The 71,084-nt window shown below is 38.3% G+C and overlaps 5 protein-coding genes across 8 annotated transcripts in view; 2 read left to right on the forward strand and 3 right to left on the reverse strand.

Moving 5' to 3' along the window:
- Positions 1-3,303: 3,303 nt before the first annotated feature.
- On the reverse strand, positions 3,304-20,822 carry LOC120427783 (transmembrane protein 11 homolog, mitochondrial). 2 transcript variants are annotated; one of them, XM_039592704.2, is made up of 5 exons: positions 20,620-20,822; positions 11,011-11,233; positions 10,497-10,717; positions 4,752-4,864; positions 3,304-4,691 (listed from the first exon to the last, which is right to left on the reverse strand). In XM_039592704.2, the coding sequence occupies exons 2-5, from the start codon at positions 11,049-11,051 to the stop codon at positions 4,524-4,526; spliced, it is 543 nt and encodes a 180-aa protein (XP_039448638.1). In that variant the 5' UTR covers positions 11,052-11,233; positions 20,620-20,822; the 3' UTR covers positions 3,304-4,523. The 2 variants fall into 2 exon arrangements, with proteins under 2 accessions (XP_039448638.1, XP_039448639.1); XM_039592705.2 differs by lacking the exon at positions 11,011-11,233 and having other exon boundaries at positions 20,620-20,818.
- Positions 20,823-24,646: 3,824 nt separating this feature from the next.
- LOC120427786 (uncharacterized) lies at positions 24,647-27,250 on the forward strand. The gene is made up of 4 exons (XM_039592707.2): positions 24,647-24,944; positions 25,006-25,120; positions 25,179-25,297; positions 25,352-27,250. Exons 1-4 carry the CDS (start codon positions 24,789-24,791, stop codon positions 25,646-25,648), a joined length of 687 nt encoding a protein of 228 aa, XP_039448641.1. The 5' UTR covers positions 24,647-24,788; the 3' UTR covers positions 25,649-27,250.
- Positions 27,251-27,545: 295 nt separating this feature from the next.
- LOC120427785 (rab5 GDP/GTP exchange factor) lies at positions 27,546-35,547 on the forward strand. Its single transcript, XM_039592706.2, has 3 exons — positions 27,546-27,857; positions 27,929-29,118; positions 34,513-35,547. Exons 1-3 carry the CDS (start codon positions 27,716-27,718, stop codon positions 35,386-35,388), a joined length of 2,208 nt encoding a protein of 735 aa, XP_039448640.1. The 5' UTR covers positions 27,546-27,715; the 3' UTR covers positions 35,389-35,547.
- Positions 35,548-39,255: 3,708 nt separating this feature from the next.
- On the reverse strand, positions 39,256-45,885 carry LOC120427787 (peptidoglycan-recognition protein SD-like). 3 transcript variants are annotated; one of them, XM_039592711.2, is made up of 4 exons: positions 45,141-45,885; positions 40,003-40,272; positions 39,609-39,947; positions 39,256-39,546 (listed from the first exon to the last, which is right to left on the reverse strand). In XM_039592711.2, the coding sequence occupies exons 1-4, from the start codon at positions 45,151-45,153 to the stop codon at positions 39,344-39,346; spliced, it is 825 nt and encodes a 274-aa protein (XP_039448645.1). In that variant the 5' UTR covers positions 45,154-45,885; the 3' UTR covers positions 39,256-39,343. The 3 variants fall into 3 exon arrangements, with proteins under 3 accessions (XP_039448645.1, XP_039448644.1, XP_039448643.1); XM_039592710.2 differs by lacking the exon at positions 45,141-45,885 and adding an exon at positions 44,792-44,957; XM_039592709.1 differs by lacking the exon at positions 45,141-45,885 and having other exon boundaries at positions 40,003-40,450.
- Positions 45,886-53,066: 7,181 nt separating this feature from the next.
- Positions 53,067-71,084, reverse strand: part of LOC120427789 (clavesin-2) — a 104,171-nt gene continuing 86,153 nt past the window's right edge. The window contains exons 2-4 of the mRNA XM_052709455.1: positions 53,986-54,467; positions 53,612-53,922; positions 53,067-53,554 (exon numbers count right to left, since the gene is read on the reverse strand). Coding sequence (XP_052565415.1) covers positions 53,279-53,554; positions 53,612-53,922; positions 53,986-54,439 — 1,041 coding nt within the window. The 5' untranslated portion in view covers positions 54,440-54,467 and the 3' untranslated portion in view covers positions 53,067-53,278. The remainder of the gene's footprint in view (positions 53,555-53,611; positions 53,923-53,985; positions 54,468-71,084) is intronic.

Here is a 71,084-nt window from a genome sequence, read left to right on the forward strand (position 1 = left end):
ATCGTCTTGCAGGGGTACCAAGACCGCCCGACCTCCGTCCTCAAGGAGCACCTCTCGGGTGTCGGAATAACGCCGCGAGACATAAAAGTCCTCTCGCGGAAGACAACAGTCACAGGTACACACACACTGTACCTGTTGTACTTCGATCGCGGCACCGTCAAACTTCAAGACCTGCGGCGGACTAAGGCGTTGGACGGTTTTTGGGTAAACTGGCGGTTTTACTCAAAAAATCCGACGGACGCAGCGCAATGTCACCGATGCCAGAAATTCGGCCACGGCTCGCGGAACTGCAACCTCCGGCCCCGCTGCGTGAAGTGCGGTGAGTCACACCTCTCGGAGGTGTGCGCACTGCCACGAAAGGCGGACTTGGGGGAAAATGCAGAACAAACCAAGCCGCGCGTAAAGTGCGCGAACTGCGGCGGTAATCATACCGGTAATTACCGCGGATGCGTCGCGCGGAAGTCCTACCTCGAGGAGCAGGAAAAGAGGAAGAAGAAAGCAGCAGCGTCCCATCCTCCTCAGCGAAGTACGAGCGCAGCCGTTCCTGCAGCTGGCCAGCGTACGGTTCCAGCGGACAACCCAGCGTTCCCTCCTGGATGGGGGCGGTCGTTTGCGAGCGTGGTCGCTGCCGGTAGCGGCGATGCGACCCAGCAAGGAGTCACCGGGGAAGATCTCTTCACCCTGCCGGAGTTCTTTGCTCTCGCGGGGGATATGATGACGCGGTTTCGGACCTGCCGTAACAAGGCGGAGCAATTTCTGGCCCTCGGGGAGCTGATGATCAAGCACATCTATAAAGGATAAAAAATTGTGATCTAGTTTTAAGCTTTCTCTATTTCTATCCCCTTTCCCTTGCAATTTTAGTAAGTTTTTTTTCTAATCTTTTTCTTACTTTCGGTAACCCCTTAACTACAAGCAACAATTGTTCCAAAATGGATTATGATGTAACACACAGCTGAAAGGAACTCCAAAACTCTGTTATGTATTTCAAAAGAACTTATTGTATATTGATAATTCACCAATAAAACCGAATTGAATTGAATTGAAACATTTTTATATTATAAAATTTTAAGTGTTAATATAGGTATTCGGTGCCCTCTCCCCGTGCCATACCTTTACACTCAGGAGACCCGGGAGACGGAGTCTTGTCGCAAAAAGAACGATACACGCCTGTGGATCGTTGACGAAACCGCAAGAGGGCCACATTATAAGGTGTTACGTCGATTCTGTTTTTTTTTTTTCGTTTAAAATGTTAACATATAAACTCCCAAGCTCGAGAAAAAGGGGGAATTTCCATACAAATTCCCCCTTTTTCTCGAGCTTGGGTGTTTAGGTGTTAAACTGCCTTACCCAAAGCGTTCTCAGTCTCAGATGGTAGTCCCAGGTCCCAGATGTCACCTACAAGCTGCAGGTCGAGCGAGTTGATATCTGGATGGAACAGTTTTTTTTTTCGTTGAAATTTTTGTTTTCGTCAAATCTTACATTTTTGAAGACTAATGATTGCAAAACAACTGAACTAGTGTAAAATACATTTTAAAACACTTTTTTTGTTATTTAAATTTTTATATTTTTTTGCCCCTCCCTCGACCCCGGTCAGAGCCGAGGGACAAAAACTTTGAAAAATATTTGCATCGGCCTAATCGGCAATTAGCGCAAGTGTCAGTTCGGGAATATTGCTCATGCCAGTGCCCCTACTTCTGTCAGAGCCTAGAACAGCCAGTGATCACCTTATATAAAATCATTACTTGAAGTAACTTTTGCTCACTTGAAGTAGCTTTTACTTATTTTTGGTAGAAAAACAGCTTAATAGGTACCTTTAGAATATGCAATAATCCCAAGAATAATCCAGAAAGTGTCAAATGAACATGCCACCTTTGACCTATTGACTAAGAAACGTCAAAAAACAAAAGTCTGATGGGCCAGTGGATACTATTACTTACTTTTACTGCTCGGACAACCTCCGGGTCATCAGCTGTCTCAAGATGCTTTGCCATCTAACTCGTTTCTGGACTGCTTCTCTCCAATTCCGCTGCGGAACTCCCACACTTTCCAGATCTTCCTCCACTTGGTTCAACCACCTTGCACGTTGCGCCCCTCTCCGCCGCGTTCCAACCGGCTCCGAATTAAACACCAACTACACCGGATTGATTGTCTGGTTCGGTTGGCGCGCATCCAGCGCGTCCGGCAGTCTTGCGACGTATCCAGCCCACTGGATCCGGCCAGCCTTGGCGACCTTCCGAATACTTGGCTTGCCGCAGAGTTGCGCCAGCTCGTGGTTCATCCTTCTCCTCCATACATTGTTCGCACGCACGCCGCCAAAGATTGTCGGAAACTTCAAGCGCTTGCAGGTCCTTCTCGAGCATTATCCACGTTTTGTGCCCGTAGAGAACGACGGGTCTTTCGTACATGGTAAACTTTGTACGCCGGAAAAGGTGACCAGACCTTAGGGTCATGTGGAGTCAATAGTAGGCACGACTACCAGTGATGATGCGCTTCCGAATTTCCCTGCTGCAGTTGTTGTCCGACTTCACCAACGATCCGAGATACACAAACTCCTCCACGACCTCGAACTCGTCCCCTTCGATCGTCACGCTCGGTCCTATGTGAGCCCTAAGGGACTCGGATCCTCCGGCCAGCTGATACTTCGTCTTCGCAACATTCATTTTGCGGTTAGCCTATTTTTTTTTGTCCTCTCTTTTAACCTATACCCTAGCTGTCTCAATCGGCCTTGCCATCACGGAGCCGTGCGTCTATTTATAGATCCGGGATCTAATGTTCTTCGTCTTGACGGTAGATGATGATCTCCTGGGGGTCTTGTTGGAAGAGACTTTTTTCCTTCCTTCACGCGTTGTGGTATGGTTGGTTGGTCATCTTCCTGTCCATTCTCCACTCACCCACCGCTAGTTGTTGTAGTGGGGGTTCGCTTAACCATTGGGAAACAAGCTAAGAATATTTTATGATTAAGGGAATTTCTTTCGTCTAAATAATATATAAGCTAATTTTTTGCAAAACTAGACTTTATATCTATTCTTCTATAATGACAGTACTGACTGAATAATATATTTACTTTTTACACAGTTCTGTTGAGTTTCCACTCATTTCAACGGCTTATTGTTTTCATACAATTAAAACATAATACTACCGCGTGCAGGATGTTCTCCCCGAGTTTGCGATTTCAACAGCTCTTCCGATTTCATGTGGATCGAAGGGAAAACTCCTCAAGCAGCTTGCTTTACAATGAAACAAGACAATTCTTTAGATTGAAGCTTTGAGCAAACCTAAAACTCACTTTTTTTTCTTTCCTTCTCTCTCTTTCTCTCTTGGTGACGACACTTGTGCAGCTAAGTATTATATGACCAATTTCAAACTACGGTTCCACTATCTGCGTGCTCGCTTTAGGATTTCTTTGTTTATTCTCTCTTTTTTGTTAAATGCAATAAGTTACTCATCTCGTCTCTTTCTCTTTCTCAATTCGCTTCTCGGCGCTTGCTAATATCACCTGTTTGTTTTTCTAACCTGAATTCGGTTTCTCATTCAAAAGATTGCGAAATCTAACAAAAACAAATCCCTAAAAAACATACAAATAAAAAACAACACAACGAACGATTCGCACTCGAATAAGACAAAAAAAAAGTCAGTGGAGGCAGCTTGATTGTCGTCAATCTGCGTGTGTGTGTGTGTGTTTTCGAAGTTCGTTATCGGGAACGTGAGGGGGGAAGATTGAATTTTGATTATTTTTTTCGCAATAATTTAATAACGAACGCGCGCGCACTTTGGCCCAATCACAATCGATATCAATATGATATCAGCTTAATTGTACAGGCAGTCAGTTTGTGGAGGCAAAGACGAGGGCGGAATTTTTTGGGGGGTGGAAACTGTCCAACCGGGAAGGACAGCTCAAGTAATGCAACGCGCCCTCCGTCCCCGGCGATCCCCCGCTCAAATCGTTGTGTCTTTTGTTTCGCTTTTCCCCTGCCTCAGCCTCAGCTCAGCTGACTGGCGTTTGATCACAGGTTCGTACGTGGTTACACTCACTGCTGCTGCTGCTCGTACTGTTCTTGTTCTCTGAGATTTCAACAACAATCGACGAAACGACGACGATCTCGCAACGACAAATAAAAACTAAAAAACTTTCACTACTAACGGTTCGAAAGCGCTTCTTTGCCTGCTCGTGACGGGGGATGGGGAGGTTGGGACATTCTCTTCGTGCTCATCGAGCTCAGCTCGATTCTACGAGAGGTTCCTCTAGCTCTTTACTACTTGTGAGTGTGTGTGTTTGTCAACACTCGAGGGATTATTGGTCTCGCACAACAGTGTCCGATGATGGTTTCTTTTTTCCTTTACGATAATCTATGAAATATATTCCAAAATATTGTGTTTTTCTTCTCACCTAAACCGTTTAAAACTTGTTCTGATCGTGCCCCGCTGCTAGCACTAGCAGCGCGCTGCCCTACTGTTACAATTTAAAGCCCATTTTCATCCAGTGTTACCTATCTTTGCAAAGCGTCGCGTCGGCTGGCTTAAACTTACTTGAAAATCTGGTAGATGCGCCAGGCCACGTACGACCCGGCCAGCACCGTCACGATCCGGTGGCTGTACTTGGAGTACGTGTTGCTGCTGTACACTAACACGATCGGCGACGAGAAGTCGTTCACGTTCGGGACCTTCGACAGACTTTTGGGATTTTTCTCAACCTAGAAGAAAGTGGGTGATTTAGAATGTGTTCAAACGACGGCGCACACAGCTCAACTCACTTGATACTTAACGCAGGGGTCGCACGACCAGGATATTGTGTACAAACCGGTACAAAACAGGGACACTGCACAGAGGGGGGCACAAAACAGAAGCCGGTCGCGCCAGATCAGTCCTGGAAAAAAGGAAATAAAATAATAAATTTATTCCTTGCTGATTATCCTGGATCTTGGTTTAGTTTAATCTTACACTTTCTGTAAGTTTTTTAAAGCTATTTCACAGTTACAATTGCTCTCTTCTAATACAAAATGAGCAAAAAGAATTGCAAATGGAGACGCTCGTCTCGCCATTTTTAGAAAGAGAGCTGATTCATCGTAATTGTAAATCTTGCTTGTTCCCAACACCTGTTTCCCGGAGAAACATACACACACCATTTTCTAAAGCATTTCGAAATAATCATCTTCGGCCGTTCTCTGGTTTAAATAACATTTTCGCCTTTGACGGAACAATGTTGGTCGGAATCGTTTATCGTTTATCATATACTGGCAAACCGTATTACAATTCATAACTACATTTTGTATTTTCGGGTTTAACAGTCGCATATGACAATCCGAGTTTATTCATTCATAGCTGCGTAAGGGTTTCACCTTTCTAGATGACTGCTCCCGATAACATTCTAGTACTTTGCATACACTTGGATAACCAAAATTTCAAAAACACGGATTGTCCACTTACACGTATTCGATAGGTTCAGATCAGAGCAACAAAACGCCCCAGAATCATATCCCAATAAACCACGGTCTAAGTTGTATCTCGGTCTCGCGTTTTATCTCCTCAAAATCAAGTCCTTTTTTGATAGGGGAAATATGCCCATTTTAAGCCTAATAAGCGGTCGTGTTTGAATGATGCTGGATAATCTGGGTTGTTCCTTGTTTTTGCTATTCCTTTTACAAGCATTTTAAAAAAATATTTCAAAAATGCACTCTAATCAGTCGAGTGCATTGGGCCACGCCCATTTTTCTATTTTCAGCTTAGTTCTTTTTTTCTTCCAACGCTCTTTTGGGTCTGCTTAGTGCTGCCAATTTGATGAAATTTTAAGCGAACACTCACGAAAAGTAGCTATTATAGCGAAAGTTTCCTGGCAGCACTTGCTCACTCCAACAGGCGCTGCACCAGCATGTTGGTGGTGTTGGTGGCCACCCTTTGTTTTTTTATTTGCCTTCGCTCCTCGCTCGGTTTTCTTAAGCCTTCGATTGGAATGGGTATTCAAAATTCAAACGTCAGAAGACTTAGCGCGTTTGTTTTTTTGATGGGGCTTGCTAATTATTTACATTTTTCGGGATTATTTTTCAAGTGAGTGACAAACTAATGTGCAAAAGAACATGTTGCCGGTAGTTGGAAGCAATTTTATATCTTAAGCGCTTTGAAATCGTTGGCGCAAGTGAAAAGATATTGATGGCGACTTTCGTTAAGCAGTTAACCTCTCATCTTGCGTGTGAATGTGTGTGCCACCAAAATGATGAGAAATGGTCTCGCAAAATAGAAATTATGATCAAAAGTGCATTCAATTTGATCTTTTTGGCCAGTAAATGGCATACAATTGCGTGCTTACTCGAGGCGGTACTGTTGCTGGTAAGTTTATAGCCCAAATAGTATTTTTGAAGCTTTAATCGAGCATCAAACTCTCCATATGACGAAGATAGGTGTTTGATTAGAAAGGGTATATTTCCCCTAATTTCGTCAATTTTGAGTAAATGATTCAGTTTAATTCAAAATCATGTATGCTAACAGAAAAATATATTATTTATTTGATATTTGTCACTTTGACAGATGATTTACTGAAATTTCACTAAAATTGTTGTCAAAACAACTGAAATTTCAGCAAAAGAAACGTCAATTATTTTGTTGAAAATTCAGTAATTTTCTTGTGGCAGTTTGACAGATCATTTGCTGATTCAGCCATCATTGCTGATATTTCAGTTATCAAAATATGATTTTGCTTGTCATTAAAAATACTGTTATTAATTCATTTATTTCATCAATCGTCCAAACCTAAAAAAACAGGTAGTTAGCATCGAGGCATTTGCTATTAACATTTGTCTTACCTTTGTTTCTTAAGGGGTTACATACATGTAAATCTACAAAAATTTCAGGGGTTGGTAGGAGCACACATTTAAACTTTTTATAAATCTTTTTGCAGGGCATTAAAATACACATTTGGTTTAGAGGTGGGCAAAAAAAGAGCGAGCCGCTCAAAGAGCCGGCTCATTTAAAAGAGCGAACGAACCATGGCTCACAAAAAAAGAACCGCGGTTCTTTTTTAAACCCCGGTCTTTTGAAAGAACCGTTCCAAGATGGAATGATTTTTAAACTTGTTATAAATATAATTTATTGAATTTCCAGCAAATTGCAGTGTAGAATTTGATTTTGAGAATTGAAAATGCAATTTTAAAAATTTCAATGCTAATCAAACATTGATCCCAACACTGTCCCTTTGTGAACTTTTTCAAATACTTTAGGATAAAAAATGGCAGTTTAAAAGGGGCTATTTGCCAACATTTTCAGAGCTGAATCTTAATATTTCATTAGGGTGTCCATTAGGGTGTTTCATCCAAACAAAAAAGTTCTCAGAATCAGATAAACCGAGGTTCCCCTTGTAGAGGATACCCATAGGGACTCTCATGCCAAATATCAGCCCATTTGGTTGAGAATTGGCATGTCCCCAGCAGTTTAAAGTTTACATGTAAATTACTATGGGGTTTGTATGCTTTTCGTTCAATCGTTCCTACAGGTCTGGGGACAACATGCATTCACTCGGAATAAAGATAGGCGTGTAGGGGATGGTCCAATGAACACATTCCAGAAGGAATTAGGGTTGTCCATTCTATCCCCAAGGTGCGCATTGGATCGACGTCCGGTGTCTCCAGAATCAACGATTCACCCTTCAAATGTACGCATTGTCCTTAGTGTGCTATGACGGCTAGGTGAAAATTACGACGCCCCATGTCAGACGATGAACACGTGGAGAAGCATCGATTGCATTATTATTACAAAATCATCATGTAACGTTATTTAAAAAAGTTAAAATTGTTACAGGAACATCAATAATTTTAATTTTATTACTTTGAAGAATGTTTCTGAGCCAAAACTTGAGTGTATGCTCTGCCACGTGTTCACCGTCTGACATGGGGCGTCGTAATTTTCAACTAGCCGTCATAGCACACTAAGGACAATGCGTACATTTGAAGGGTGAATCGTAAATTCTGGAGACACCGGACGTCGATCCAATGCGCACCTTGGGGACAGAATGGACAACCCTAATTCCTTCTGGAATTTGTTCATTGGACCATCCTCTACACACCTGTCTTTATTCCGAGTGAATCCATGTTGTCCCCAGACCTGTAGCAACGATTGAACGAAAAGCATACAAACCCCATAGTAATTTACATGTAAACTTTAAACTGCTGGGGACATGCCAATTCTCAACCAAATGGGCTGATATTTGGCATGAGAGTCCCTATGGGTATCCTCGACAAGGGGAACCTCGGTTTATCTGATTCTGAGAACTTTTTTGTTTGGTTGAAACACCCTAGTGTCCATAGCAACTTTCTCATCAATATATATTAAAAGACTTTCAATAGCATTGATGCCAATATTTGAATACCACTTAATAGTTTTAAAATACATTTTTTCAGTTCTTATTTTATTTTCAAATTCAAAAAGTAAATGATTTTCTAAACAAAATGAAAAAACTTTTCACTGTACAACTGATCTTACATTAAAGTATTAGCCGAATACAATTTTAGCATTTCAAATTTCTTAACTTGCAAAATATTACTAAAAATCAACTTATTACTAAAATCAACTTTTTTTTTTGAAATAATGACATAGAGACCGCACAAGACCTATGGTTTTCAAGGGCATCTTCTTGTTTTTAGTTTGTTTTTTTTTTTCAAATAAATTATATAATTCCAATGTGAAAAAGCTTTAAAAATCACACCATTCTTAAAAATAACCTTTTCATCCATATTTTGAAAAAAGAGCGAAAGAGCCGTTCAAAAGAGCGGCTCTTTTTCATGAGCGAACGAAAATGAGCGGCTCCTGAAAAAGAGCGGTTTTGCCAACCTCTAATTTGGTTGTACCATTGCCGAGATAGAGTTCTTTTTAAGTTGGGGACCATCCATAAACCACGTGGACACTTTTTTGTGTCACTTTGTGAAGACTCGTTAAACCGGTCCTGTGTGCATGACAAAGGCCAAAAAAACATGATTTAAAAAAAAGATAGACATATTTTTATATTTTCCATATAAAAAATCGTCAGTTTTTAATTTTTGTATTTTTAAAAAAAGCAAAATTTTAAAATCGGACTTCGTCATGCACACGAAATATGTCTTGCAAGTCTTCATCTCAAATTTCAGCCAATTTGGTCCATCCAATCTCGATATATCTTGGCACCCGTAAATCAACTCGATGTTAAGAGAAAAATGTTCACAAAGTTTGACAGTTCACTTTGCGCATGGCAAAATTGTGAACTAAAATCGTTTTTACTCAGTTAAGTCACGAAATATCTTCATGAAACTTTCAGGAGTGATTGAAAATCATCTTTTTAGTGAATTTTGTAAATTTTCTGTAATATGAAATTTTGTGATTTTTACATGTATCTAACCCCTTAAGATCACAATACAAAATTTTAAAAACAACAAATTTGAAAAAGGATTTTCTCTCGGCCTCATCCAAACAATAAGTCTGAAATTACACTTCAGTTTGACAGATACGCAGTTACTGATTTTTAGAAAATGTTTTTGTTTATTACCGAATTTCAGCAAATGTGATGATTACTGAATCGCATTCAGTTATTTATTTTACTGAAATGGCAACCCAAAATTTGCTGTGTATTGAAGATCTGGCAAGCCTGTCTCAAGTTATGACCACTTATGTTATATTTAAGTAATTTTCATGAAGCCGGATCTCACTTACTTGTACATAAATTATGTCCGGATCAATCTTCCGACCCATTGTAGGTTAGGTAATCGAAAGACCTTTCCAACGAGTCCAAAACATTACATATCTGGCAACCCTGTCTCTAGTTATGAGCACTTAGCGATATGTGTGTACTTTTTTATTCCGGATCTAAAAAAATAGATAGAATTTGTGTCGTCCAAACCCATCATATCACCCATTGTTGGAAAAGAGTGAAGAAGGCACCTACCACATAAGTGGATTAAGCTAGTTTTTTTTAAAAAGAAACTCGCGCTAGTTCCGTACGCGTTTTGCCGCCAACTTGGAACTGAAACTCTAGAGCAGCACTCGATTTTTTTCAGTTTCATGCGAGTTCCACGCACACTCACAAATGCCGTCCGATTGAACCAAACTGGCACCGACGAGTGCGGCACTCAGGCACTTCAAACGAACGTACCATTGGTTGCGTCCTCGAGCCCAACTCGAGGCTCGAGTCACGGCCACGGCCCTTATTACCCATCGCGTGAGAGCACACTCACGGTTAGCTGACGATCGCAACTAGGTTAATTAGGTGAAAAAGTCGCTTATCACAAACGCTAGTTTGGATGCCAACAACCGGATCTCCAAAATTTTCAAATCAACCCTAAAATTGGAAAAGGCCCAAAACACATGTTTCGACCACATTGTGAAATTCTAATCAAATCTAGCCCAATCCTAGCGCATCCTTCTTTTCTAAACGGCCAGGCCAACTGTGTAAAGTTAACCGCAAAGATGATTCGTTGAAGTGAATTGCATGAGTTTTAGCATGAATGGGTCGATCTCTTTGCAAGCAGAAGGTCCGAACTTACCGGCCGCCACCGAGGCCACCCCGCTGACGAGGGCCGTTTTGTGCAGGCAGTTTCCGACGGCGATCCAGCGGCCCGTTTCCTCGCCCAGCCGCGTCGGCTCGATGATGATGTAGTCCGCCTTGGCGTACAGCGCCTTGTCCAGCTCCAGCTCGAACGTCTCGTGGGCATTCTCAGTCTCGTACACCTCCCGGATCACGTGCACCGTCGGAGATTTGAGCTCGCTGTGGAATTAAGAAACGATGGTCAGTGGGTGATGCAGAAGAGTTTCAAACTTTCTAAACGAGGTCAAATTTGGAACAAAAAAAAACAAAAAACGTCTCTAAAAACAAGCAAATTTGACAAAATTTTCCGCCAATCAACTCTCGCAAATCAGATCCACACTCGGTGAAGAAAAGGGCCAATCGGTGAACTACTCGAAATCATACAAAAAAGAACAACCACTACGCAACTCCAATTGGGTGAGGGAAAAGCTCCCCTTCCGCATCAGGCTCAAATCACAAAAAGTCACACTCACTCGATTGGGCTGAGGCGTTTCAGTTCTTCAAAAGTGGACATGGCCCTCGGGGCTCGAGCGTGTCTTTTGGGGGCCTTCTCGGGACCAGCTGATTTTATTTTTTCGTTTTTTTTTTTCGTATCTCACAATCACACGGCTGTTATCGCGATTTTGGTCTGCCTGAATGCCCGCGGAATAGTGTTGTGGTGTTGGTGGTGGTGGTGATGTGCTGCCAAACTACTTGCTGTGGGCATGTTTTGGCCATTGTTACAGGTTGAGTTGGTGGATATTGAACGCGCGCGCAGCCGAGCGTGGAGCGCGAGCGCCCCGGGGAAAGGGAGAAAATTGACCGTTAGTAAATATGTGGAATGGAATCAATTAGAACTAGCCGAAAACCAAAATAAAAAAAAACACCTTCAACGATGTTGTGCAGCTCGACAGTGGCTATGCAATTTCAAGAGTGTTTGTTGTATGAAGTTCATCAATTAGGTACCACGCAGATGAATCTAAATGGAATATTATATCAATTTAATCTTTAGGTGAAGCCAGCCATCTTTTCCATGTTGAATTAGTTGTATTCAACGAATAGGGATTAGGGTGCCCAGAATATGGAACTTTTTTTCAAAACCTCGCTCCACAAGCTGAATATTGTTCATTGACCTATTTTAGGACTCTGGGCCAAATATGAGCAAAATCGATCATCATTTACCCATTGATACTCGGAGGTGAAGTTTGTATGGAAAAAATCGAAAAAATGTATGGAAAACCCAAGTTTCTTACGGTTTGGTCGGCACGGTGCGCTACTTCTATCCAAATATTCCCAAAAGTGAGATTCTTATTGAAAATTCAGTGCTCTACAACTTTGTAGAATATACCACAGCTGTAAAACTCGATCCTGAAAAGTTATTAGCGATTTAAAACAGGGGTAATACTCTACCAACTCACACGAAATCGGGAAAAGTTGCCCCGACCCCTCTTCGATTCGCGTGAAACTTTGTCCTAAGGGGTAACTTTTGTCCCTGATCACGAATCCGAGGTCCGTTTTTTGATATCTCGTGACGGAGGGGCGGTACGACCCCTTCCATTTTTGAACATGCGAAAAAATAGGTGTTTTTCAATAATTTGCAGCCTGAAACGGTGATGAGATAGAAATTTGGTGTCAAAGGGACTTTTATGTAAAATTAGACGCCCGATTTGATGGCGTACTCAGAATTTCAAAAAAACGTATTTTTCATCGAAAAAAACACTAAAAAAGTTTTAAAAATTCTCCCATTTTCCGTTACTCGACTGTAAAAAAATTTGGAACATGTCATTTTATGGGAAATTTAATGTACTTTTCGAATCTACATTGACCCAGAAGGGTAATTTTTTCATTTAGAACAAAATTTTTCATTTTAAAATTTCGTGTTTTTTCTAACTTTGCAGGGTTATTTTTTAGAGTGTAACAATGTTCTACAAAGTTGTAGAGCAGACAATTACAAAAAAAATAATATAAAGACATAAGGAGCTTATAAACATCATCAACTATCGCGATTTTACGAAAAAAAAACGTTACTTAATCCACCCTTAGGTGGTTGGTGCCTTCCTCTCATTCAAAGGGTAATGCTATTCAAAATAGACACGCTCGTGGGAAGGTCTTTAAATTACCTATCCAAAGATAGGTCGCATGATATATTTGGAATACGTTTTCATCTAAATATCTGAGAACTAGCCTCCAAAAAGTGTATAAATAACTCTTAAGTGCTTATAACTTTTGATAGGGTTGTCAGATCTTCAATGTTTTGGACGCGTTGGAAAGGTCTTTTGATTACCTGTTCAACGACGGGTTGCATGATAGATCCGGACAACGTTTTCATCGTGATATCTGAGATCCGGCTTCCAAAAAGTGCATAAATAACACTTAATTGCTAATAACTGATTTGATAGGGTTGTCAGATCTTCAATGTATTGGTCGCGTTGGAAAGGTCTTTTAAATACCTTTCTAAAAATGTGTAACATGCTGGGGTTTCTTACAAAAACCACCCTTTTTACAATCTTCCGGACTTTAGTCAAAATCGTTTTTTTAGCATAACTTTTGAAGTACTTTACTAAACTTCATAATTTTCAATAGGGACTTATGGGACCCCAAGACGAATCGAATGAGAACAAAACGGTCCAAATCGGTTAAGCCAGTGCTGAGATAATCGAGTGCATATTTTTTGGTGCACAGACCCACATCCCTACACACACACACACACACACACACACACACACACACACACACACACACACACACACACACACACACACACACACACACACAGACATTTGCTCAGAATTCGATTCTGAGTCGATAGGTATACATGAAGGTGGGTCTAGGAGGTCTAATTGAGAAGTTCAGTTTTCGAGTGATTTTATAGCCTTTCCTCAGTAAGGTGAGGAAGGCAAAAAGTTTTGAAAAAGTTACTTTTTGCGTTTCTCTTTGTTTCGTCGTCCGTGTCTGTCGCGGGTGACCATGAACGGCCATGATCAACGACGACCAACATTTTCAAAACTTTTTTTTTCGTAAAATCGCAATAACTCGTGATGTTTATAAGCAAACCTCGTCTGTCCATATATTAAAATTTTTGTAATTGTCTGCTCTAAATGTTTGTAGAACATTGTTACTCTAAATGAAAAAAGTCGAGTCACGGAACATGGGAGAATTTTTAAAACTTTTTTAGTGTTTTTTTCGATGAAAAATACGTTTTTTCGGAATTCTGAGTACGCCATCAAATCGGGCGTCTAATTTTACATGAAAGTCCCTTTGACACCAAATTTCTATCTCATCACCGTTTCAGGCTGCAAATTATTGAAAAACACCTATTTTTTCACATGTTCAAAAATGGAAGGGGTCGTACCGCCCCTCCGTCACGAGATATCAAAATACGGACCTCGGATTCGTGATCAGGGACAAAAGTTACTGAAGAGGGGTCGGGGCAACTGCTGTGTGAGTTGGCGGAGAATTACCCAAACTCATTTTTGTATGAAAAACATTTTTTTCACCAACTTTAGGCTCGGGTATCAATGGTTTAACACTCAAACGCTCGGGTAGTAATTTGACCCCTATTTATTTATTTTTTCTTAAAAATCTCAAAACTTTTGGTAGAATTGACCAATGTGGATGCTTCCGGTTGCAAAAGGTCCAGATTTGTCTATTATTTTATGGGTTTTGATCAATATAACAAAAAGTTAAAGTAGTTATGTCACAGACATAACCGGAATGGCGTAGACTACGTAAAGTTTTGAGATGTGGACATTGAGTTTTCCATATCTTAATTTTGAAGAATTAGCTAGATACTTGAAATACATTAACGGAATAAGATCGTAAATGGGAGATGGACCCCCCGACTAAACAGAACTTAACACTCCAGTCAACTCAACTGTCATGTAACCATACTTTGAATGTGTTGGTAAATCTTTGACTAGAAAGCCTTATTTAAACAATGGAAACATTGAATGGAGGAGAGAAAAACGAAAAACGATTTTTTCGCGAACCGAATGAAAATTTGGTACCATAATGTGGGGGATAGAGGGGTTCAGAAAGCTGTGCAATCCGTCACCCCCGAAGACCAACACTAGTTCCTGAAAGGCATTTCACCGACTCATCACGGGTGGGACGAGAGACGGGGAGTTAGGCAAACAGTTTGGAATTGGACACGACGCAATTCTTTCAGAAGCGCTCGCCGCGAATGCGACGAGCTAGTTGTTGTTTCACAACCACGGCTTGACCCACGAGAGGCAACTGTTCGGCGAGAAGGCAGCTACGGGTGGGACGAGGGACGGGGAGTGAGGCAACTCTGAAGAGTTGGGAAATCCTCACCCCCTACCACGAAAGATCCAAACGGTCCGGCCATCGAGAGGCAACTGGCTGACGGTGACGACGAGAAGGCGATGCGCGCTTCTTTTCCAGTTCTGGTCCCTCTCTCCTGCTGCTGCTGCTCTGGGCTGAGCTTTCCTGCTGCTGCTGCTGCTGCTGCCGGTCCGACGTCTGAGACGTGAATGATAGAATGGGCTCTGGCGCGCGTTCTTATATAGCCTTTCGGCCCGCTACTTCCCCTCCTTTTTCGCGACCGACACTCGGTCGCGTTGCTCGGATGATTTTCCCCTCAAAATAGATACTTGACATTCCCGTCTGTGAGTGGGAAGCGCTCATTTTGCTTGCATTTGAAAACATTTTAAAAGATTCAATTGTTTCAATAGTTAAACTATTTTGCCAACAATGAAAGTTTTATAGCAAATTGCTGAATAATTTTCGAATCGAATGGAACATAAATCGTGTCGATTCGATTAGAGGGAAGGAAGATATAAGCGTTTGACGGATGACGCAGTAATCCAGGGCCTCCGGCCCGGGTTTTTTGGAATGACACCCCAGTACCTTCGACAAAGACGTAAGTCTACGTCAAAACTTTTCCACAGAACAATGCCGGAAATGATGCATATGTTTTTTCATAATTTGCAATATGGGTATCAAACGAAGCGACATTTTGTATGCTTTTTCACTTTATTAGAGGTTACCTTTAAATACTAAAATTTTCACATAATACAGTATTTCATCTAAAATATATCAAATATTCATAATATGCAATATTGGTATCAAACGAAGAGAAATTTGGTATGCATTTTCACTTTTCTAGATTATTTTTAATACTAAAATTTTCACAAAATATCGAAAATACTTAAATTTTCATAATTCGCAATATGGGTATCGAACGAAGCGAAATTTTTAATGCATTTTCACTTTATAATTTATCTTTTGTAAAACACTGAAATTTTCGCATTTTTTTTTTGAAATATTGTACTGGAACCATCCATAAACCACGTGAACACTTTAGGGGGGGGGGGGGGGGGGGTTTCAGCGATTGTCCGCGCTCCATACAAAAAATATTTCTTTTGTATGGAAATTGTCCACGATGGGGGGGGGGGGGGTTTGAGATTTCCAAAAAAGTGTCCACGTGGTTTATGGATGATCCCACTCAAATTTCCATTATTTGAAATATGGGTATCAAACGAACTAACTTGTTAAGCATACAAAATTTCGCTTCGTTTAATACCCATATTGCACATTTTGGAAATAGCTGCCTATCCTTTGTTCTGCTGTTTGTAAAGCTGTTTCCTAACAATTTTCCTTTGGAGCTGCGTACTGGCCATCAATGTTTAATTTTCCTTTTGTAGAAGAAAGGCATTGACTTGTGAACGTGTGATAACTGCTGACAAAAGTTAAATTTTCTCCCCTTCTTTTTCGTTTTCGTTTTCGTTTTCGTTTTACGGAGCAAGGTGGGGGACGCGGCCTCAAGTCAGTCCAAGTCCGGTTTCTTGTGGAAAAAAGGGTAGTGGCCGAACTAGTATTGCATACAAAATGAACACCACCGGAAGATATAGGGGATCGGGAGGGGGAAGGTGAAAGAAAATTAGTGTAGGTGTGAGTTGTAAGAACTTGGATGACTTGAGCAGTTACGTTAATCTAACTTTAAAACTGAATAAAGGAAATATGAAATTATGATTCAAAGTAGAAAGGCCCGAAAGAAATAAAATTATGAGTTAATTAAATAAGAAAATGTAACTAATTGGTATTTAAATTTAAAGGAAATTTAAAAAAAATACTGGAAAACAAAAGATGAAAACTAACTTGTCTAGGGAATATCAATCTTGAGGCCTTTTTACTGGGCCCGTCTTGTCACGTCCGTCAGTAGTCTTGTCGTACATAACAATTATAAGCAGATCTGCCAATAAAATAGTACACTTTGACCAATTTAACTAATAATTTATGCCCAATTATTCATTTCAGGAAAACTAACTAACTTGAATCAACAACCTAAACTAAACTGTCTGAAAGTAACTTGAATCTCAAATCCCCAAAATTTTAAATACAAAGGCAAACATTCCTGTACCTAGTTTTTAAACAAGACTTGCCGCTTCCAAAACCAATAAACATAAATGAACAGTTCATAATTTACAAGGTGAATACTCTTCGTTAAGAAGAATATTTCGTGCCTTCCATTTCATTAGGGCACAGAAGCTCTGCAAACAAGAGTGTATCCCTATCATACCTAATATAAACTGTCATTTGAGTGAAAGAGATGAACTCCTATTCACAAAACAAATGTGTCCCTTTCAAATGTTAGGCTCCATTCGATCGTCAAAACTCCAGTAAATCCTCGATTCGCAACAATGGTCGATACAACCATAATCCGAGAACCGTTAGTTCAACAGATTAACGAATTTTGTCCGATATCATTTCATTATTGATTGATCGAGACTCTATGGATGTTTTGACAATTCCGAATGGTTAGTATACCACTTAAATTGAAATCAGAGATTCTGATAGCATCACATAACTCGCCTAGAACTGTCGGCCTGGAATTATTAAACAATCTAAAGTTTTTTTTTTTTTTTTTTTTGCGGAGCGAGGTGGGACAGCTAGGATCAAGTCAGTCCAAGTCCGGTTGTGTCAAGGAAAGGTAATGAATGTGTTAGCCTGTGAAGTGCCACTTACACCCCATGGGGAGCGGGGAAAGAGGACATGATTGGGTAGGTTATAATGAGATTGTGTATGTGAGAGTGTGTATTGTTGTAAATATTCTAATTTGATATTTCGTTCTCTATCGCCGCTCCCCACAGTGTCATAAAAACACCGTCTGCAAGAGCCCCCCAAAACTAGTTTTGAAGGTTCTAACTGTTAAAAGTAAAACTGTTAAAACTCACAAAACCAGGATCAAGTAGCACGTGCAAACGGAGTACATTTTCCATACGCTAACGGACTTTTACTGATTGACGACTTGACTGTTCCAACAAAGCAATAAACGCAAAATTAATTTTAAGGGAAAATTTTATGGAAATTACTGTATATATTACCTGTAAATAATAATTATAGTTAAGAAAAATATAAAGAGTCGACTCTCTGGTTGTCAATAACTAAGGGACCATCGAGACAGATAAAATAAGAATCCAGAAGCCAATTCGATTAGAATATCTAAGCAAAACATGATCGTCATTTTGAGATCATATTAACAAAAAGAAAGTTGAAATAAAATCAGATAGACCGTCAAATAGAGAAAAGTTGGGATAAAGAGAAATGGAAAAAAGAAAGCATCGAAATATGAAAATTTAAGAACTAAATAAATCTTCTACAGAAGGAGGAAAACATAGAGAGATTGACAACCAGTGAGCCGACTATAAATAATAAAGACAACTAAAGTCACATACCTGATGATGGGTAATACCTTGGGTAATACCCATCTTACCGTTCGCTGGAAAAGGCACTTTTTGCTGGAGCTGCAATTGCTAGATGGCCTACATGCCTTGGCGATCCCCAGGTTGAAGTTTCAATCGCTTACAGCCGCATCCGGAGCATCACGCAAACGCCGTAGTTTCTCATCGTCCTTTTAGTGTTCGTCTTCCTTCCTTCTGGTGTATGCTGCTTTCTTTGGTTGTTCTTGTTCTCCTTTCTGGTATGATCTGGAACTGGTTCGAAAAGAACAGAACAAAAAGGACAGCAGTATCTTCCGAAAAAAAACTAACATAAATATGACAACAATAACATTTCGTCGCGCATCGTAGCTTATCGTGTGAGTACTCGCGCTAGTACTACAGAGTAAAAGCACTTTCCATCATGTGGTGATCTGGTCCGCGTGAGCGCTTTTCTTCAAAGAGGTCGTTTTGTTCTTAAGAGAACATCTTTGTAAGCGTTGCCCATAGGATAGCTTACCGTTTTGAAGACTGCTGAGGATCCGGATCCCTTGCAGCCTGTCACTACAGTTAACTCATCCCTTTATCCTCCATCCGCCACCCGGAGGCACGCGCCGTAGGGCTGCCAAAGTCCTGACGACCCACAGGACCTGGGAAAACCAATCTTATCGTCCCTAAGCGTAAAGACTTTAGGACTAGCTTTCATCACCAAAGCCCACGGAAATTTTCTCCCCTTCTTTTTTGAAGGAAAAACTCTCTTGAGTTATTAATAATTGCTGACAGAAGTTCAAACTCTCTTTAAAGCAGGCAAAGCTCTCTTGACTGATGTTATAAGTAGAATTTTCTCTTCATAAAAAAAGGAAAACTCCCTTAAGTTGTGATTACTGCTGACTTGGGTTGAATTTTTCCCTTCTTTAACCTTTTGGCCCTTAAAGGAAAAATACACCTTGTGTCAACAATAGGGTACCTAGAAAAATGAACCTCTGCTTCACAGGTAGGATTTTTTTTTGGTTATGTTAAACATTGTCACAACTTTGAGCAAATTTAAAATCGATTAAACCGTTTATACCCAATGCTAAACTGCCGTTCTACGCATAATTTCCCATGTCATTTTTGGACGATTCTGACTTTTTATCATTTTTAAGCTTAGTTTTACGTATACTATCAGAAAAATACATAAAATCTAGTACTTTGTTCAGAAAATCATTGAAAACAACACCAAGGCTATTTGTCCCATCGTTGAATTTCTACGCATAATTGTCCCACCAACGAAATCACGAAGCATTTCATCTTGTTTACCTGTTTACCTGCAAGAGGATTACAAATAAGGGTGATAAAATGTTAACCGGGGTGATTAGGGACACATAGGGCGGATAGGGACCCACGGGACAAAAAATCGATCGAAAAATTTCAATCGCGCTTTTCTCAGTTGCCCTTTTTTGATCATGGGACAATTATGCGTAGAACGGCACTAAAGACAGTGCAAAAAATGATTTCGCTTATAAGTTATAACTTGTCTGGATCGAGTGTTACAGCATTTGCATCTGGACATAAAATTTCCTATGAGAATCCCACTTTTGAAAAAGAAAAAAAAAATGAAAACTTCATATCATTATGCGACCATTATGGAAAACGTCCATTATGCCAAATGGATATGGATACACCCGTTCAGCACCAGAATTCCCAAAAACAATAAATACATTTGAAAGAACAGTTTTCGAAATAGATTTATAAATAGTTTTAAAAAAACATGTTATTTAGAATAATGAAAACTGATATTTTGAAATCCCAGATCAAATGTGTAAAGTTTATAATTTGAAATATCGGAATTCTAACATTTGCATAAGCATTTCCATAAACTACGCATTCGCGCTCCCCTCGGTTTGCGAGTTACTGATACCAAAAGAGATTGAAAGTTCAAGGTTAAGGTAGACTGCACACTGGAACAATCGACTCTTCTCGTCGTCGTCGTTCGTTCCGATTATTTCTCTTCTCTTCTGTTTGCTTTTCCAACATCATGTTGGAATGTTACTTTCGCAGGTAATTGATCCCCTTTTTCTCCTTCTCTCGATAAATTGGTGAGTCTGATTCATTTAATATCATTCCTTTGGAAGCATTTCAAATCGCACTGGCCAGACCACTTTGTTGGGTTCCTTCCCCTTCCCTGCCGGGAGATTTCCGAGCATCATCTTTTTTTTCGGACGAGATTACACAATTTCATGTGTTTTTCTCTGTTTTTCTTTCCCGTCCCACGCTCTCACAGAGCGCCATCCTGCCGATCCTTCCCGCCACCGCAGCTCCCTCTGTTCCGCCAAGACCCCGTCCCGCATTTCCCAAAAAAAAACTGATTATGTAAAAAGGTCGAAAATGTTCTCGAGTGCTCCTCGCCGCTGCCGAGTTCGGAACAACTTTTGGCGACTTTACCTTTGTTCCCGTTCGGTGGCTTCATCGGACATTTTAGCTGGCTGGCGGACTGGCTCCGGGGCTGGGCCTCGAAAAACTTAAAAACTTGTTTTCTGTTTGTTCTTCCTCGTACGCGGAACCACTCGCGGATTTTTGCCTTTCCTTCCCGATGGCCACTGCACGAACGAACGAACTGCGAAACGGCTGGCTGAAGGCGAGCAACACAAAAAAGAAGCACGATTTTGACAGCGCGAACTGTCAAGCGACGGGTCATCAATGACAGTGGAAGCGCGCGAGGTAGACCGGTTGGTGAGAACGGGTTCAATAAAAACACAATTTGTTATTTTTACCGATGTTGCACCCAGTCACGAAATCTTGAGTTTTTTTTGATTAGGTCCTATAAACATATGAAAGACAATAGTTTATCGGTCCTTTTCAAAAAAAACTCTGGAAATATTCTAGCAGAGCTGGTTCTGTCAGAATCCTGCTAGAACGGTAGAACGGTAGAATATCCAGCTCTGTAAGAACTCTGCCAGAATCCTGCTAGAACGTCGTGACTGGGCAATTTAAAGCTAAAAATCAATTTTAGAATTTTAGACTTTTATAATTTTAGAATTTTAGAATTTTAGAATTTTAGAATTTTAGAGTTTTAGAATTTTAGAATTAGATATGAAGAGGACCTGTTTGTATGAAGGGGATGGTAGACTTTAGAAGTTGGGTTAAATGATTCTTATGTCTGTTTCCAGATTTCTGGACATTATTATGTTTGGGACTGGTCACCTTGAGACGAACCTGCTGTTTCGATGAATTTGCTGAGGAATCCTAGAAATCTCCAACCAGGCCTACACACCAATTTCTGATGTTCGTTTTCAGTAAATAAGTTTACTGAAAATTTTCAGTAATCCTATTTTTACTGAAATTCAGCATTCGTCTTTTGGAATTACTGAAAATCAGTAAACCGTATCTAATTTACTGAAAATCAGTAACATTGCTGCCTGTCTATTTATGTTTCTGACATTTGCTCTGCCAGTCTATTTGGTCGCCATTTTATTTTGTTCTCGAAGCAGTTGGAAGTCGAGTTTTTATCCGCGTCCGAACAAATTTGGTTTCAATTTTCGCTGCGGTCGGAAGTGGATTCCTGTTGTTTTTTATTTGTGTTTGGCAATTTGAATTGTCGTGGCGTGCGTGCGTGTGCTGTCTGAAGCCTGTGAGGACAAGTTCTGCTGGAAGCCGGCGTGTTAAAGCGGGTTCGCGCGAATAATCGGAACAGAAAATCTCGCTCGAACGCTCGGACGCGACGCTGTCCGACGTGGCCTGTTCGAAGAAAGTTTGCTGGAAGCCGTCATTGGGCGGAAGGAAGTGCAGCAGTGTTTGCGTGGTGGGGTCGTGGAAAGCCGGTCGGAGCAGAAAATTTCGTGTTTGCACGATCGTGCCGTGCGTGTGCTGCCCGTAGTTTGAACGAGGCATTTTTGCCGGAAGCCGGCGTTCAACGGTAGCGGATTCGCGCGAATAATCGTTGTGGTTCGGCCAACAGGCCGGAACAGAAAATCTCGCTCGGTGTTTGCGTGGTGCAGGAAGGAAGTGGTCGGGGTCGTGGAAAGCCGGTCGGAGCAGAAAATTTAGTGTGTTGCACGATTGTGCCGTGCGTGAGTGCGTGTGCTGCCCGTAGTTTGAACGCAGCAGTTTTGCCGGAAGCCGGCGTTGAACGGTAGCGGAACGAGGCATTTTTGCCGGAAGCCGGCGTTCAACGGTAGCGGATTCGCGCGAATAATCGTTGTGGTTCGGCCAACAGGCCGGAACAGAAAATCTCGCTCGGACGCTCGGACGCGACGCTGTCCGACGTGGCTCGTTCGGAGAAAGTTTGCTGGAAGCCGGCATTGGGCGGAAGGAAGTGCAGCAGTGTTTGCGTGGTGGGGTCGTGGAAAGCCGGTCGGAGCAGAAAATTTCGTGTTTGCACGATCGTGCCGCGCGTGTGCTGCCCGTAGTTTGAACGAGGCATTTTTGCCGGAAGCCGGCGTTCAACGGTAGCGGATTCGCGCGAATAATCGTTGTGGTTCGGCCAACAGGCCGGAACAGAAAATCTCGCTCGGTGTTTGCGTGGTGCAGGAAGGAAGTGGTCGGGGTCGTGGAAAGCCGGTCGGAGCAGAAAATTTCGTGTGTTGCACGATTGTGCCGTGCGTGAGTGCGTGTGCTGCCCGTAGTCTGAACGCAGCAGTCTTGCCGGAAAATCTCGCTCGGTGTGCTGTCCGACGTGGCCTGTTCGGAGAAGATTTGAGGAAGACCTTGCCGGAAGCCCAGGAGTGATCGCGTGGTCGTGGTTCGGCCAAGAAGTCGGTGCCGGTGATTGAAACCCGTACGCTGTGCCGTGGAATCGACGCTCGTGGGCCAAGTTTTTCGATCCAGGTAAAAAAACTAAATTCAGAGAGATGGAGCCTGAGCTCGTTCAGATTGTCCAAAGCATCCGGACGGAAGTGAAGTTGCAAGAAATCTTTGGTAAGTAGTAGTCTATGTTGTTCAATTTTACTTGTATTTTTGCAGATATTTAGAGAAATGGATACGTTAAAGTGTTGTTTGTGTGGCCAAATGATTGAAGGACACGCTGAAGGTCTTGTCCGCCACCTCAGAACCCATTTCGATAAAAATGAATTCGTTCGGGAATTAACGGTTTTTGCGTGTCCAGTGAGAGGTTGCAAAACTCAGTATCAGCGATTGTCCGCATTAAAGCAACACATTATTACAAAACACCCTTTGAATCAAGTAACCTCTGAACATCAACAAAGAAATGATGAATCATATGAAACCAACACTCAGCCGGAAGAGGAACATATTTCGCTCGATGATGAACATTTTGATAAAGAGCCAGGCGAGCCAAGCTTACTCGAAGATTTGATAAAATTTGCAAGTTTTTCGATGTGTAAATTGAAATCCGATTTGTCATTTACTGACGTGAAAATTAAACGAGTGATTGGTGTTTGCGAGTCTCTAGTTGATCAGATCAACAGTTACGTTGCTGAAAATATACAGCGGTTTATTGGTGATATGGACATTGTTGTCGACGCAGAAATGATTTTAAAGTTACAAAAAGCGGTAACGGTTCCTAAACTTTTTGAACAAATTTCAACTACTCGGCGACAAAAAAATTTTTTGGAAAAACAAATTGGTAATATTCCCAATCCTGTACCAATAATGTTGCGCGAAAGACGGGAAATTCGCGTTGTAAAAGGACAACGAACTGTCAAGAAGGTGAGATTAAGGGTTTTTAGAACTTTTTGAATATCTTTTTACCTGAAAAAATATAAAAGCAATTATCCAATTGAGCAATTCTCCACGAAATCGGCCGATTTCGACCATTTATACTTTTTATATTTTTTTATTTAGCTCAAACTTTGTGGGGGCCTTCCCTATGACCAAAGAAGCTATTTTGTGTAACTTTTTTTGTCACAAAAACTTAATTTCAATACAATATTATTAAAAAAATTGAATCAAGACAAACATTTTAAAGGGCATTATCTTGAATGTTTGGCCCTTTTGCAATGTTAGTGTTAACTGAATTTTTTTTGAAAATATTTGTTTCGAAAAGATCGAAAATTTTTACGAATATTTCATGTTTTAAGATTGAAAATCGGTCCATTAGTTGCTGAGATATCGACATTAGAAAATGGTGGGTTTTTTGGGTAAGACTTAGAAAACTTTAATTTTTCTTTTTCTTTAAACCGCTGTATTTCAGCAACCCGAGGTCCAATCTTCAATGTCACTTAGACAATTTTATAGAAAATTTTCTGAACTTTTCAAAAAAAATATTTTCAGAAAAGGTCACTCATAAATTCTATTTTTAAAAATCGAAAAACAGCAAATATTTCGCTGAAATCAAATTTCCGATAGCTATATCTTGAAAACGGAGCCCTTCATCAACCAAATTCAATCTTGCATTAAAAAATTAGGTTACAATTTGTTTTTGTATGAAATTGTGAAAACAGGTTAATTAAAAAAATGTTTTTCCGTGTACCTATTTTTTCTTAATAGTCCTCAACAATACCTACATCTTTGGTCAAAGTCGACGGACATAAACTTCTAAAAATATTTGTAACGGCCTATCTCAATTTTCCAAACTTTAGCTTAATTGGAAAAATAAATCCAATTTAAATATAAAATAAATAAAATGTTTTCAACAGGCCAGCCAACTTCGATTTATGGAACCATGCGAAGGTTCGGTGAATATCATCAAACAAGGGTGGATAAAGACCATCACTATTCGTAACAGTATCAGACAAATGGACGACCCGGAAGCAAAAATCTCCGAGATGTTTAAAAGGTTCCCCATCCTCGGAGCTTTCGATGGTAACCTGGTAAGCCCAATCATCATCATTATGAATACATTTTATATTATTATTGTTATACCGTTTCCAGATAAATTTGGACTTCAATCACCTGTTCCCTGGATCAGCTGATGCCGCCAACCGTTGGAATGACATCCAGCACAAAATACTCCAATGCTTTAAACACCACGCCTCGATTGAGAACGGTAAAAAAATAGAAGAATATTAAACAAACATTTCGCAAATTCTCAATATATATTTCAGAATTCATTCGAGCAGTTGTGTTCGTAAAAGAGAACAACCCAACACGTGGTGTGAAGCGAACTCACGACGGATCTAAAGAAATTAGAACGACTCTGGACCGCATTGTCGAGTGGATCAGCGTAAGAAAATAAAATAGTTGATTTCTCACAAACTCAAAACAAAAATCTTTACAGCCCGAGGACAACGTTGACGACTACGCAAACAAGGTCAAATCATCAAAGCAAATTTTCCTGCTGGTGAAAGCCTCGCCGTACAAGAATGGCGAGTCTTACGTTGTTGTAGGAAAGCGATGCTTCTATGTCGGATCCGAAATTGAGGCCGCGTTTTTCACGTTTTTGAAAGTATTCAAATTCCTGAATGTTCCGGTGGAACCTTCCTTGAAGAACTTCTTTGCTCTGTTTGATGGAGCAATTTTCCAAACCGGTGCATTGACTACTACCGGAACGACGTTCATGGTTAAGCTTGGATAGTGACCTTCACACTAATATGCATTGATTTATTTATAATCTACATTACTCTCTTCATTATATATTAATTACTCACTTATTTACTTAAGTTAATACTCACTTACTTTTATGTTAATATTTACTTATGTTTATAACACCACCGATTGAATCAAAATGTGATGACCAATAAAAACAAATGAAACTGAATTATATTAAGCTTTAATTCATCTCGAAATTAGTTAGACAATCACATCTTTACCTTATGTTTTAAAACCTGTTACAAAACTGGTACTCGGCTTTTTACTGTAGTCCAACCAAAGGAAATATGCTTGTTCTAATCACGTCAAATGGGGTGAATCAGGACTGCAGTCTGAATAGGGTCAGCCGTATTTAGATCTAAATTGCCTTGTATTTTTTTTTTCAGAAATAATCCCGTAATTTGCCATTTTCCGGGTTTCACCGGAGTACCGGAAACCGGTCCCAAAGTGGCCAGATCAGTCCAAAAGTGGTTTTGGGGATCATGGATGAGCTTGATTTTGCGAATTATGAATTTTGAGATCTAAATTGCCTTGTATTTTTTTTTTCAGAAATAATCCCGTAATTTGCCATTTTCCGTGTTTCACCGGAGTACCGGGAACCGGTCCCAAAGTGGCCAGATCAGTCCAAAAGTGGTTTTGGGGATCATGGATGAGCTTAATTTGCGAATGATGAACTTTGACATCCATATTGCCTTGTAATTTTTTTTCAAGAAATAATCCCGTAATTTGCCATTTTCCGGGTTTCACCGGAGTACCGGAAACCGGTCCCAAAGTGGCCAGATCAGTCCAAAAGTGGTTTTGGGGATCATGGATGAGCTTGATTTTGCGAATGATGAACTTTGACATCCATATTTCCATGATAGAAATAGTTCTATTTCTGACCATCCCTTGGCCGGTTCCCCCGGGGTAGGGAAACTTCCCGTTCAATCCGGAAAATCCCCGGTGGTTCAAAAACCACGGTCAGCACTGTCTGCGGGTAGAACAAAGAACTTTTTTTCCCAAGATTTCTGTAACAAAATTATGCGGGACCCAAAAATGGCCATTTTTGACCCTCGATGACCCAGAGACCCACCGTAATATCTCCGGCCATTCCGGTCATTTTCGGAAAAAGGACATTCTAACGAGTTCAACTAATAAAGAAGTATGCCAATTGGTTGAGTTTTCGCTGAGCTATGGCCATTTTAGTGATTCCAATTTCACCCAGGCCTATACGGATTAACTGAAGACACAGTTCAGTTTGACAGTTAAGAATTACTGAAAATTCAGTATTGTTTGACAATTCGTGCTTACTGAAAATTCAGTTCACTTTGACAGCTTATCAATTACTGAAAATTCAGTTTTATTTGACAAGTCTTTATTTACTGAAATTTCAGTTCAGTTTGACAGATCTTCGATTGCTGAAAATTCAGCTTTTCTTACGTCATTTTGACATTTTCAAACTTACTGAAAATCCAGTAACCATCTGTCATCCTGACTGGTTTCAGGAAACTGAAGTTTCAGTAATTTACTATTTACTGAAAAACTTGCTGAAGATTCAGTAGTGCAGATTTCAGTAAATTTTTACTGAAATTCAGTGAAAGAAAGTTGCTGTGTACGCCAGAGAGAGTCGATGGTCATGATGAAGACCGAACGAATTCGAAAGATGATTTTGTTGAAAATAATGAAAGTTTTAACTTGGAAGTGGGTTAAATAGTGTACACTTCAATTTCGTATCAGCGAATGCGCTCTGTAGCGCTGATTTTGTTTGGTGGCATTAACAAACTTTGTTCTTTTTTACTATTTTAACTCGAAACAACCGTCTAAAACTGGCAGCACTGAGCAGTTGTTTTGACACCGTGGCTGCAGCGCAGCTGTCAACAACAGCTGAGTGCATTTTCGTGTTTTGACTGCGGGGCGTGTGTGTAATCGATTTCTCTTGCCAAAATTAATGCGTCAATTTCGGGTCCAAATCGTGAAATTTCCGTTCAAATTTATCATGTCAGTGTAGAGAACTCGAGCGTTTGATATTATTTGTCGTGTCTGTTTGTGGAAAGTTGAAATCTACACGCGTAAAATGTTCTCCATCAAAACACCCCGAATCCAGCAGAAAGATCTGCAGTGCCTCAATGGGTGCGGATTTTACGGCAATGCTCAGTGGCACGGTCTGTGCTCCAAGTGTTATCGCGAGCGCACGACAAAGGAACGGCACATAAGGCGTAGGTTCCCCCCCCAGGTCAAGCTGATTAAATGAGATTGAGTTTGATGGTTTTGTTTGTTGTTTTTGCAGAGTATCGTCCCGTGAGAAGCGATGGCCAGCATGGGTCAGGGAAGCATCATCATCACCCGCAGCACCAGGCGGAACAACATGCGAGGGTGTTGCAGGGGCCGTCCTCGAAGGCTGGTGCCCCGAAGGAGGAGGACAAGAAGAAGAAACGGAATTTGATGGATTTGTTGAAGAAGAGTGGACCGACGAAGGAAACGGTGGAGAAGCACTCCCGATCGCATGGAAGTCATGGCCATCACAGTCGGCAGCCGATGGACAAGCTGGAGCAGGAGTACCAGGAAGCGTTGAAGGCGCTGAAGATTGAGGACGCTGCGAAGCGCGAGTTGAAATACTTTATCGAGATGTTGGACCAAAAGATTCGCAAGAAACATGCCGATTGCAGCATTGAGGAGGTTTCGGATATCGTGCAGAACGGGTACACAAAATTTCAAGAGTACATGAACGTTGATAGCTCCAAGTTTGCCAACGTGCCGCAGGAGACCAAGGAGCAGGTGCTGGACTTTTTCGAGAAGTGCATCATGACCATGAACCACGGCCGGCTGTTTTCTCCCCCGACCACGGACGATGAGGACAAGGACTCGCAAGTTCAGAAGCGAATTCGCCAGCTCAACTGGATCAACGCAAAGCATCTGGTGTGCAGCATTGACGAGGTCAACTCCGAAGTGCGCGATCTGGTCTACACCGCAATCACCGAACTGGTCTCGATGGATTCGTTCCACTCGCCCCAGGAAAAGCTCGAATGCGTCGTCCGCTGCTGTCGGAACATTTTCAGCCTGTTGAAGCAGTCGGTCGGCGGTCCCGCAAGCGCGGATGAATTCCTGCCGGCGTTTATCTTCGTCGTGCTCAAGGCGAATCCCGTTCGTCTGCACAGCAACATCAACTTCATCACACGCTTCAGCAACGCACGCCGACTCATGTCCGGCGAGGGTGGGTACTACTTTACGAACCTGTGCTGTGCCATCTCGTTCATCGAGAACCTCACGTCGGAGTCGCTGTCCATGTCGGCGGACGAGTTCAACGCGTTGATGACGGGTGAGAAGAGCGGTCCGTCGGCGTGGGAGAGTGCGCTGATGGCGTGCGAAAGTTTGCACCTGATCTCGGAGAACATGAAGACGATGAAGGGGCTGGGAGCGCGGAATGACGAGATATTGAAGAACATCGAGCTGCTAAATGAGGACATTGAGAGTTTTAATGTGAGTCTCGTTGTTTTTTTTTATTGAGATTGGTGATTATTGCATTCGATCGTAATTTCTCGACTCACGATCGAGATTTCTCGATAGTAAGATGGCGACTTACCATCGAGAAATTACAATCGTAATTTTACGATTGACAAAATTTCGATCGTGGATCGCGAAATTACGATCGTAATTTTTATTGTTTTTAAACGGAATAATTAAAAAAAATCTAAGTTATTTTTTTAATGTGAAAAAAAAACAAAATTTAATAAAAACCTACATTAATTTCTTTTTAATTTCGTACAATTTTAAAAATAAAAAATTTAAAAAAAAATACGAATCTTAAAAATCTAAAAAAATTTAAAACTTTTTTTTTAAATAAAGAATTAAAAAAAATCGAAATAAAATTGAATAAAAAGTAAGTAACTCTAAAACGTCGAGAATAAACAAAAATATGTTATTTTAAAAACACAGAAAAAAAATATTCAACTTAAAAATAAATATTAAAATTGGTCAAAATGGATATAGGACCAATAATTCCACTCTCAAACCTTCTTATGTTTATGTTACAGCTATCTATCTTTATTTTTAGTTTAATTTTTCATTTGCTGTTTTTTAAACGCCCTTATCAAACCTGCAATTTCTAAAATATTTGAATTTTCTGAAATTTTTTAATTTTTAAATTTTTTTAAATTTTTGTAATTGATGAAATTTATAAAATTTATGAAATTTATGAAATTTATGAAATTTATGAAATTTATGAAATTTATGAAATTTATGAAATTTATGAAATTTATGAAATTTATGAAATTTATGAAATTTATGAAATTTATGAAATTTATGAAATTTATGAAATTTATGAAATTTATGAAATTTATGAAATTTATGAAATTTATGAAATTTATGAAATTTATGAAATTTATGAAATTTATGAAATTTATGAAATTTATGAAATGTATGAAATTTATAAAATTTATGAAATTCATGAAATTTATAAAATTTATGAAATTTATGAAATTTATGAAATTTATGAAATTTATAAAATTTATGAAATTTATGAAATTTATGAAATTTATGAAATTTATGAAATTTCTGAAATTTCTGAAATTTCTGAAATTTATGAAATTTATGAAATTTATGAAATTTATGAAATTTATGAAATTTATGAAATTTATGAAATAAATGAAATTTATGAAATAAATGAAATTTATGAAATTTATGAAATTTATGAAATTTATGAAATGTATGAAATTTATGAAATTTATGAAATTTATGAAATTTATGAAATTTATGAAATTTATGAAATTCATGAAATTTATAAAATTTATGAAATTTATGAAATTTATGAAATTTATGAAATTTATGAAATTTATGAAATTTATGAAATTTATGAAATTTATGAAATTTATGAAATTTATGAAATTTATGAAATTTATGAAATTTATGTAATTTATGAAATTTATGTAATTTATGAAATTTATGTAATTTATGAAATTTATGTAATTTATGAAATTTATGTAATTTATGAAATTTATGTAATTTATGAAATTTATGAAATTTATGAAATTTATGAAATTTATGCAATTTATGAAATTTATAAAATTTATGAAATTTATGAAATTTATGAAATTTATGAAATTTATGAAATTTATGAAATTTATGAAATTTATGAAAATTATGAAATTTATGAAATTAATGAAATTTATAAATTTATGAAATTTATGAAATTTATGAAATTTTATGAAATTTATGAAATTTATAAAATTAATGAAATTTATAAAATTTATGAAATTTATGAAATTTATGAAATTTATGAAATTTATGAAATTTATGAAATTTATGAAACTTATGAAATTTATGAAAGTTATGAAATTTATGAAATTTATGAAATTTATGAAATTTATGAAATTTATGAAATTTATGAAATTTATGAAATTTATGAAATTTATGAAATTTAAGAAATTTATGAAAGTTATGAAATTTATGAAATTTATGAAATTTATGAAAAATTGTGCATAAATTTAAATAAATTTATAAAATTTATGAAATTCATAAAATTTATAAAATTTATGAAATTTACGAAATTTATGAAATTTTTTGAAATTTTCGAATTTTATGAAATTTAAGAAATTTTAGAAATTTAAGAAATTTAAAAAATTTAAAAAATTTAAGAAATTTAAGAAATTTAAGAAATTTAAGAAATTTAAGAAATTTAAGAAATTTAAGAAATTTAAGAAATTTAAGAAATTTAAGAAATTTAAGAAATTTAAGAAATTTAAGAAATTTAAGAAATTTAAGAAATTTAAGAAATTTAAGAAATTTAAGAAATTTAAGAAATTTAAGAAATTTAAGAAATTTAAAAAAATTTAAGAAATTTAAGAAATTTAAGAAATTTAAGAAATTTAAGAAATTTAAGAAATTTAAGAAATTTAAAAAATTTAAGAAATTTAAGAAATTTAAGAAATTTAAGAAATTTAAGAAATTTAAGAAATTTAAGAAATTTAAGAAATTTAAGAAATTTAAAAAATTTATGAAATGTATGAAATTTATAAAATTTATGAAATTCATGAAATTTATAAAATTTATGAAATTTATGAAATTTATGAAATTTATGAAATTTATAAAATTTATGAAATTTATGAAATTTATGAAATTTATGAAATTTATGAAATTTCTGAAATTTCTGAAATTTCTGAAATTTATGAAATTTATGAAATTTATGAAATTTATGAAATTTATGAAATTTATGAAATTTATGAAATTTATGAAATAAATGAAATTTATGAAATAAATGAAATTTATGAAATTTATGAAATTTATGAAATTTATGAAATGTATGAAATTTATGAAATTTATGAAATTTATGAAATTTATGAAATTTATGAAATTTATGAAATTCATGAAATTTATAAAATTTATGAAATTTATGAAATTTATGAAATTTATGAAATTTATGAAATTTATGAAATTTATGAAATTTATGAAATTTATGAAATTTATGAAATTTATGAAATTTATGAAATTTATGAAATTTATGTAATTTATGAAATTTATGTAATTTATGAAATTTATGTAATTTATGAAATTTATGTAATTTATGAAATTTATGTAATTTATGAAATTTATGTAATTTATGAAATTTATGAAATTTATGAAATTTATGAAATTTATGCAATTTATGAAATTTATAAAATTTATGAAATTTATGAAATTTATGAAATTTATGAAATTTATGAAATTTATGAAATTTATGAAATTTATGAAAATTATGAAATTTATGAAATTAATGAAATTTATAAATTTATGAAATTTATGAAATTTATGAAATTTTATGAAATTTATGAAATTTATAAAATTAATGAAATTTATAAAATTTATGAAATTTATGAAATTTATGAAATTTATGAAATTTATGAAATTTATGAAATTTATGAAACTTATGAAATTTATGAAAGTTATGAAATTTATGAAATTTATGAAATTTATGAAATTTATGAAATTTATGAAATTTATGAAATTTATGAAATTTATGAAATTTATGAAATTTAAGAAATTTATGAAAGTTATGAAATTTATGAAATTTATGAAATTTATGAAAAATTGTGCATAAATTTAAATAAATTTATAAAATTTATGAAATTCATAAAATTTATAAAATTTATGAAATTTACGAAATTTATGAAATTTTTTGAAATTTTCGAATTTTATGAAATTTAAGAAATTTTAGAAATTTAAGAAATTTAAAAAATTTAAAAAATTTAAGAAATTTAAGAAATTTAAGAAATTTAAGAAATTTAAGAAATTTAAGAAATTTAAGAAATTTAAGAAATTTAAGAAATTTAAGAAATTTAAGAAATTTAAGAAATTTAAGAAATTTAAGAAATTTAAGAAATTTAAGAAATTTAAGAAATTTAAGAAATTTAAGAAATTTAAGAAATTTAAGAAATTTAAAAAAATTTAAGAAATTTAAGAAATTTAAGAAATTTAAGAAATTTAAGAAATTTAAGAAATTTAAGAAATTTAAAAAATTTAAGAAATTTAAGAAATTTAAGAAATTTAAGAAATTTAAGAAATTTAAGAAATTTAAGAAATTTAAGAAATTTAAGAAATTTAAGAAATTTAAGAAATTTAAGAAATTTAAGAAATTTAAGAAATTTAAGAAATTTAAGAAATTTAAGAAATTTAAGAAATTTAAGAAATTTAAGAAATTTAAGAAATTTAAGAAATTTAAGAAATTTAAGAAATTTAAGAAATTTAAGAAATTTAAGAAATTTAAAAAATTTGGGAAATTTAAGAAATTTGGGAAATTTAAGAAATTTAAGAAATTTAAGAAATTTAAAAAATTTAAGAAATTTAAGAAATTTAAGAAATTTAAGAAATTTAAAAAATTTAAAAAATTTAAGAAATTTAAGAAATTTAAGAAATTTAAGAAATTTAAGAAATTTAAGAAATTGAAAAAATTTAAGAAATTGAAGAAATTTATAAAAAAATTAAGAAATTTAAAAAATTTAAGAAATTTAAGAAATTTAAGAAATTTAAGAAATTTAAGAAATTTAAGAAATTTAAGAAATTAAAGAAATTAAAGAAATTAAAGAAATTAAAGAAATTTAAGAAATTTATGAAATTTATACAATTTACGAAATTTATGAAATTTATGAAATTTAAGAAATTTAAGAAATTAAAGAAATTTATGAAATTTATGAAATTTATGCAATTTACGAAATTTATAAAATGTATGAAGTGTATGAAATTTATGAAATTTATGAAATTTATAAAATTTATGAAATTTATGAAATTTATGAAATTTCATAAATTAAAATAAATTCATGAAATTTGTAAAATTCATAAAATTTATAAAATTTATGAAATTTACGAAATTTTTGAAATTTTTGAAATTTTTGAAATTTTAGAATTTTTTGAAATTTAAGAAATATAAGAAATGTAAGAAATTTCATAAATTTGAATAAATTTATGAAATTCATAAAATTTATGAAATTTATTATAAAATCTACGAAATTTTTGAAATTTTAAATTTTTTTGAAATTTAAGAAATTTTAGAAATTTAAGAAATTTATGAAATTTATGAAATTTATGAAAATTATGAATGTTATGAAATTTATCAAATTTACGATTTTTTTTTATTTGAAATTTTTAAATTTTTAAATTTAAATTTTTGACATTTTTGAATATGTAGGTACTTGTATACTTGTATGTAACACATATCGAAGATTTTCTTGATCGTCAGTCGTAATTTGTCGACGGTAGATCCAGAAATTACGATCGAATGATCTCAGTCTACTATCGACAAATTACGACTTACCATTGACAAATTACGATCGTTAGTCGGGAAATTACGATCGAAAAATTACGATCGAGTGCAATAATCACCACATAAATTTACTTTTCTTCCAGAACGAAATCAGCCGCAAGGTGGCCGAAGTCCTGGAGCGCACCCCCCTCGTGCTCCAACCCATCCGCACACCGCGCCGCCTGGAGAAGCGCAACGCACAACTCTTCAGCTCCGCCGGCAGCAACAGCCAGACGTCCGACGGCGGCCACTTCCAGTCAAATCTGGTGTCGGCCATCAAGGTGGGCGAAGTCGGCGTCCCGGACTCGAAGCCAAAGTCCGCCGTCGAACCGACGGCCGTGCCCGCAACCCAACCGAACTTTGACGACCTGGTTAAGAACCTATCGGACACGCTGGCACCGCCGGCACTCCCGCTCGTAGACGACCGGTCGTCCGGGCTGTCGCCGTACTCCGGCATGAGCGCCAGCAATTCGGCCGACCTGCTCTCGGCGTCCCCCATCTTCGACTACAACAAGGTCTTTGACACGCAGTCGCTGGACGAAATCGCCACTCCAGACGACATGGCGCACACCTTCATCCGCGGCATCCGGAACATCAACTACGACTTTGACTTTTCGGACCACAGCGGCGAAAACAGCACGGCGGACGATCACCCCAAACCAACGTCCAAATTCGATTTGGAAGAGTTCGATCCGCTTGTTCCGAAGATGACGCCAAAACTTTCGCTGGAACCGAACGCCACCGGAGTAGGTGGAAACCTACTGGACGAGGACTCGCCACGAGCGCTGCTTCTCGAGTCACCGCTCAAACCGACCGTGGCCGAGTATCAGGGCTTTTCGCTGCAGGGTTGTCATATTCCGACCATTACGTGTGCCGCCGGTGACATGGGTGCTGGAACGTCGTCGGCGTCGAGTTCGACCGCTGTGACGAGAGGTCAGAAACTGGTCCCGGATGTGCACAGCGATGGAAGTTTGATTTGAAGGGGGGTCGCAAGCGCGGATTCAGGTGCGTAATTGTACAGTTTGTACCTAATTGTGTGTGTTTTGTTGTGTGTGTATTTGTTGGATTCTATTTAGGAACAGTGTAAAATATTCTATTATTGCAATTATATTACAACGATCAGTGTTATTGAGCATCAATCGGAAGGCTAAGTTTGTTGTGCCGAAAATAGTCCCTTAGTCCCTAAAACGTCAAACGTCTCTCGAGTTACGACGTTGCTGCAGAGTATACTCGGAACTTCGACGATCGGAACAACGAGGACACGCCTGTGACACGGAAGGTAACCTGTTGACAGACAGGACTGCGGTGGCGGCTAGGTGGAAGGAGCACTTTCAGTAGCTGTTGAACGGTGATACAGGAGAGAAAATCGTCGAAGATAGTATACAGTTCCGAAACCTTTGCTGGCGAATACCAGTGTGTGGTTTTCGAGTGTTGTTGTTGTTAGTTGCTTTATTTCCGGCAGCTTTAATCTTTCGGTCATTCGCATGCCCAGGTTTTCGAGTGGGTCGGTCAACTATACATTACAGAATGTGCTGGTGGATCAATTTGTTTGGCTCGACAAAGTCAGATCCCTTAAAAGAGTAATGGAGCACCGGATTCGAGTGGTAGAAATGCCAGTTCTCTCACAAGGAATACATTGTAGACAAAAGCAAAAACTGCTCGAATGGAAGTGCTCCATTCTACTCACTGGGAATACTGACCGGTAGGGGATGGGTTTCGATTAGCGGCTTCCGTGCTGGATTTCCAATCCAGATCCAACCCAATCGATTCTCGTACCGGCATGCTGAAGTTTAGAAAATAATTACGAACGTTAACACTCTTTGAGGTTAGATTCGTTGGAATTCCGGAAGTACGGTTAAAGTAAAACCTCTCACTAATCCCCGTGCAACAGGACCTTTTGTGTTGCCGTTTAACGGCCATTTTGTCGGTCAGCAGGAAGCTGGTCCGGCTTGGGTCCGGCAACCCCATCGCACACTCTCGGCCTAGCAGCAGTAGGGTGTGGAGGAGCCAGCTGCTACGTCTAACCTGTCGTTTCGCTCTTGCCAAGGTGGCCATCATCACCAAGGAGCTCGCGCGGACCTTCTGGGTTCTCACCATCAAGGAGCGTTTCCCCTCTCGGCTCGACTAGAGTCAATTGCGCCGAGGAGGGAAGGTCTGATGATTCCATGCCGTGCTCTTCACCACCACCTATTTGTTCAGCAAAGCTGGTGGAATGCACGCTCAGTTTTTCCTATCTTATTCTTTAGCAGGTTTGCGTCAAGTGGACTGGTTCTTTTCCGTTTTGCCATTACGTTTGCCCAAATAGAGTTGCGAATGAAGAACATATCCGGTTTTACTACAGCACGCGTTGAAAACCTTGAGGCCAAACTGGCTTATTGGGCATGTTTTGTCTACAGAAGACTCTACCTCGGAAGGCCACTAACTGCACGTCGATAGTGATGACTGCATGCGGCGAGAACAATACTGCTTGCTGTAGGTTCCAGAGATTCCAGAAATCTTTGATACCGACGTCTTTCTCCGTGGATCGTATGGGCTTGTCATCAGTTCGTAGCATTCTAAGGTTGGTTTCGAACCGCTGCAAGGACATGATGGTCCGGGAAATGGGTCTTCCCAAGTTTTCATTCCACACAGGGATTCCTTGTTGGACGTCAGCTCTTCGCACAAAATAAAGAGGCCAAGGAATCCATCAAACTCACTTTGCGCACTTTGAATAAAGAGGGCCTTTTAGCGGGATTCACGAGCAAACGATTTCAGGTCGACCTATCGGCTACATTCTGGAGGTCCTGATTAGCCATAACTGAATAGTTAAGAGATTTTTGAGCATATAAATTAACCCTTTTGTCCGATTAAACTTTAGCGTTTATAGACTTTATCGATTAAATCAGAAAAAAGAAAAGAGTTCACAGAATATTTTCTTCAAATAAAACATCAGCATTAGTTCAATTCTTGCAGAAATTAACGCAATTGGGTCCTAAAATGAAGCTTAGATTGCTGATATTATTGTTTACGGCGATAAAGCTTATTTTTCTGGGTACAATGACCCTTTGTACGACCACAAAGAGTTTAAAATGGATTTTTAAATCAATTTTGAAAAATTAGCCTCGCGGTCCTTCTTGACAGAAAAGCTCCTACTTGACAGTTCGTTCCAAGGGGACCATAGTTGATCCATCGAAAAAATGTTGTCTTGTCAATTTATTTTTTTTGCATTAAAATGAAAAAAAAAAATGATCAGAAATGGTTTTTAATCGTGTTTTATACCGTTGTACATAAAAATTGACATAGGGCTTTAGTACCCAATTAAAACAATTTTTCCAGCATCCTAGATTTAAGTTTGGATGCCATTCAATTACTCGAATGTTAAGGTTCGAGTAGAAATCTTGACAAAGAGACCACGAAGATGGTTTCCAAAGGCATCTTCTCGTTTTCAGTATTAATTTGTTTTATCAAATAATTTATAAAAGTCCAATGTGAAATAACTTAAAAAATCCCACGATTCTTAAAAAAACATTTTTTATCCAAACTTTGAAAAAGAGCGTTAGAGCCGTTCAAAAGAGCGAACAAAAATGAGCGGCTTCTAGAAAAGAGCGGTTTTGCCCACCTCTAAACACCACGGATGTAGAGCTGGACATCATCTGCGTACAATTGGATGGTGCAGTGTTTGAGAACGTTCGGTAGATCGTTGATGTGGCAACAGAACAATGTAGGACCGATTATTGATCCTTGCGGGACGCCCGATGTTGGCTCAGCACAATCTGAGCAGCGATCATCACAGAACGCTGTCTGCTTCCGTCCTCGTAGGTAGGAGTTCATCAAGTTCAAGGCAGTCGAAGAAAAGTTGAATTTGGTTTCCAGCTCGTCCAGCAGTTTGTTGTGGGGGATTGTATCGAAAGCTTTTGAAAAGTCCAACAGGATTAGTAGTTACCCCAACATCATGCCTGTCGATTGTGGACGCCAAATCGTCGTGGACGCGAAGCGCTGCAGTTTTGACGCTTTGACCCTTCCGGAAACCTGCCTGATATTCTGTTAGAAGATGGTTGTTGTCGATGTAGTTCGCCATTTGCTGATCGAGAAGCTTCTCAAATGCTTTGGACAACGAGCATAGGATGCTGATCGGTCGCAAGTTCGTCACGTCGTTTGAGTTCGGTTTTTTCTTTAGGGGCAGAACTTTAGCATGCTTCCAATGGTTGGAAAAGGTAGATGTAGGTATTGATGAACAGGTTAAACATGTGGGCATTTGTTGGATTACAAGTGGCAGCACGATTTTCAGAAACCTGATTGGCAAATCGTCCACCCCTACGGCGTTCGACTTTACTTCACAGATGGCGTTGACGACCTCCCAGTATTGAACGTTGCGGAACGAGAAATTGTACTGAGATGACAGTGTTCTTGCGTGTTGAGCGTTCCTAGTTTCAGCTGGTGTGAAGCTCAAGAGAAACATACGATTGACTTAATCGGGATCGTGGTCACATGGTTGAGATGATTTGTCTTTTCCAACTCCAAGATTCTTCACGCGGGTCCAGAGCAGCTTTGATGGGATGTTTGCGTCCAGGTGACCACCGAGAAACGTCTTTTTCGCCCGTTCGATGACAGAGTTCGCAAGATTTCGCAGCGTTTTGTACGTATGTCGCTTCAGGCGCAGCAGTTCGACTTGAAGCATGATTGGATTGAGGGTGAATGTGGTGAAGGCGAAGTATCTGCTGGCAGGAGGAACTGAGCCCCGTAGGGCTCGAATAGGACCGAGGAGTTGTGGAGGAGTTTGTGTACCTCGGATCGTATGATGAACGCTTTGCTTGAATCGTCGCTCAAGCTTCAAATAAAATGGTGGGTTTCATCACCCAAAAAATTAAAAATTTCAAAACTCCAATCACAGTTTATTTCATTTTTCTAAAATATTCGTTAAAAATTTGCTCTAAAAATTCAAACTACAAAATTTCACTACACGTTGATCAGTCCCCGCCAGTGCTTCAAGTGTTGCAACTCCGCGTACAGTGCCTTGCCGTCGTTCTCCGGCTGCGACCCGTTCACCACTCCATACAGCTTGTAGCCGGGCAAGAGGTAGAACCGCCGGATTGACTCCGTAAGCAGTGCCTTCACCTCAGCGTACATCACCGCATCCGGATGCCGGTCGCTGTACGTTCCTGAAAGATGAAATTTCGATCAAGTATTTTCAGACAGTGTGATAGTCACCCCCCACGCTTACCGATGATTCCCACCACGATCGTGTCGTTCCGGCCGGGAAGGTCCGGGAAGCCGTGTTGTGCCTTCCAGCCGCGACCCTCGTACGTTTTGCCGTCGCCACCGATCAGGAAGTTGTACGGAATGTGCGCTCCGGTGCGCGTCCAGGTGTCGTTCTGCACCTGCTTCACGAACTGGGTGCAGCTGGACTGATCCCGGCAGGGTTCACTGCGGGTGTGCAGCAGAATTACGTTCAGCACGGAAGACTTGTTCAGCGGAGACGCCTGCAGTGGCTCGGAGTAGGGCCACCACATTTGCCGCTCGACCAGGTAGAACGGATGGGAGACCGGCCAGGGGCGGGGAACTGAAATGGGAAACGGGTCGTCACATCTTCCTCCGTACCAAAGTCCAGTACTCACCTTGCAGAAGCAGCAAGTACACGGCGATGATGATTCCAACGAGCAGGAACAGAGTCAACGCCAAAATCCCAAACAGGGCGGTTGCGTGGGCCGAAGGCAGCTGTCGGTGGCGATGCTCGTCGACGGACTCTACGCCGGAGATCTTTGCCGTGAACAGCAGTGGAGTTCGCTCGCCTGCCGCCGCTTCCACATCGTACTCGGAAGTTTGGCTGTTGCTTCTGAAGATTGGACTCCGCAGGCGCTTTGAGCTGCACACCGCGCCGGTTCGGGCTGCAACGGAAAGGATAAAGTTGTAACAACGGTCGTAACACTGGTCCAGCGAATGCTCAAGGCGGGAAGTGTCCTCGGCGAGGGACTCCTCAGAGTAGCAACATTTTTGCCCGAAATGCCGCTCGACGGTGAGGACCAGCTGGGAATTGAGCAGTATTAGCATTGCGAGCGGTTGGAGATCGTATGATCGAGACTGTATTTGTCGGCGGTCGGATTACAGTTTCAGCCGGAGTACGCATTCACGCTAGATGGTGCAGCAAGGCTGATAAGATTGCAATGTATAGATTACAACTAATCGTTACAACTAATTTTAATGGGATGTTTATTTTGCTTTCAAACTGATAGATTGCATAAGTTTGCAATTAAAATACATTCGTTTATTTCCTGTTGAAGAAAGAATTTGAAACATATTTGCTACGGCCTAAGCTAATTTTGCATGACAGTCATTTTCTCCTAATCCGAATTTCTAAATCCCGAAATGGCGAGAGTTCTATACTCATGGGTTCATTTTCCAAAAAGTGCACCCTTCTAAAAAAATACCGATATCGAGACTCGAACCCAAGACCTTTAGCATATTAAACCGCGCCTTTGCCGTAACCGCCACCAAGTTTCGATGTCTAAGTGACGGTCATTTGTCCATATAGGCCACTCACATGATGAACTGTTTCAATGAACGAATGAACACAATATGTTATAGTTGTAGTTGTAAATATTCAAAAATCTGTATCTTTTGGAGGAATTTTTTGATCGATTCAGTGTCTTTGGCAAAGTTGTGAAATTTAGGGGGATTTTTTTATTAAAATAGGTACTCGGATAAAAGCCGATTTTTTAAATCCAGTTTTTTTCAACTAAAAAAGTAATTTCTCAACATCCGTATTTTTATATGTTTTAAGGACAAAACTCTCAACTTTGGAGCCATTTGCCGCCGAGAATTTTTTTTCAAATGAGGTACAAAAGCCTATTGGGCAATTCTCTACGAAATCGGTCTTTTTTCTTCAATTTTATTTTTTGTATGTTTTGATCCGGCTGAAACTTTTCTGGTGCCTTCGGTATGCCCAAAGAAGCCATTTTGCATCATTAGTTTGTCCATATATTTTTCGATACAAATTTGGCAGCTGTCCATACAAAAATGATGTATAAAAATTCAAAAATCTGTATCTTTTGAAGGATTTTTTTGATCGATTTGGTGTCTTCAGCAAAGTTGTAGGTATGGATACGGACTACACTGGAAAAAAATGATACATGGTAAACAATTTTTTTTTGAAGGGCAAACATGCGCAATAATTAAAAAAATGAAAAACTGCGACTATTTTCAAAAAAAGTCACCTTAAAATGGATTTAACTTGAAAACGGTGCACTTTATCAAAATTTCACTACAGTACTTTTTGATTGCAAATTTGATTTTACATCGAAAAATGAAGTTGAAAAACTTTTGCGACCAATATTTCAATTTTTTGAAAAAATCAGTATTGATTAAAAAATTCATAACTCGCTCAAAGATTATTTGCACAACCTGGAAATTTCTGAAAAGTTGGCATTTGATGTCCTTTAAAACATATAAAAAAATAAAAAAAATTAAAAATAGTGTTTTTTTGCAAATCAAGTTTTAGTGACAAAAAGTTAAATAAAAAATCACCAATTTTTTTTTTACCTTGTATCATTTTTTTCCAGTGTAGTTCGTATCCATACCTACAACTTTGCCGAAGACACCAAATCGATGAAAAAATTCCTTCAAAAGATAAATACACATTTTTGAATTTTCATACATCATTTTTGTATGGACAGCTGTCAAATTTGTATGGAAAATTATATGGACAAACTAATGATGCAAATGGCTTCTTTGGGCTTATCGAAGGCCCCAAAAAGTTTCAGCCGGATTAAAAAATACAAAAAAAATCGGATGACCGAAATCTGAGAGAACTGCTCTATTGTCAATTTTTATGTACAACCGACAACAACCAAGACAACATTTTACGACGGATCAACTATGGTCCCCTTGGGACGAGCTGTCAAGTACGATGCTTTCTGTCAAGAAGTTCAGAAAATTTTCATAGAGAAATCTCTAAGGGAGCGTTCTTTTATTACGTAACGCAACAGACCCCCTCCCCTCCCCCCCGCGTAACAATATTTCCATACAAATTTTAAAATTTTTGTATGGAGCGTAACACGGCCTCCGACCCCCCTCCCCCCAACTGCGTCACGAAATAAAAGAACGCTCCCTAAGCAACATTGAAGAGTGAATTTTGCTCTGATACAGCTAATTAAAGAAAAAAAAAAACAGGAGAATTCTTGGGAATTCTTGAAGTTTTGTAATTCTTTCCCAAACAGACCCTCATTTTCTAATGTCAGCAACTAATGGTTCAATTTTCAATGTTAAAAAAGCAATCGTCTGTGTTTTTTGATCTCTTGGATAAAATGTAATGTTTTGAATTTTGGCATCAAGAACATCATTTCAAAAAATATGTTTTTCTAGAGGATTTTTTGTTTTTTTTTAATTAAAAACTAGACAATTATTAAGATTTAAAATTTATATTTTTTTCAAAAAAACATTTTTCTTCGAAAAATCAAATCCAAGCTCGGTGACAACTTTGTTCTCCCTAAAACTCAAAAGTAGTGGGTTTTGTCCCCTAAAAAATATAAAAAATGCAAAAATTTGAAAAATACGGATTTCAAGAAAAAGGTTTCTTTGTGAATATAAGCTTTCTTAAAAATCGACAAATTGGTTTTTCTAAGTACATATAGTTTTTCTTTTTTAGAATTATTCTCATCAATAACTATTACTTTGCCCAAGACACCAAATTGATCAGAAAATTCCTCCAAATACAGATTTTCGAATACTCAGCCACCATGTTTTTTATGGACTGCTGAAAAAAATGTATGGAGCATTGTATGGGTGAACCAATGACACAAAATGGCTTCTTTGGTCTTAAGAAAGGCCCCCGATTCCGTAGATAATTTTCTTGTTCATAGGCTCTCTGGGTTATAGCAGATTAGAAAGCACATTTGATTTCCGATAACATTACATATCTTTCGATTTTTGACAGTTGTGTAACGAAGATTGGCGGTGATTTTGATTTTTTTGGGATTATAGATGTGATCCGAAGTAAAAATCCCCCGCCCTCTTGATTTTTACGGCGGTAAACCCCCAGACTGCTTGTTTACAATCGCAGATTCGCCCTATTGAACTGTTACTACGGTTTTAACCTTCTCTTAGGCCCAATTCTAACAGTCCGTGACTTCAAATAAGCTGTTATTTTAATTGACTTTTCAATGTTGAGCTTAAGGTTAGGTACAGTCATCCCTCATATTCGGAACAGTTTACAGATCGGCCAATGTTCAAAAAATCATAGCAAATCGATAATTGAACTTAATGATTCGCTTTTACCTTCATTTGAAAGCTTTTCTTGTGATCTTTCGAATGCTGTATCGAGCAACTGCAAAATTTGACTTTTATATCAAGTTTTTGAAGAAAAACTTTGACCCTTGAAATCCACAAATTCGGAACACTTTTTTCTTACGGATGTAAACAAACTTTGGTTCTCTCCATGAGTACATAATTTTTACAAAATAATGACTTCACGCACTGGACCCAACGAAACTCAAGCTTAGTTATGTTTTATGAATGGTCTGATAATTTTTTTTGTGAAAATATCAGTTAAATTCAGGTGTTCCACAATTGTGGGAGGCACAATAACATCCCACAATTATGGAACAGGCAATTTGGAGGCAGTGTTTTGCTGCTCTGAATGAAATAGTCTTGAGATGCAGTTTTTTGTTTAAAAAATACTACTTTTACTAGTGAAATAGCAATAGAATGTCCAAATAAAGGTCCCTGAAAATAGTAAGGTCGACAGAAAAGATACATTTGGCATGCTATTGACAAATTATCTCAAAAGTGTTCCGAATTTGTGGGTGTTCCGAATATGTGGAATGGCTGTACCCTTGAAAAAAAAAAACAGAATCGACGTAACACCTTATTATATGGCCCTCTTAAACCTTGTGGTTTCGTCAACGGATCCACAGGCGTGTATCGTTCTTTTTGCGACAAGACTCCGCCTCCCGGGTCTCCTAAGTGTGAAGGTATGGCACGGGGAGAGGGCACCGAATACCTATATTAACACTTAGATTTTTTGCGTCCGCCTCGGGATTCAAACCGGCAACCTCTGGATTGTGAGTCCAGTGCGCGGTCCGATTGATCCACTTTTGGATTCCACACAGGCAGACAAGGTACTCTTGAAACACCTTTCAAATTCTAAAAGTTTGATCACTCTTAACTCTAGAAAGGGTTTGTTTTCAACAAATTTCAATGAAGAAAATAAATTACTTAATAATAATATTTTTTTTTAAATTTAAGTTGCTCTTGTTGTTGAATTACGACAACCCACATCTTTTTGTTCCACAACGCATTATCTGAGCATAGTCTCGCTCTCCGAACAAAGAAAGTTTCGTCGAAATGCAACAATCTCGCCCTACTTTCCTTGTCCTACCACCTTTGCTCAAATATATTACCAATGTGTACCGTGAGCGACCACTGCGTGCACAATCTGGTTCATGCCAACGCGACGTCCCTTCGGCGATCAATCCAGAGTGCACCGATTTAATCCAACGAAATCCAAATCCGCGCACGCGCTCCGATCTTCCTAGCTGAACAACACTAACTTAAGCCTGGCTTTATCCTACACGGCCGCAGACTTCAACTATCGCCACAGCATCCTTCGATGCGGCTGCAACCGTTATCAGTCTTATCAGTTTCGAGAGCAGTGCATCCAAGTCGGGTTTGGAGAACACAGCCTAACGGCCTACTCGACCGTATCGGAATGCTAATATTAGCGCTTGACGCTCATGACGTCCTGCGATTAGACTTTTACCTGAGGTGTACATGATGGTAGTGCTGTTGACTGGCGATTCCTGGAACTGGAGTGGAGACCTTACGTCAGATGTTACGGGAAACGCTGTTGCTGGCCAGGCTGACCAGAGGACCTGACCGCTTACGTTGGCCCCGGCTACTTTGATCTTCTACATTCAAAATCAACCAACGATTCGGGTGGGGAAAGTTCCCCTAAAGTTCTAAGGTCGCTGGACCCGCTTCACTGGTACTAATTGATACAATAACGCTTAAAAACAATCACTCAAACTCGCACTCAGGGAGGTTCCCGCACCGCCAGCTTCTTAGTCACTGCGTGCAAAGTTGTCATCGGAGAACGCCAGAACCGATTTGCACATTCTGCCGCCAGAATCGCTGTGTACAGCCGTCCGATAGTACTGCCGATCGCTGGGCAATTCGCACTGTTGCTGCACTCCGTACGCTGCCTTCGGAGATAAACTTTTGAACTTGTTGACGGCTGCAACCAGATCCCCACCGCGCGAACACACACACAATACTGTATTATGGTTCCGATCGATTGCAATCGATCGATGTTCGGTAGTTAATCGCTCGAAGTGTTGAATTGCAATTGCTCTCGTACTCTCTCGCGTGCACTACCAGGCTTTACGATCGAATGCACTTTCTCGGGAGTCGCGTCGTTGGTTTTATTTGATTTGTTCAGCGTTTAGCGTTAGCGTTGCTCGGAAGTGTGGATCGTTTGCGGTGCGCGCAGGTTGCATCGGTGAAATGCACTGATAGACTCTCACTAGACGTCCCTCTGGATGGTTCTTGTACTGTGGAGAAGGTGAGCGCGAGTTATCTCTCGCGGTGAATAGTCAGCTTATAGCAAATATAGTGGCGCGTTACTTTTCGCTCTGAAGCATTACGAAAGCATTACAAAAATTTGCAGTTTTGCATTCACATAATTTTATAAAACGCTCTAAATCCTAATAAATATGAAACGCTGTAAAAAACAAAATAAATACGATCGCCGATAAGAAAATAAAAATTATAGGTATAATATTTCCATTAAAAATCCACATGAGAAATTCTCTGAGATTTCGGCCATTCGTTTTTTTTTGTTTTTTTTTTTAATTCGGCTGAAACTTTTTTGGTGCCTTCGGTATGCCCAAAGAAGCCATTTTGCATCATTAGTTTGTCCATATAATTTTCCATACAAATTTGGCAGCTGTCCATACAAAAATGATATGTGAAAATTCAAAAATCTGTATCTTTTGAAGAAATTTTTTGATCGATTTGGTGTCTTCGGCAAAGTTGTAGGTATGGTTATGGACTACACTGAAAAAAAATGATACACGGAAAAAAATGGTGATTTTTAATTTCACTTTCTGTCACTAAAACTTGATTTGCAAAAAAACAAATTTTTATTTATTTTTTATTTTTTGATATGTTTTAGAGGACATCAAATGCCATCTTTTCAGAAATTTCCAGAATGGGCAAAAAATCTTTGACCGAGTTACGATTTTTTTAAACAATACAGATTTTTTCAAAAAATCGAAATATTGGTCGCAAAAATTTTTCAACTTAAGTTTTCGATGTAAAATCGAATTTGCAATCCAAAAGTTCTTAAGTGAATTTTTGATAAAGTTCACCGATTTCAAGTTATAGCCTTTTTTAGGTAACTTTTTTGAAAATAGTAGCAATTTTTCATTTTTTAAAATTAATGCCCATGTTTGCCATTCCTACAACTTTGCCGAAGACACCAAATCGATCAAAAAATTCCTTCAACAGATACAGATTTTTGAATTTTCACATATCATTTTTGTATGGACAGCTGCCAAATTTGTATGGAAAATTATATGAACGAACTAATGATGCAAAATGGCTTCTTTGGGCATACCGAAGGCACCAAAAAAGTTTCAGTCGGATTAAAAAATACAAAAATTAAAATTAAAGAAAAAATACCGATTCCGTAAAGAACTGCTCACATCCAAACACACAGACAGACATTTGTTCAGTTTTGATTCTGAGTCGATATGTATACGTGAAGGTGAGTCTAGGAGCTCGTATTAAGAAGTTCATTTTTCGAGTGATTTTATTACCTCTTCTTAGTAAGGTGAGGAAGGCAAAAACACATAAAATTCATTATTTAGAAACTAGTTTTATCTTTTACTTGTGGGAAATTGTCCAAAGAATCAAAAAATGCATTCCGTTTTCCAATTTAAACTTATTTTTAATGAGAAAATTATGAAACTTTAATCAAATTATTTTATTAATCGACTCTTTACACTTTTCAAAACATTATGAAAAGTTCTTGATGAAGTACTTTAAACACTTTTCTACTGTAGTGTACGTATGCTATATAAGAAATCTAAATGTAAATTTTCTCAAGACTATTATTTTTAAAACATGTACTTGGGTAGGCCACACAATGTCCATGCACTATTTTGACAACAAAAAATTCAATAGTGTTTAAAAATAATAGTTGCGTTGAAAATTCCTGTTTTGAATCCCGGGGTGACTTTGATAGTCATCGTTTGTCTTGTTTCAATCAGATTTAATGTGTTCAAATTTTATATTGTAGGTTGCTGATATAGTTTTAAGAAAAAAAAATGTTTATATTTAGTTAACTAAGTTTATATGCTTTTTTACAAAATACTTATAAATTTTAAGTAAAATTGTTAAAAGATTGTAATTTTGTTTGAAATTCGTTCTAACTAGTTTTGTTTATAAAGATGACAATTTATTTTGCACTTTAAACTGAATTCAAAGCACGAATCAAAATTTTTCACATTTTGTATGAAATTTGTTCTACTAAAAATGCCTATAAAATTGAAGTTTTTTTTAAATTATGTTTCAAAACACATAATATTTATTGTTTACAAACTTATTTTACCTTCTTCTAATGGAATATTGTCCAAAGAATTTGAAAATGCATTCTGTGTTCCCATTTGAATTCATGTTCATGGAGAAAATCATGACACTTTGAGAATATAAAAATAATGCTATTTATCAACATTTTCTTAGTTATAGTTAACTAATTTTTGAAACTTTTTTTTATGAAACGTCTTCTAGCAGTACTTTGAACATTTCTCTACCACGGTCAGTATGATTCTTTACCATTCCGTAAGTATTTAATTTCTAATCTTCATTTTAAGTTTATTTACTTTTATTAGGGGAGAGTGGGGAGACTTGATCCCCTTTTTTTGTATCGCACATAACTCTGTCAATTTCTCACAAAACTATAAACTTTTTGCATTAATTGAAAGCTTAAACATTCATCTGTGTTTGGCTAATAAGGATATTTCATCAGATGAACTCTTCGAATCATGCCAAGCGTTTTAAAAAAATATTTTAAACCGGCATTTTAAAAATGTTAGGGGTAACTTGATCCCCCTTTCAACATTTTGAAGAAATCTTAAGCAAAATGTTTCTTATTCATCCAAACTTTTAATTTTCTATAAGTTACAGCAATTTCACATAAAACCTGTACGTTTGAGTTCAAAATATAACAAGTTTATTATGTTAAATATTTAAAAACTTAAAATATTATTTTTTAGACCAAAATTAAGCATGTTTACAAAAGCTGCAAATTTTTGTTTACGAAACTTTTGAAAAATGGTTCAAACTGCAGTAAGTTATGTACAACTATACTAAAGGAAACTATGTATGAAAACCCAGCTCAATTAATTAATCTTGAGGCTGATTCCAGTGACTGTAAAAATGCAGGGATCAAGTCTCCCTAAACGCATTTTTTTAAACAATTGGGTACTAAAGCCCTATGTCAATTTTTATGTACAACGGTAAAAAACACGATTAAAACCCATTTCTGATCACTTTTTTTCATTTTAACGCAAAAATATATATTGACAAGACAACATTTTTTCGATGGATCAACTATGGTCCCCTTGGAACGAGCTGTCAAGTTGGACCTTTTCTGTCAAGAAGGGCCGTGAAGTTAATTTTTAAAAATTGAATTAAAAATCCATTTTAAATCCTTTGCGGTCGTTCAAAGGGTCATTGTACTCAGAAAAGTAAGCTTTATCGTTGTGAACAATAATATCACAAATTTAAGCTTAATTTTAGGACCCAATTGATTGTAAAAATAGTATGACGATAAATTTAACATCAAATGCGTAAGGGGTTTGGAGTTGATAAGTTTATCAAACAATTCATGTGTAAAAAATATTTTTTTGAATAATTTTGAGTGTTTTCTATACATATCAATACAAAGAAAAAAAAATCTCTTGGAAGTTTTTTGCAGCTCGTTTTAGAAAAATGTGTGTAACTGAATCTAAACATTTTTTAATTTTTTTCTTTGTTTTCTACAATGAGTTTTAGTTAATTTCGCACAACTTTCTAGAACAAAGCTAATTGTTTTACCCACATGCTGACGAGATACAGGCTTGGGATCAAGTGTCCCCGGGGATCAAGTCTCCCCACTCTCCCCTACTTAATTACATTACATTAGGGAGCGGCCGTGGCTGACTGGTTACGGTGTTCGCTTTGTAAGCAAATTGTTCTGGGTTCGAGAAAGTTAAGAACACATCAATTTGAAATGATGAATATGAACGAAAAATCAAACTCGCTCGAGCCGGGGTTCGATCCTCCGTCCTTTGGATCGGTAAGCAAAAATGCTAACCACTAGGCACATCGGTAGAACTTGAGATTCAAAAAGAGGGATTTATACAGTGCTGCCTCTAGCGGTGGAGAGCTCCAACTTTTATAACAGATTTTATAATAGATTTAACCGAGGGGTTGATCAACAGCACGATTTTTTCTCCAGCCTGAGCAAATAACTCGAAACACAACTTTAGAACCCCTTGACTGATAGAAACTGGCATAAACTGTTATACACATAAAAGAAAACAACATCGTAGCTGGCCATGCAAAAAAACAATTTTCCAATGTTTACAAGTTTCCGTCCATCTTCAGGAACCATTTTCGTTCATATTCCATTGCGTCCTAAAAGAAACGGATTTCCATAAAACAAATCTGATGAAAAATGTTTAGTGTGAACATCACTTGATCGAGAACCAGAGAAGTGCCATCTGAATGGATTATTTTCCGGTAGTTAAGGATAGTTGGATTTGTTACGAGCATTATTTTTATGAATCTTGTACAAAGAAGACATAAGTTGAACTGAAATAAACATTACCATTGAAAGGTACGGTAGTTATTTGAAAACAAATGGTTCAATGAAGCAATTTTAAATGTGCCTCCAAGTGATCACTTCTGTTGTCTTAGTTGATGTCACCAGGCCAAGTTTTTTTCAACTTTCAATCTGTACTCTTGTTAAGCTGGTTGTTTATGGAAGACGCAAAACGCAAAACGCTTAACATTGCGTGTGATGGCCATTTTAACGGAAACACATTTTCACTCAATTTTTAGTTGATAAAAAGGTGCAAATCGTGATGAGCTTGTTTGTTTTGATTCGTTGCCACGAATGTCAGTCTAACTGGTATACATTTTCTTTTATGAGATCGTAGTGTGCTGAGAAATCATCCAGGACAAATTTATCGTAGAACACTCATGAACTGATTTCTCGTCACACTTTTTGAGCAGAAATTTGTTCAGAGTTCCACGGATGTGCACTAGGCCATGACGACTTGGTGAGCGTGGACTGGAATTAGGAATACTGTTACAGAGAGCGAGTTGTGGCGCTATAACCACGGCAAATAGTGTAGTGGAAATACAATGTCCCGTCCCAGAGGGTCCCGGAGTACCAAACCTTCTTAACATGGTGCTCCCAACGAATACAACTAAATCTCGGAGCGTATGGTGGTGTGTCCCCACGCTTCTTCCTCCCCTGTCGAATCAGAATTGTGTTGTTGTTCGAACACTCAGTGCTCAACCCAATAGGGACGTGGCGTTACATCGTGCTGATATCTGGTTTTTTTAAGTGCAAGAGTGGAAAAGTGCTGAGTCATCGTCTAAAAATAGACGGCGTCCTATCTCGCCCAGCAAAATGAAGTCGATAAAGTAGTCGGTTTCGATGAGAAAAAGTGGAAAACGTGGTCTAAAAATAGCGACGCCATCCCCCTATTACGAGTCATCTCTGCGATACGGCTTTACGCAGTAGGCCTGGCCGCTTTAACGCTTGTGTTGTTTCAATGCATTCTAATGCAATGGCACCCTACAAATGTGAATAAATGACAAGAAGAGTGCTAGGCGTCATCTAACCTTAGGCACTCTCCAGGATCCCTTCGAAAGATTGGCTGCGCTAGTGTCTGATTATATTTGATTAGATTAGATTTACTTTTTGAATCTAAATTAACCCAGAGGGTTCATATTTTTATTTAGAACAAAAATTTTCAATTGAACTTTGTCCCGCCCGTGTGGATCAATCGGACCGCGCACTGGACTCACAATCCAGAGGTCGCCGGTTCGTATCCCGCGGTGGGCGCTCTAAAATTCTTTGTGTAAATATGGGTATTCGGCGCCGTCGCTCCGTGCCATACTTTCATACACTTAGGAGCCCAGGGCGGCGAAGTCCTTGTAGTTAAAAAGGAAGACACTAGTGGTTGGTACTAGCAATGGTGGCCGACAGCTATGAAGTCAACTTCGTTTTTTTACGTTTCGAGCATTTTTTCTAACTTTGCAGGATTATTTTTTAGAGTGTAACAACGTTCTCCAAAGTAGTAGAACAGACAATTACAAAATAATTGATATAGGGGAAATATTCCCATTTTAAGCCTAATAAGCGGTCGTGTTTGAATGATGCTGGATAATCTGGAGTGTTCCTTGAAATTTACTAAAACCAAGTACACCAACTAGTAGAGCAACTTTGTGTGAACATTTCTGTTTATTTTCACTTTTATTAAAAGTTATGCTATTCCTTTTGCAAGCATTTAAAAAAAATATCAGTCGAGTGCATTGGGCCACGCCCATTTTCCTATTTTCAGCTTAGTTCTTTTTTTTTCTTCCAGCGCTCTTTTGGGTCTGCTTAGTGCTGCCAAAATTGATGAAATTTTAAGCGAAAAGTAGCATTTATAGAGAAAATTTCCTGGCATCACTGGCTCACTCCAACAGGCGCTGCTGGTGGTGTTGTTTGCCACCCTTTGTTCTTTATTTGCTTACGCTTCTCGCTCGGTTTTCTTCAGCCTTCGATTGGAATGGGTCGTCAAAATCCAAACATCAAAAGACTTGGCGCGTTTGTTTTTTTTTATGGAGCGTGCTAATTATTTACATGTTTCGGGATTATTTTTCAAGTGAGTGACTAACTAATGTTCAAAAGAACATGTTGCCGGTAGTTGGAAGCAATTTCATATCTTGAGCGCTTTGAAAACGTGAAGGGTATTGATGGCGACTTTCGTTAAGCAGTTAAGCCCTCATCTTGCGTGTGGGTGTGTGTACCAACAAAATGATGAGAAATGGTCTCGCAAAATAGAAATTATGATCAAAAGTGCATTAAAGTTGATCTTTTTGGCCAGTAAATGGCATAAATTTGCGTGCTTACTTGAGGCGGTGCTGTTGCTGGTAAGTTTATAGCCTAAATAGTATTTTTGGAGCTTTAATTTAGCATCAAACTCTCCATATGACGAAGATAGGTGTTTGATTAGAAAGGGTATATTTCCCCTACATTGAAATCTTTGATTCGATCCTTAAATCTTCTTAAACTGCGCAGTAAAGCCTGATTCGATAAGCAGGAAAAGAGGGAATATCAAATTGAAATCAAACGGCAGTAACGATTTCGATGTTTTTCTACAATGAAACTCATTTTCTTATATTTTGTAATTCAAGTCATGTTAACTCACGAACTACTAACTATCCCAGCTGTAGCCGTAAATTTACGTACTTCCTCACTTCATCCATAAACCAACAGCGATAAGAAACGAAGATACTCATCATTCTGTGTGACCGTGGCGTAGACAAGGATTTTCGAGAAATGCTCAACAATCTTGTGCAATATCAGCCTTTGACTCTTTTTTACGGATGTCATCCCGGAACTTAAAAAACCGCGACCAACTCCCTACAGAATAATGATATTTATTGGTGTAATTATATTGATTCAGCTATACATAAAACCAAAAAGAAACAACTAAAGTTTTCTCCTCTTGTTTGGGGGTGAAATTGCGTGTTTTTTTTTCCTGCAGCAGCTCGTTGTACACTCGCGCACACACTTATTGCCTAATAGTATCATATACACACGGTGTGTGACTTCCACGAATCCCGTGGCCACTAGTCCACCTCCAGCTTCCGGAAGTTCCCGGTCATGGTCTCCAGGCCCGGGGTGGTTCCGCTGTTGTTGTTGTTGCGATCCGTTCCGTTGCGCGAGATGATGCTCCGATCGCTGAGGATCTTCATGTTGTCCAGCGCGAGCAGTGTGTTCCGCTTGGCGGCCAGCTCCTGCTTCCAGCTTTCGATCATGTCCACCATCGGGATTTGGCCACCGAGCTCCTTCGGCAGGCAGGCCGTGTCGACCTTCTTGCACAGATCTTGGACCGTAACGTGAACCTAGAAGCAGAGGTTTGAAGTTAGAGATATTCATGAACGATTTTGTCGGATACTTACCTGGAGACGATCGCGCATCTTTTTGCTCGTGATTGACTTGCTGGCCTCGATCACGTACTTGACCGCGGACGGCACGTTCACCAGGTGGACCTCCTTGTGGCGCATCGGAACCGACTGTTCGCCCCACTTCATCATGCGCAGGAACTCGGTCGGGTTCCAGCAGGACACGTGCGCCGTCGTGATGCCCTTGAAGTCTCCGATGTGCGTGAAGCCGAGGATCTGGTTCTGGGGGTCCTCCTGAAGCGTTTCGTACGTGATAAAGTTGACCCGGGACATGTCCGCGCTGGTGTGTTCCGCCGGGTTGAAGTTCTCTGCAGGAAAGAGATGACAATTAATACCACAAACTAACAATCATCAACGAGATCAAGTCTTACGTGCAAATCCGATGATCACCCGTCTGCCGTGCTTGTCCCTGACCGGCGAGGAAAACATGTACCCGCTGTTGATCAGTTTGTTCAAGTTGGGCGACAAAAAGTCCAGATCGCACATCAGGTGCATGTGGATCTTGCGCAAGTTCAAGTACTTGAGCAGCATTTGCTGGGCCATGAACACGCTGAACTTTTTCGTGCGCAGAAACTTCAGCAGGAAAATGTCGTCCGTCCGCACGTTCTCGATGTCCTTGTTCTGGCGGAGCCACTCGCGCATCTGCTCCAACGACTGCTCGCGGATCGCTTTGTCCTCGCGCAGTTCCTTGCGAGCGACCTTCATCACGGCCTCGGTCACGCCCGTGTCCGAGAGGATAGGGTCGCACTTTTGTTTATCGCTGCTGTCCTTGGTGCCGTTGCTGCTTCCCCAGGGGAAGCTCATTATTACCCGAGTGGTGGTCATGGTGGCTGCCGGTGTGGTGTGGTTGGTCCTGGAAGGTAAAAAGAGAAAACAATATGGATTTTAGTACAGTTTTGAGAGAAATTCACGCGCAAAGGTGAGTGAATATTGTACATGGCATTTGTGGAAATGAGCACCAAAAATTGTTAGCATGATGGATGTCAACTGTTTGGAATCGCATTGTTTCTTCATCCCCTTTAAATTCATAAGTGAATTGCTGTTTGAACTATTTTTTTCTTTCTTTTTTTTTCACTTTTGCTTCCTTTTAAAACTCAGTTTAAAAAGTTAGTTTTCCGACACAATTATCTTTATTCTATATTTTTGCCTTTATCGCCATAATCTATGCTCTTTCTTTAACCCTCTACAACCCAACCCCGCCTCTAGACGGGCTTCGATTTAAAAAATCGTCAAAAATCCATTTTTCAATCAATTTTTGATCTTCAAAAAGCATTGGAAAGAAGAACTTTTAAAATTTTGGAAAATTTTAAGGTTGGAAGTTTGACTTGTTTTATGTGACTTTGCCAATGTTTTTAAAAATGTAATTTTTTTAGGGGTCAACTTTGGCTGTGTTTTTTTACTATCATTTCCTATATTTTAAGTAAAAAGAAGTATGCAGTAATTTTTCTAGTGCCCCAGACTATGCCTCTACGCATTTATTTACAATTTAAATGATAATGGTTTCATTTTATAGCAGAAAATGTGAAAAACATGCAAAAATTTGAAAAAGTTACTGTAATAACATGCAAAAATTAGATAGGCAAAATGTAATGATAGGAGGTGGTAGAGTAGGCCAAATACTACCAAAAACAAACATAAACTAAACAAGATAAATGCAAATTAAAATACTAAAAATGAAACAAGAAAAACATAAAATAAGATAAGTAAAGTTTTTCGTAGAACAAAAGTTGCTCAAAATGACCTCCTAAACACGGGAAAAATAAAAATTTTCGAAAAAAAAATTGGTCAGTAGAGGGTTAATATCATTCCAGATTTCTCTTGCCAGGATCAACCAAACTCCTTCACAGGTGGAAACCAATGGAGTTTGACCGGATATTTAAAAAAAACAATTGTAAACACTAAAATTTATTGTATATTGTATTAAAATGATGTAGGTTTTTGGTGCTACTGCTTTGGTGGCTTTTCCTACCGAATAAAAAATCAATCAATCAATCAGTCCAGACTCGATTATCCGAAGGCCTTGGCAAAATTTCACTTCGGATAATCGAATCACGAAAAAAAAATTTTTTCGTTTGTCTTATTTTTGATTTTTGAACTTTAGTATGACCCTTAAACTACTCTATAGTGATTTAGAAGTTTCAAAAAGTTTGAAAAATTTAATGCTTGAATATTAGCTATTTCGATGTGATTTTACCACAATTTATTTAGAATGAGTGAAAGTACACTTAAATAGTCGGAAATTTACACATTTGAGTTGCAACATTTTAAAAACAAACTTAAATTTTTTCACTTAATTTTTGTAAACACATAAAATTGACCAAGTCGAAAATCCGAATATGCCCTTTTTATGTAAAAATTAAGTATCGAAATGGCTGGTCCTTTGCCTTGTGCGCAGGGATGGAATGATCGCGAAAAATCAATTTCGCTTGCGAACTTTCTTCACCCGCGAAAGAGAGACGATGCAAACCACGCAAAAGAAAATCGCTCCCGAAATTCTCCAAGAATCTGCTGATGATTTTTGGTGAATTTCCTTGTCAGCAGCAATCAAACATATTTATTGCACTTGGGTGTTTAAGACAATCAATAAAAGCATTTTTTTTTCAATTTAAATGATTGCTATTCTATAGTAGAAAAAAAAAACAAAAACTTAAAAGTGACTGTAAAAACTCTAAAAAATAAATAAAAAGTCTCAAGGTAAAATAAGCAAAAACTATCAAAAACAACCATAAACCAAAAAAAATGCAAATATAAATACTGAAATGGAATAAGAAAAATAAACATGAGAAGTAAAGTTTTTCGTAGAACAAACAGTTGCTCAAAATGACCCTCTGAACCAGGGACAAATAAAAAAAATATTCGAAAAAAATTTGAGCATTAGAGGGTTAATGCCCTTGTACTGAAATAGGAAAATCACCCCCTTACACTCAAGTATCAATGGGTTAATGTCGACCGAATTGACTCATATTTGACCCAAATGCATATAATTCCTCCAGAAACAGCTTTCAAAAGAGTTGAACAATGCAATATGATACAAATTGACTATTTGTCATATGAAATGTACCCCAAAGCTCACCCATACAAAAAAAAAATAAAAAAAAATGTAGGAAGTTGCTCAGAATTGAGGTAAGATTTTTTTTGCCGAAACAAAAAAAAATAGGTTTATCAAGAAACTTTGAATTAATCTGAAATTAACATTTTAAACGAAATAACCTACACAGAAAAAAAAGTTAAATTTTGAAAGGTTGAAAGTTGGTTGGTTAAATATTACCTCTTTTTTGAGTAACTTTACTTAAAAAAATGTAAAAATGTGAACCTGATGAATGGCACAAAATCTGTCACCATTTCCTGATGAATATTACCTTAATTTTTCAGAATTATATTTTTAAAGTTTTCCAAGTGATCGCCTACAAGAAAATTTATAAAAATAATCTGTTTACCTTCGAGTTTAAGACGTGTCTTGTGGAAACAGTGCCTTTGAGGCATGAACAAAATCCAAAATAATTTACTCCTAACGGTAAATGAGATAAATGGAATCTGGTAACGTATAACGTTATTCAACAACAATTCTTAGCAAAACCACTGAACAATCTCCCCAGGAAGATGATACCTATATCTATTCTAAAGGAAATACTTGTTCTGACAGCTTGAGGTTATGCATATAATCACGGAAGGAATCGATCGATTCCTCCAACAAACGGTAGAAACCGGTTCTCCTGCAAGGAATCCCGCGAGAAAATTTATTCATTTCTTCTCGGTTGGCTTCATTTGTGAAATCTTGGCGCGCGTTTCTGTAATTTATTGGCTCTCCCCTGCCAACTGTAATTATCATACAGCATCCGTCAACTTGAAAGTGAAGTGAAGTGCACCTTTTGCACTCAAGTTGATCTTAAACCTGGCGCGGCTGGTGTGTCGATTTGTTTGTTGACGCGTTAGATCAACACAATCCGACAGTTTTCCTGCCGGTCAATGGGCATCTTGTTGACGTTTGCTGGGCGTTGTTTTAATTAGCTATAATTGTTGGCTTGCATTCTTTTGCGGGCCGCGGTTAAAGTTCAACAACTGCGCCACGTTCCGTGGGATTCACGATTATCGTGGCCACGTGGCGCGCGTTTTGATCTTTGTCAAGGTCAATGTGAACTTCCTGGAAAGATCCAACAAAATATTCATCTCAATTCAAGAGCAGCAGTGCGTCGTTAACGGTGAGAATCTTAAGGTTGGACCCATCGCATGGTTAGAAGTATAATCAAATAAAAAACAAATATTTCTTTTGCTGGGTGATATAGGCCATTAACTTGCAAGCACTGAACATTCCAGAAAGAGAGCACTTCGAAGAAAATTTGTTGCATTCTTTGGCGTTTGTTACGTTTGTTGGTAGCAGGCTTGAGATCTACGCTCGGTGTTCCGTGAAGTGGAACCTAAAATTAAATGCCAGTGTTCTCTCTGTGTTACTCTAAGCTGCAAGTGTGTAAAGTAACATTGAGCAAAGCGAATGTATGACAAAAGGTCGAAAGACATAAGGTCGAATGGACAAAAGGTCGAATGCCAAAAGGTCGAATGGACAAATGGTCGAATGGACAAATAGTCGAATGGACAAAAGGTCGAAAGTGAACAAAAGGTCGAATGGACAAAACGTCGAAAGGACAAAAGGTCGAATTAAAAAAAAAACATTTTACCAAACAAAACTTTTGATTTGAGCCTAAATACACAAATAATGATAAGGTGATTTAAAAAATTTCTTCAATTTCACTTCTATATTTTTAAAAATGTTGAGGTCTTCTGAATAAAAACTTGCCTCCGGATTGTTGGAGGCTTATTGAAAAGGGGGGGGGGATTCTTTAAAAATATAAATAAATACGACTGTTTTTTTATTCATACAGCTATGTTTTTGAAGTCAGATTTTTCTTAGGATCTATTGTGACCATGAAAGATAGATTGTTAAAGGATAGAAAACTTGCAACAATATTTAAAAAAAAGCAAGACTTTTTCATTTTTAGAAACTATTTAAATTTTAATTTGAAAAAAAGTCTCTAAAATATTCCAACGATTTTTATAAATAAAATAAAAACTTTCAAAATATCTTTTAAAGAAGTAGAATTTTAAAAAAAGAACCGAATATATTTGAAAGAATGGAAAAATTCACAAAATCATTACAACAGTCAAAAATAGGTTTTCAAAAATAAAATAAAAGCTTAAGAAATATTTTAGAAGTCGAGCTTTTTTTTGAAGAACTGCTCATATTTAAAAGAATGGAAAAACTCACAAAAACATTACGGCAGTCAAGAGTAAGTTGTTTTTAAAAATAAAAAAAAACTTCCAAAATAGAAAGAATGAAAAAACTCACAAAAATGTTACGACATACAAGAAAATTTTGTTTTTAAAAATAAAATAAAAGCTTTAAAAAATATTTTGGAACTCAACCTTTTTTTGGAAGAACAGTTCATGTTTGAAAGAATGGAAACTTACAAAAATATTTTGACAATCAAGAATTGATTCCAACGAGGTTCACCGAGTTGAATAAATACGAAGAGCGCTGAAAAAATCAAGTTTTGCAACGAGTTCCATACAACATTTTTTGCAATTCCGAAAAACACCCATTGAGTGAAATTTTAAGTCAAATTTTCATGTATATTGTCAATAAATCATTTAAATCAAAAAAATGTTGAAAAGTGTTACTTTTCAAAACAAGTGCAACTTTTCAGCACCCATTTCAGTGCTGAAAAGTAGAACTTTTCAGCATTTATTTTGAAAAGTGTTGCTATTCGATTCCGTTATTTTTGGTACAGAAAAGTAGGCTATTTCGTCGTTCAAGAATGACAGGAAAAGTAAGTAGTTTCACTACGGAATTGCAAAAAACTCAATTAAATATTACACTCAACCCCCGGTGGTTGGTCACTTTTTCGTTTGACACTTTTTACAACAAACAAGAACAGGTTGTTTAAAAATTAAATAAAAACTTAAAAAAATATTTCAGGAGTCTAACTTTTTTTGGAAGAACTGCTCATGTTTGAAAGAATGGAAAAACTCACAAAAATATGTTGACAGTCAAGAATTGGTTGTTTTTGAAAATAAAAATAAACTTCCAACAAATTTCAGAAGTTGAACTTTTTTTTCCAAGGAACTGCTCATGTTTGAAAGAATGGAAAAACTCACAGAAATATTTTGACAATCAAGAAAATGTTGTTTTTAAAATTAAAAATAAACTTCCAAAATATTTTATAAGTCGATTTTTTGTTTTAAGGAACTGCTCATGTTTGAAAGAATGGAAAATCTTACAAAAATATTACGACAATCAAGAATAGGTTATTTTTAAAAATAAACTTCCAACATTTTTCAGAAGCCGAACTTTTTTTTCAAAGATCTGCTCATGTTTGGAAGAATGGAAATCTTCTCAAAAACTGGTTTGGAAATGATTCTGCTTATTTTTAAAAAAAAAGATCATTGCTAAAAGGATGGATAAACCAAGGATTAACTCACAGAAAAAAAAATCAGACTTGTTTGCAAGAATTTTTTTTCAAGATTTTGTTTAAGTTTATAATTACAATTATTTGTTTAATTTTTTCACATTCTTTCACATGCTTTCGACGTTTTGTCCATTCGACCTTTTGTCCACTTTCGACCTTTTGTCCATTCGACCTTATGTCTTTCGACCTTTTGGCATTCGACCTTTTGTCCATTCGACCTTATGTCTTTCGACCTTTTGTCGCACATCCGAGCAAAGCATTTAAATAATGACGATTTTCCAGAAAGTTCTACTAATTAATCTCACCTTCAACTCACCAAAACCCCAAATTGCAACCAGCCATGTACTAACGGTTTTATAGCCCGACCTTGACCGGCTGGAAGTGGCGCGATGGCCAACGCAACGGTTTGCTCATACCTCATTAGGAGGGAAATAAAGTGCAATTATGCTCGTGCCAAGTGGGTGGGAAAGACATAAAGTGACGCCCCAAAATGAAGTGATGATGAACTTTCAAGATCAATTGTCCGTCATAACTTTTTTGTTGACTGCTGTCGCGAAAGGTATCACGGTTATGACTGCTTTTCTCAATATTAAACTGGTGGTGAAGTAAAATGTTGTAGGTCGTTCGATAGAATCTGCATTAGGCATTCCACTTTAACGACCCGCGGGTCTTTTGTGGTCTCTGTTGCAAGTTTCTGCTCATTTCTAGGCGTCCGAAGGTTATGTGTGGTGAGTCACCCAAAACCTCTTTTACGCAAATGGACCGACGTTTTAATTCCCCATCCGATAGAAGGGCCAGGAGCCGAAAGTCGCTAACCACCGCGCCACGAGGCCCTCGACATGTATGTACATTAGGGTGTCCCGTGATATTTAACCCCTTCCCGCCCAGAGCAAAATCGAGTTTTTTACGCTTTTCACCATTACTCATTACTGGATTGACCAAATTGGATGAAATTTCAATAGCTATAAAAGAACCTGTTGCTGATAAAGTAAAGTAAGTAAAGTATAAAAGAACATTCTATATAAACTAACGCAGAATGAACCAGGTTGACAAAATGCATGGTTGCAGAGAAATTCAATTTTGAAGACAAAAATTAGTGGTGCTCTAGACTAACCATGGGCGTTAGAGAGTTAAAGCCTCTGAGCCAAATATGAGCAAAATATGTCAACATTTACCCATTGATTCTCGAATTAATTTCAGAAGGCCCAAATAATTCAGCGAGAGATTGACAAGTATGGACAATATTGAAATAAAAAATTCAACCTAAACATTGGCTTAAACTTGGTGCCTTTTATAAATCATTCTCAAAAGTACTTTTTGATTCCAAATTCAGTTTACATCCTAAAATGATTTTCGGAAGTTTTTTCGAGTAAATTTTGATACTTTCCAAAAATCAATTTTTTTTTTAACTAAACATCCGTCGTACCCTATAGCTCAAAAAATGGCACTTTTTGTTTATCAAAACATCAAACATATTTTTTTTTGTAAAAATCGCGTTTTTGTGATAAAAAAGTAATAATAACTACAACTTTTCCGAAGACACCAACTCAATCAGAAAATCCCTCTTAGATACAGATTGTTGAATATTTTCATAGCACTTTTGTACAGCCCCCAAATCAATGATGAAAAATGGCATATTTGGGCCTAAGGAATTGAGCATGAGCATGAGCATGAGAGATCACCCATGGTTGCCCCTCCGTTGCTGAACAGAACCGTAATATCCTTTCAGCACTACTGATTATAGGCTTCGACGATCTAGTGGTGTTTCCCTTATCAACAGAATGTATGAATGCGCTGAAAAGATAAAACACCATGATTGCTAAAGCTAGATCAGTTGCGAATAGGTAACAGTCATTGGCCACCAACGGCGCCCGCCATGTCAGTTTGTAGACCTCGATTTTAAGGGACGGGAATGTTAGTTAGCGCAGGTTGCTACTAGGGCAGCTGATTTACTCTGTGCTTACACCCCACGAGTGCCAGGAACCTGAAAACTTGTTAGTAGGATAGGGTGTTTGGTCAGGATTCATCATAGAAGATGATGATGCGACCCAAAATCATAGTGTTTGTTGAAAGGTGTTATATATTATTCTCAAGGCAAACAATCGGATGCTGCGGATGAGACATTTCCCGTTTATCGGTTGTTAAATTTTAAATGAAATGGTTTAGTCTTAGACAGCCGGCTGTGTCAAGATAGAACCAAAATAATTTGTAATTAAAACTGAAGGGTTAAACAGAGTAATTTTTAACTTGAGATGATTTCACGAGTTTTAAATGATTGATGTTTAGTGAGGAACTTTGCGAACGACGAGTTACGATGTTTATCGAGATGAAATGGTATGATAGGGTTTTGTTGTTGTTGTACGCCGCGACGTACACGAAAAATCTTGCGACCCGACGGAAAGGGATCGCAAATCCCCCGTAAAAAAAAATCCGACTTTTCGCATAACTAAGTCGGGTCTAGTCGGGTGGTTTCGGCCGATTCGTTGGCCAACGAATCGGCCGACCGGGCAACAGACTTCTGTGTAATCTTTACATAAGCGTTTGGTGGAAAATCGGTTGTCGAAATCGGCCGACGAAATCGGTTACAAAAACAACCGATTTTTTACCGATTTAGTCTGTGAATAAAATAAAATCTGACTCAACCCAATTTAATCGGTCTATTCGTAGGCCGATTAAAAATCTTACTCCTGACGAATCCCGACTAAATCGGCTAACTGGTTGGTTGTTTTTGATTACCCGATTTCGAAGGGTGTTTCGTTAGGTCGAGAACTGTCAAATTTTTTACGGGGTCGGACTGGCTAGCTGTCATCGGAACAATCAGAGCCAGCCGCACCTTAACACACACACGCACGCGGAAAAAAACGAAAAACACACTGCGATGGACGCGAAAAATCTTGCGACCCGACGGAAAGGCATCGCAAATCGGACTCTGCCCAATCCTGTTTTTTTTTTTACTTTGTAAACAAACACAACCATCCGCTCACACTGATGGAACATAATTGAATGATTTCCCCCCGTCCAGCGCGTCCCTTCACTCAATATTTGCACAATCCTGATTTTTTTTTCACTTTGTAAACAAACACAACCATCCGCTCACACATATTTGGGCCTAAGGAATCGATGATTTTCGGTTCAAAGACCAGACATCACTCACGCAACCATTCGTGAGCGAACACGACTCGCTAGCTGCCAGAGTCTTGGCCAATCGCTTCACACAGCATAACAAAGAAAACAAAATAAAAATTTGTGAATCTCTTTGCCTACTCCGTCCGTCAACCCGAGTCACACACGAGAGGAGAGAATCTAACAAAATATTAGGGCGGCGCACTTTTGGCCAGACGCCATAAATTTGTATTTGGTATGGTGGAAATTGCTGTCAAATGTTTCTTTGATATTGTGTTATCAACAAAATTGCAAAAAAAAAAAAATATTTACATTGATTTTAAGCAGTTGAATAAATGATTAGAACAAAGCCGATCGCAGACTATTTTGAGTCAGCTTTTAGCGACATAGCGCAATCAGCCTCTCTGAATCGTTCGCTGTACTACTCGATTCGTGGATCCACGCGTGGAGATGGAGAGCAAAAGAGAGACTATTCAATAGCGATTGGTGTGGAAGTAACAAACGATAGGAAATGGTCAGAGCAGTTTTGCGTCGAGTTCGATTTGTGCTCGAGAGTGAATGAGTCTTTTTGGAGCAATCAGAACCCTTGATTTCATCGAAATAAAAAAAAAAAAAAATACAAAAAATACAGATTTTTTTAGCGAAATTTTAGAGAACTGCTTATTCCAACCACACCCTTTTGGCCCTTCATACGGCAGTAATTTGAAGATGCTCTCTTTAAGTCTGAGCCACTGTAATTCTAGGCAACCGCTACATAGGTCATCCTTGTGGCCCTGTTGGTTATCCCATCAAATCAAATCAAATCAAATCAAATTTTAGAGAACTGCTTAAACGTCAAATTTGATTAAGACCTTGTCTAAACTCTTCCCACAATGCAAAGATATTTAAAAAAGAAGTTTGTTCTATAATGCATAATTTAACTCAATCATGTTTTATTGATGAAATTTGGGGTCCTTTTGAGAGTTATCAAAAATAAATGTGCCAATTTACCAATGACATAGAACCCGTTTGAACCGAACATGTCCGTCCCTTCCTAGCAGAAACCCTACAACCCACGGTCTCTGCTGAAGACGACGACCTTGCCACCACTTTTGGACCATCAAAATCCACTGCGTCAGCATACGAACTCGTACTAACCTAGTGCCAATTAATGCGTTGTGGTTTAATCTGTCTGCTGTTTTATGTATTAAGCCCACGAAAAGCCCACCACGCCGGAGTTCAACGTGCCTTTTGGATGACTGTGTGACTGTCGGGTTTCTTTGCCGTGTGGAATGTCAAGCAATGATGTAATCTTCGACGGCAGTGGGCCAAACCTTCCACAACTCTAGGTGTGTATCCCTATGCGGCGACCTGTGTGACACCACAATCTGCAGAAGGTCGTTTTTGTTTTTGTCGCTAGTCATCTATCTAAAGAGGCAAAACTGCGCAAAAAAATAATCGCGACACGCATCGGGTAACAATTTTTGCAAGAGATCATGATGATGACTGTGTACACGCAAGGTGACGTGCGACTTTAAACGGTTAAATTTGCCGTGAAGACTGCGGCGACAATAGGTGATAACGACCTTTTATGTCGGATTTTTTAGGGGATGGACATATGGCTGAAATGAAAATGTTGCATCCAAATCAATGGTTGATGGGGGGTTTTAACAATGAAAATGAACAATGACATTTCGACAGCATTGACCACACGAGAAATCCCTATGATGACTGTTACAAACTTCGATTTTAAAATAAAATTATTTCAATTTCTTTGTCATATTGGTCATGTGTACCATTATCACTCGCACCTTATTTTTCTCGTGTTTGATTCGTCTACATATCCTTCCGATTTCTTACTTGTATGCTGAATCTATGAACATGCAACAACACTACATACAAGCTAAGATTGTGAAACGCACTGTTCCCATTTTGGTTGACCTAGGTAATAACAATACAAAACATATGATAGCATAATTACATATCCGCCATTCTGCATCACAAATTTGAACCTTAACCACTGAATTAATCAACATCTAATCACAATTGCCTAGCCGCACAAGTTGCTGACCTTACCCAAGTATGACTAATCGCATAATGGATCATATCTAAACTGTATCAACGCGGATCAAGTCAAGTGAAAAAAAAAAACACATCGATTCCTCTTAATAACAGCGTTAGCGTGGTTCGAATTGATTGAATGCATGGTTTTTCTTACGCTGCATGTAGTAGCCGTCATAGTTGATCTTGTAACGACGCGGTTTGTGGTGCATTCGCCTAACCTAACCTAAACTAGTTTTGGGCCCGTGATCAATGGGAGTTGCGTAACGGTCCTTGTTTAGCTATGATGCTGGTACGGAATTTATGATCAGATTCACTTTTCATTCCGATGGCTCTGTAGGTCTCTGAGTGGACATTACCGGTTTCTGGCGGAGCTCCTTCTCTGGGCCGCCACGCAAAGGTTAGTGTCGTTCTTGAGCGAAGGGCGCGCACACCACCACAAGAACTCGCGCGTTAGATTGGATGTTTGTGCCATGAACTAGAGAAAAATCTCACGCTTTTCTTATTTACATTTGGGTAATTCTCCGCCAACTCACACAGCAGCTGCCCCGACCCCTCTTCGATTTGCGTGGAACTTTGTCCTAAGGGATAACTTTTGTCCCTGATCACGAATCCGAGGTCCGTTTTTTGATATCTCTTGACGGAGGGGCAGTACGACTCCTTCCATTTTTGAACATGCGAAAAAAGATGTGTTTTTCAATAATTTGCAGCCTGAAACGGTGATGAGATAGAAATTTGGTGTCAAAGGGACTTTTATGTAAAATTAGAAGCCTGATTTGATGGCGTACTCAAATTTTCGAAAAAACGTATTTTTCATCGAAAAAAACACTAAAAAAGTTTTAAAAACTCTGCCATTTTTCATACTCGACTGTAAAAATTTTTGGAACATGTCATTTTAAGGGAAATTTTATGTACTTTTCGAATATACATTGACGTAGAAGGGTTATTTTTTCATTTAGAACAAAATTTTTCATTTTAAAATTTCGTGTTTTTGCAGGGTATTTTTGTAGAGTGTAACAATTTTCTACAAAGTTGTAGAGCAGACAATTACAAAAAATTTGATATATACACATAAGGCATTTGCTTATAAACATCACGAGTTATCGCGAAAAAAAGTTTTGAAAAAGTTGGTCGTCGTTGATCATGGCAGTTCATGGTCACCTGCGAAAGACACGGACGACAAAACAAAGAGAAACGCAAAAAGTAACTTTTTCAAAACTTTTTTTCGTAAAATCGCGATAACTCGTGATGTTTATAAGCAAACCCCTTATGTTTATATATCAATTAATTATTTGTAATCGTCTGCTCTACAACTTTGTAGAAAATTGGTACACTCTAAAAAATAACCCTGCAAAGTTAGAAAAAAACACGTAATTTTAAAATGAACAATTTTGTTCTAAATAAAAAAATGACCCTTCTGGGTCAATGTAGATTCGAAAAGTACATTAAATTTCCCATAAAGTGACATGTTCCAAAAAAAATTTCAGTCAAGTAACGGGACATGGCAGAGTTTTTTTAAACTTTTTTTGTGTTTTTTTCTAAATTTTTTTTTAAACTTTTTTAGTGTTTTTTTCGATGAAAAATACGTTTTTTCGGGATTCTGAGTACGCCATCAAATCGGGCGTCTAATTTTACATAAAAGTCCCTTTGGCACCAAATTTCTATCCCATCACCGTTTCAGGTTGCAAATTATTGAAAAACACCTCTTTTTCGCATGTTCAAAAATGGAAGGGGTCGTACCGCCCCTCCGTCACGAGATATCAAAAACCGGACCTCGGATTCGTGATCAGGGACAAAAGTTACCCCTTAGGACAAAGTTTCACGCAAATCGAAGAGGGGTCGGGGCAACTTTTCCCGATTTCGTGTGAGTTGGTAGAAAATTACCCATTTTTTATTTGAGTTTGAATCAATTTTTGGATTATTTACGTAGAGTTAACATTTAACACTTTGTTGCCTGATTTAAGGAGTTACATACATGTATATTGGCAAAAAAGTCAGAGGTTAGTATGAGCACACACTTCAACATCTTTTAATTATATACATTTTCATCTACTAACAAAACAAATTTGAAAATATTTGGTTGCACCATTGCCGAGATACAGTTAAACCTCGCATATGCAACTTATATGGGGGTTTCTTATGCGAAGCACGCATATGCGAGGTACAGGGCTTATGGGATTTTGGCTATATGGGAGACATGGGCTTTATTTTTATAAAAAATCATCTTAACTATACAAATTTATAGTGTTTTGGAATCGTTATGAAGTCAGCTATACAGCAACTCCAAATGTAAAAGGTTTACGATATTCTAGGTCATCCGAAACTTCCTCAAGTTAAGGCCTATGTGTTCATCGCCGTACTAGTATGAGGTAAGCGATTTCCGACTTCGGGTAGCTTCAGGGTGTCTCGGGGGTTATGGATTTGATATGCTGAGAGGTTCTAGGTTACTCTATTGTTACTGTTGAGATGTTTCAAGTTGTCCACGAACTTCCGGAAGTTACGGTCAATGGGTCTACCGCCGTAACAAGGCCGAGGTCGGTGGTTTTTGACCTCAGATCATATCCGGATAGCCTCAGGGAGGTTCAGGGACTAGTCTACCGATGTGTGATGACGATCTGGGTCTCCTGTAGAGTCCCGGGAGTTACGACCGATGGGTCTACCGCCGTAACAAGATAGAGGTCAGTGGTTTTTGACCTCAGATCATATCCAGATAGCCTCAGGGAGGTTCAGGGACTAGTCTACCGATATTTGGTAATGTTCTGGGTCTTCTGTAGAGTCCCGGGAGTTACGACCGAATGGTCTACCGCCATAACAAGATAGAGGTCAGAAGTTTTTGACCTCAGATCATATCCGGATAGTCTCAGGGAGGTTCAGGGACTGGTCTACCGATATGTGGTGATGTTCTAGGTCTTCTGTAGAGTCCCGGGAGTTACGGCCGATGGGTCTACCGCCGTAACAATATAGAGGTCGGAGGGTTTGACCTCAGATCATATCCAGATAGCCTCAGGGAGGTTCAGGGACTAGTCTACCGATATGTGGTGATGTTCTAGGTCTTCTGTAGAGTCCCGGGAGTTACGGCCGATGGGTCTACCGCCGTAACAAGATAGAGGTCAATGGTTTTTGACCTCAGATCATTTCCAGATAGCCTCAGGGAGGTTCAGGGACTAGTCTACCGATATGTGGTGATGTTCTAGGTCTTCTGTAGAGTCCCCGGAGTTACGGCCGATGGGTCTACCGCCGTAACAAGATAGAGGTCGGAGGTTTTTGACCTCAGATCATATCCAGATAGCCTCAGGGAGGTTCAGGGACTAGTCTACCGATATGTGGTGATGTTCTGGGTCTTCGTTAAGATCCCGGGAGTTATGTCCGATAGGTCGCCGTAACAAGATAGAGGTCGGTGGTTTTTGACCTCATATCATATCCGGATAGCCTCAGGGAGGTTCAGGGACTAGTCTACCGATGTGGTGATGTTCTGCGTATTCTGTAGAGTCCCGGGAGTTACGGCCGATGGATCTACCGCCGTAAAAAAAAAGATGTAGGGTGGAGAATCTAAGTCATCTGTAGAGTTCTGGAAGTTATGGCCGGAAGATCTACCGTCGTTAAAAGGCAGAGGTCGGTAATTTTTGGCTTCACAACATATCCGGATAGCCTCAGGGTAGTTCAGGGACTAGTCTTCCAGAATGTGGTGATGATCGGGGTCTTCTAAAGAATTCCAGGAGTTATGGTCCATTAGTTTGCCAACGTAACAAGACAAAGGTTGTTAGTTTTATAACAGGCACATCCGGATACCTCCAGGGAATTTTGTAGACTCTCTGGAGTTACGGCCTTAGTGTCCGTAACTCCCGGAACTCAACAGATGACCTAGAACATCTTCAGATATACGTTTACTAGTCTCCGAATTTCTTTGAAGCTATCCGAATAGAATCTGAGGTCAAAAACCTCCGAACTCTATATTGTTACGGTGGTAGACCCATCGGCCGTAACTCCGGGGACTCTACAGAAGACCTATAACATCACCACATATCGGTAAACTAGTCCCTGAACCTCCCTGAGGCTATCTGGATATGATCTGAGGTCAAAAACCACTGACCTCTATCTTGTTACGGCGGTAGACCCATCGGTCGTAACTTCCGGGACTCTACAAAAGACCCAGAACACCACCACATATCAGTAGGCTAGTCCCAGAACCTCCCTGAGGCTATCTGGATATGATCTGAGGTCAAAAACCTCCGACCTCAATCTTGTTACGGTGGTAGACCCATCGGCCGTAACTCCGGGGACTCTACAGAAGACCTATAACATCACCACATATCGGTAGACTAGTCCCTGAACCTCCCTGAGGCTATCTGGATATGATCTGAGGTCAAAAACCACTGACCTCTATCTTGTTACGGCGGTAGACCCATCGGCCGTAACTCCCGGGACTCTACAGAAGACCTAGAACATCACCACATATCGGTAGACTAGTCCCTGAACCTCCCTGAGGCTATCTGGATATGATCTGAGGTCAAAAACCTCCGACCTCTATCTTGTTACGGTGGTAGACCCATCGGCCGTAACTCCCGGGACTCTACAGAAGACCTAGAACATCACCACATATCGGTAGACTAGTCCCTGAACCTCCCTGAGGCTATCTGGATATGATCTGAGGTCAAAAACCACTGACCTCTATCTTGTTACGGCGGTAGACCCATCGGCCGTAACTCCCAGGACTCTACAGGAGACCCAGAACATCACCACACATCGGTAGACTAGTCCCTGAACCTCCCTGAGGCAATCCGGATATGATCTGAGGTCAAAAACCACAGTCACAATCGTCTACCTCATACTTGTACGGCGGTGAACACATAGGCCTTAACTTGAGGAAGTTTCGGATGACCTAGAACATCGTAAACCTTGTAAATTTGTTGTAGCTGTATAGCTGACTTCATAACGATTCCAAAACACTATAAATTTGCATAGTTAGGGACCATCCATAAACCACGTGGACACTTTTTTGGGAATCTGTTACCCCCCCCCCCCCCCCCCCTCGTGGACAATTGTCCATACAAAAAAAATCTTTTTTGTATGGATCGTGGACAATCGCCATACCCCCCCCCCCCCCTGAAGTGTCCACGTGGTTTATGGATGGTCCCTTAAGATGATTTTTTATAACAATATAGGCCATGTCTCCCATATAGCCAAAATCCCATAAGCCCTGTACCTCGCATATGCAACTCTTGCGACAAAACCGAATCAGGTGGAATGACTCGTATATGCAAAGTTGCATATGCGAGGCGCTCTTATGCGAGGTTTGACTGTATAGCAATTCCAAGTTAGCAGTTTCAAAAAACGGGTGCCACGATATCTCAACACTGTCTTGACCAAATCGGCTCAAAATTTTGGTGAAGACTCGTTAAACCGATTCCGTGTGCATGACGAATCCAGATTTTCAAAAAGTTTATTTTAAAAAAAGATAAAAATATTTTTTTGTTTTCATAAAAAACCCGTTAGTTTTTGATTTTTGTATTTTTTAAAAAAAGCTAATTTTAAAAATTGGGCTTCGTCATGCACACGGGATACATCTTGAGAGTCTTCACCTCAAATTTCAGCCAATTTGGTCCATCCCATCTCGAGATATCGTGCCACCCGTAAATCAACTTGGGGTTTAGAGAAAAACGCCAACAAAGTTTGACAGCCCGCTTTGCGCATGGCAAAATTTTGAGCTTAAATCGTCTCTTACTCAGTTTAATCTTGAAATATCTTCATGAAACTTTCAGGAGTGATTAATAATCATGTTTTGAGTGGATTATTCTGTAATATAAAATTTTGTGATTTTCTACATGTATGTAACCCCTTAAAATACC

Source organism: Culex pipiens, chromosome 3 (genome assembly GCF_016801865.2).
Source record: "Culex pipiens pallens isolate TS chromosome 3, TS_CPP_V2, whole genome shotgun sequence".
Lineage (NCBI taxonomy): Eukaryota > Metazoa > Arthropoda > Insecta > Diptera > Culicidae > Culex > Culex pipiens.

What these genes read in the sequence shown, in the direction of transcription:
- LOC120427783 (XM_039592704.2), bottom strand. Translation starts at nt 11,051, where the DNA reads ATGTCCACTTTTGAAGAACTGAAACGCCTCAGCCCAATCGA. An exon ending in GGTGGCCTCGGTGGCGGCCG is followed by an intron (nt 4,865 to 10,496) that starts GTAAGTTCGGAC and finishes CCTTTTTTCCAG; the next exon opens with GACTGATCTGGCGCGACCGG. An exon ending in ACCCCTGCGTTAAGTATCAA is followed by an intron (nt 4,692 to 4,751) that starts GTGAGTTGAGCT and finishes ACTTTCTTCTAG; the next exon opens with GTTGAGAAAAATCCCAAAAG.
- LOC120427786 (XM_039592707.2), top strand. Translation starts at nt 24,789, where the DNA reads ATGGAACCATGCGAAGGTTCGGTGAATATCATCAAACAAGGGTGGATA. An exon ending in GAGCTTTCGATGGTAACCTG is followed by an intron (nt 24,945 to 25,005) that starts GTAAGCCCAATC and finishes TACCGTTTCCAG; the next exon opens with ATAAATTTGGACTTCAATCA. An exon ending in CCACGCCTCGATTGAGAACG is followed by an intron (nt 25,121 to 25,178) that starts GTAAAAAAATAG and finishes TATATATTTCAG; the next exon opens with AATTCATTCGAGCAGTTGTG.
- LOC120427785 (XM_039592706.2), top strand. Translation starts at nt 27,716, where the DNA reads ATGTTCTCCATCAAAACACCCCGAATCCAGCAGAAAGATCTGCAGTGC. An exon ending in AAAGGAACGGCACATAAGGC is followed by an intron (nt 27,858 to 27,928) that starts GTAGGTTCCCCC and finishes TTGTTTTTGCAG; the next exon opens with AGTATCGTCCCGTGAGAAGC. An exon ending in AGGACATTGAGAGTTTTAAT is followed by an intron (nt 29,119 to 34,512) that starts GTGAGTCTCGTT and finishes CTTTTCTTCCAG; the next exon opens with AACGAAATCAGCCGCAAGGT.
- LOC120427787 (XM_039592709.1), bottom strand. Translation starts at nt 40,435, where the DNA reads ATGCTAATACTGCTCAATTCCCAGCTGGTCCTCACCGTCGAGCGGCAT. An exon ending in GTACTTGCTGCTTCTGCAAG is followed by an intron (nt 39,948 to 40,002) that starts GTGAGTACTGGA and finishes TTCCCATTTCAG; the next exon opens with TTCCCCGCCCCTGGCCGGTC. An exon ending in GATCGTGGTGGGAATCATCG is followed by an intron (nt 39,547 to 39,608) that starts GTAAGCGTGGGG and finishes TTCATCTTTCAG; the next exon opens with GAACGTACAGCGACCGGCAT.